General features: G+C 35.8%; 2 protein-coding genes and 1 non-coding gene across 37 annotated transcripts; 1 reads left to right on the plus strand and 2 right to left on the minus strand.

The window, feature by feature from the left end:
• Positions 1-9,153: 9,153 nt before the first annotated feature.
• Positions 9,154-9,260, minus strand: LOC117281820 (small nucleolar RNA R71). Its single transcript, XR_004512447.1, has one exon. It is a non-coding gene; the product is annotated as a small nucleolar RNA R71 (small nucleolar RNA).
• Positions 9,261-15,985: 6,725 nt separating this feature from the next.
• On the minus strand, positions 15,986-28,742 carry LOC104117704 (peptidyl-prolyl cis-trans isomerase CYP59). The gene is made up of 14 exons (XM_009628781.4): positions 28,544-28,742; positions 27,701-27,805; positions 27,184-27,301; positions 27,012-27,062; positions 25,676-25,767; positions 25,498-25,597; positions 24,336-24,458; positions 24,179-24,256; positions 23,993-24,039; positions 23,827-23,882; positions 20,259-20,299; positions 18,683-18,785; positions 17,113-17,242; positions 15,986-17,024 (listed from the first exon to the last, which is right to left on the minus strand). The coding sequence occupies exons 1-14, from the start codon at positions 28,639-28,641 to the stop codon at positions 16,394-16,396; spliced, it is 1,773 nt and encodes a 590-aa protein (XP_009627076.1). The 5' UTR covers positions 28,642-28,742; the 3' UTR covers positions 15,986-16,393.
• A 14,342-nt stretch (positions 28,743-43,084) lies between these two features.
• On the plus strand, positions 43,085-48,923 carry LOC104117705 (branched-chain amino acid aminotransferase 2, chloroplastic-like). Of its 35 annotated transcripts, XR_011412330.1 has the most exons (6): positions 43,288-43,510; positions 45,835-45,927; positions 46,003-46,146; positions 46,260-46,443; positions 47,247-47,338; positions 48,460-48,923. XR_011412330.1 is itself a non-coding variant. In XM_070188616.1 (5 exons), exons 1-3 carry the CDS (start codon positions 43,747-43,749, stop codon positions 46,585-46,587), a joined length of 318 nt encoding a protein of 105 aa, XP_070044717.1. In that variant the 5' UTR covers positions 43,287-43,746; the 3' UTR covers positions 46,588-46,611; positions 47,314-47,338; positions 48,460-48,923. The 35 variants fall into 35 exon arrangements, 10 of the variants coding, with proteins under 10 accessions (XP_070044717.1, XP_070044715.1, XP_070044716.1 ...); XR_011412317.1 differs by lacking the exons at positions 45,835-45,927; positions 46,003-46,146 and adding an exon at positions 46,546-46,611 and having other exon boundaries at positions 43,287-43,838; XR_011412314.1 differs by lacking the exons at positions 45,835-45,927; positions 46,003-46,146 and adding an exon at positions 46,657-46,767 and having other exon boundaries at positions 43,287-43,838.
• The last annotated feature ends 19,833 nt before the right edge of the window (positions 48,924-68,756 follow it).

The raw sequence follows: 68,756 nt of genomic DNA on the forward strand, positions 1-68,756 counted from the left end.
TATCATACTTTGAGAGTTCTTTTGAACCTTTGTTACTTGTGCTTTGAGATTTATCTTTCAACCTTTACTAGTTCATAGTTCAAGATAGTAAGATTACTTCTCTATTGTGATATCTTTGATTCCTTTGTGGTATTCTTAGAAGGCGATTAATACTAGTTATTAATTGTTGTCTCAAGTTACTTGTAAAGCGGTCAAGATCCGAATCTATTGTTTTGATTTACTTTTAAGTAAAGGCGTTTGATTTCTTCAATAAATCAAGACGTTATTTCTTTGATCTTGTCAAGGCTATAGAACTTGCGTTCTTGGAAGTTCTTGGAATTCTTTCCTTGAATTTTCCCATATCCTTTATTTTCTGCCATTTAGTTCTAGTTGCTCAATTCCCTATTGTTATTGCTTCCGCATTTACTTTTTAAATTCTTACTCTAGTTTGGATTCCCGACCTTGTCGTTATCAAGTGGTATCAGAGCGGTTCTATCAAGGTTTCGTTCTTGATAATTCTGGGAATTTCTTGAATACTAAGAGCGGAAAAAAAAACAAGTTTAAAAAAAAAACGAAAAATCAATTTAAAAAAAAAATTGCTTGCTCTCTAGGAACTTTCTTTTGTATCTAATTTGTTTTCAAAAACTATCAAAGGAAATAAGAAGAGGGGATCCCAGATTTCAAAGATAAGACAAAAATTTAATTTTTCTTACTCTTTCTAATCTAAATATATAATCATTTCCTTTTTGTTCGTGTCGTGTTTCAACCGAGCCTAATAGTTCTAGGATTTGGTTCTTCTTTCATTTGTTCCCCAAAAATCTATATTTTACTACTAAGAACTTTATACGAGATGGGTTTAAATATAAATCTACAAAGTATTTCGTTCAAAGGTTATTTCGAGAGAGAAAAAAAGGCAAAGTGTGTGTGAGAACAATTGAGAAAAAATTCAATTTTCTAATACAGTTTAATTATTTAAGATGTCACATACAGGTAGTGATGATGAACGAAGGGTCCTTCAAGAAGCCAAAATCAAAGCAAGAAATGATTTTACCTTGCAAGCTATGCATCAACAATTCGAAAGGTGGAATTTGCAACTCTAAGAGATGAGGGACACCATTGCTGAGTAAAATGATACAACAGCTGAACTTAGAAGGGAAAATAATGCTAGGCCCCAAGCTAGGAGAAATGTACCCCTTGCTCCCATTGTAAATCAAGAAAACCCAATAGATGATTTTAATGATATCGATTTTGATAGGGTGGGAAGAGATAGGAGGGGACAAAGAGGTAGAGTAGAAGATGATAATATAAGCAGTATAAAGATGAAGATGCCATCTTTCAAGGGAACAAGGGATCCATACTTGTACCTTGATTGGAAGAGAAAGGTTGAAGCCATACTTGACTGTCACAACTACTCTGAGGGTAAGAAGGTTAAACTTGCTATTGTTGAGTTTTCTGACGATGCTGCTATTTGGTGGAAAAAGCTTACTAGGGACAGATTGCAAGAAGGACAAGCACCAATTGCTACTTGGGCTGAGATGAAGAGGGTGATGAGAAAGAGATTCATACCATCACACTTTCAAAGAGAGCTACAACAACACCTTCAAACATTGAAGCAAGGATCCATGTATGTGGATGAGTACTTTAAGGCTATGGATATGGCTATGATCCAAGCTAATTGTATGGAGGAAGAAGAGGCTACAATGGCTAAGTTTTTAAATGGTTTAAATAAGGAAATAGCTGATGTAGTAGAATTACAACAATATCTAACAATAGATGAGTTAGTTGATTTGTCTGTAAAGGTAGAAAATCAAAATAAAAGAAAGCAAGCTAGCTCATAAAAAGGTTGGTCAAACACCATCTCCAAGAAGCCATGGTCGAATCAAGAGTGACCTCAAGAAGACAAGGATAAAGGTAAATTTGAGAACAAAGAGGGAGGTAAAACATTTAAACCTAAACCTTTTACCTCTTCTAGTTCTATTCAGTGTCATAAATGTAAAGGAAGGGGACATATGATGCATGAATGTCCAAGTAGAAGAAATATCATTCTTAGAGAAGATGGAGGATATGAGAGTGAAAAAAGTGAGGGAGATGTGAGTAATGGTGATGATATAGAACTACCTAATGATGGCATAATTGGGGTAGTTAGGAGGATTATGACTATCAATTTGGGAAGCAATAGTGAAGAACAAAGGGAGAATATATTCCATACTAGGTGTGGGATAAAGGGAAAAACTTGTTCTATGATCATTGATAGTGGTAGTTATGCTAATGTGGTGAGTTCATACTTTGTGAAAAAATTGGGACTTGCATGCATGAAACACCCTACTCCCTATAGACTCCAATGGTTAAATGATAGTGGTGAACTAAAGGTAAACAAACAATGCATGATTTCATTCAATGTTGGTAGATATGAGGATGATATTCTTTGTGACATAGTCCCTATGCAAGCTTTTCATATCTTACTGGGTCGTCCTTGGCAGTATGATAGGAATGTTTTTCATGATGAAAGGAAGAATAGATATTCTCTTGAGCTAAATGGCAGAAAATTTACTCTTGCACCTTTATCTCCTTCTCAAGTGTTTGAAGATCAAAAGAGATTAAGGGAAACAATGGAAAAACCAAGGGGAGGGATAAAAAGTGAGCTTGAGGAAAAAGAAAAGAAAGGAGGCCAAGAGTTGGAAAAAAAGAGAGATGGCCGAGAGAAAGTGAGAGAGGGCAACAATTTGAGAGAAGAAATAAAAAGGGGCTTGAATGAAAAAATAGAAAGTCTTGGTGAGAGGAAAGAGGCTAAGGAAATAAAAAAAAAGAGTTTTTATATAAAAGCCAAAGAGTGTTTAAATGCAAGAAAAGAGGGGTTGCCCATAATACTACTTACTTACAAAGAAGTTTTGATTAATTCAGAGTTACTAACTTCTTCTTTGCCAAGTAGTATTTCTTCTCTTTTGCAGGATTTTGAAGATGTCTTTCCTGAAGATATTCCTAATGGATTGCCACCTTTACGTGGCATTGAGCATCAAATTGATTTCGTGCCTGGATCCCAAATCCCAAATAGGCCTGCTTATAGGAGTAATCCAGAAGAGACAAAAGAGCTTCAAAGGCAAGTTGAGGAGCTGCTTGAGAAAGGCTTTGTGAGAGAGAGCATGAGCCATTGCTCTGTTCCCGTCCTATTGGTACCCAAAAAGGATGGAACTTGGAGGATGTGCGTGGATTGTAGAGCAATTAACAAGATAACAGTAAAGTATCGCAATCATATTCCTCGTCTTGATGACATGTTGGATCAATTACATGGATCCAAAATCTTTTCTAAAATTGATCTAAAAAGTGGTTACCATCAGAATTGAATGAATCCTGGAGATGAATGGAAAACTACTTTTAAGGCCAAATATGGGCTTTATGAGTGGTTAGTTATGCCTTTTGGCTTGACTAATGCACCTAGCACTTTCATGAGATTAATGAATCATATCTTTAAGGATTTTCATGAAAAATATATTATGGTGTACTTCGATGATATCTTGATCTTGTAGAATACCTAAAACAAGTTTTTGAAGTTCTTAGAAAGCAACTCTTATTTGCTAATCTTAAAAAGTATACTTTTTGTGTGGATCGTGTGATTTTTTTGGGTTTTGTGGTTAGTTCTAAAGGAGTTGAGGTTGATGAAGAGAAAATTAAAGCAATAAAAGAATGGCCAAAACCTAAGAGTGTAACTGAAGTTAGGAGTTTTCATGGACTTGCTAGTTTTTATAGGAGGTTTGTGAGAGACTTTAGCACCATTGCTTCTCCTATAACTAGAGTTATTAAAAAGGATAAGATTTTTACATGGGAAAAAGAACAAGATGATGCTTTTAACTTGTTCAAAGAAAAGTTATATTCTGCTCCATTGTTACAATTGCCTGATATTTCTAAATCTTTTGAAATTGAATGTGATGCTTCTAGCAAAGGAATAAGTGCTATTTTGATGCAAGATTCTAAACCTATTGCCTACTTTAGTGAGAAGTTGAGTGGAGCCACATTGAACTATTCCACTTATGACAAAGAGCTATATGCTTTGGTAAGGGCTTTAGCCACATGGCAACATTACTTGTGGCCAAGAGAGTTTGCCATTAAAACTGACCATGAATCCTTGAAATACTTGAAGAGTCAAGGTAAGCTTAGTAGAAGGCATGCTAAGTGGGTTGAATTCATTGAAACTTTTCCTTATGTAATTTCTTACAAATAAGGGAAAGAGAATGTTGTTGTGGATGCACTTTCAAGAAGGTATGTCTTAGTTTCTACCCTGACTTCTAAATTGATGGGCTTTGATCAAATCAAGGGACTTTATGCTAATGATGTTGATTTTGATAAGATTTTTGCAGATTGTAAGTTGGGTCCTTTTGAGAGATTTAACCTTCAAGATGGGTTTCTCTTTAAGGAAAATAAGTTGTGTATCCCTAATTGCTCTTTACGTGAAGTATTTGTAAGGGAAGCACATTGTGGAGGGCTTATGGGTCACTTTGGAGTCCCAAAGACGCTAGACATACTTGCTAAAAATTTCTTTTGGCCAGGAATGAGAAAAAATGTTGAAAGAATGTGTGCACAGTGTTTGGAATGTAAACAAGCTAAATCTAAAGTGTTACCACATGGTATTTACACGCCACTACCTGTTCCTACTTCACCTTGGATTGATATTTCTATGGATTTTGTGTTAGGTTTGCCTAGAACAAGGTATGGTAAGGATAGTATATATGTTGTGGTAGATAGGTTCTCCAAAATGGCTCGTTTTATTCCTTGTTTAAAGACTAATGATGCTTCACATGTTGCTGATATTTTTGTAAAAGAAGTTGTCAAATTGCATGGTATACCTAGAACTATTGTTAGTGATAGGGATGCTAATTTTTTGAGCCACTTTTGGCGTGTATTTTGGGGGAAGTTAGGCACTAAATTGTTGTTTTCTACTTCTTGTCACCCACAAACTGATGGACAAACTGAAGTAGTTAATAGAACCTTAGGAAACATGTTGAGGGCTGTTTTGAAAGGTAAATTAACTTCTTGGGAGGCTCACTTTCCTATGATTGAATTTGCTTACAATAGAACAATCAATTCTTCTACAGGTATGTCTCCTTTTGAGGTTGTTTATGATTTTAATCCCTTCACTCCCCTTGATTTATTACCATTACCTACTAATGATATTGTTAATCTTGATGGTAGGACAAAGGCTGAGATGATGAAAAAAGATTCATGAACAAACAAGGCTTGCAATTGAGAAGAAAAATGAGCAAACTGCCTTGAGAAAGAATAAGGGTCGAAAACAAGTAATTTTTAAACCTGGAGATTTAGTTTGGGTTCACTTTAGAAAGAAGAGATTTACCTCCAAAAGGAAGTCAAAGTTGCACCCTAGAGGAGATGGCCCATTTCAAGTCCTTGAAAGGATTGGAGATAATGCTTATAAGCTGGACCTACTTGGTGAGTTCCAATTAAGTGCTACATTCAATGTTGCTGACTTGTCTTTGTTTGATGTAGGATCGAATTCGGGCACGAATTCTTTTCAAGAAGAGGGGAATGATAGCATCAAGGATAAGGATAGTGTTTTGGAAGCTCCAAGGACATTTACAAGATCTCAAGCTAAAGAGTTGCACTCTAAGGCTGCTGGACTTCAATGGCAAATAAAGAAGCTTTTAATTGTAGAGGAAGAGCTCAAGCCCAAAGTAGATGAATTATCCGAGTTTTACAATTATTTGGTGATCCAAATTGAAGTCCAAGAGGAGGAAGATTGGGCCACCAAATCAGCCCTTGAAGTCCACCAAAGGGGCTCAAAATGAGCTTAAAAGAGGTCCAAAAGGGGATGTTTCAAAGGGAGCACAATTGGAGTCCAAATCAATTGCCCAAACTAGTAGTTTTAAGGTCCAAATCTGCCCCAAAGGGATTTGGCCTCCCCCCACCTAATTGTAATGACTTTTCTTACTCCTTAGCAATCACCCTACCTAATTGTAATGACTTTTTGTGCCTTAGCAACCACCTTACCTAATCTTAAGGACTTTTTTGTGCCTTAGTACTCCTATAAATAAGGAGTTCTTCTCATTCATTGAGATAATTCATTATTGATTAAGTATATCATACTTTGAGAGTTCTTTTGAACCTTTGTTACTTGCGCTTTGAGATTTATCTTTCAACCTTTACTAGTTCATAGTTCAAGATAGTAAGATTATTTCTCTATTGTGATATTTTTGATTCCTTTGTGGTATTCTTAGAAGGCGATTAATACTAGTTATTAATTATTGTCTCAAGTTACTCGTAAAGCGGTCAAGATCCGAATCTATTGTTTTAATTTGCTTTTAAGTAAAGGCGTTTGATTTTTTCAATAAATCAAGACGTTGTTTCTTTGATCTTGTCAAGGCTATAGAACTTGTGTTCTTGGAATTCTTTCCTTGAATTTTTCCATATCCTTTATTTTCTGCCCTTTCGTTCTAGTTGCTCAATTCCTTATTGTTATTGTTTTTGCATTTACTTTTCAAATTCTTACTCTAGTTTGGATTCCCGACCTTGTCGTTATCATGCACTGTCTAAGGCTATAAGACGTAGCTCCCATAAACTTAGTTGATTCTATAGAATTTGATGCACCTCACTATCGGTCTTGATTCCAAAACAACGGTTTCCACCCATACTCATCCCGATAGGACTTTACATAATACTCATTTAATGCATCCACAACTATTTCAGATTTACGGAGTGTTACAAATCTATCTTTCACTAACAACTAGGCTTGGTAAAGCCTAACCTCATACCTCGAGGGCCTGAACAAGAAGCAACAATGGCAGCAGGAGGATGAAGTCTATTATAAAGTTTGTCAAAATTAGCAACCTTTAAATATTTTTTTAAAAATATGTATATTTTAACTAGGGATGTTACTACCACTTTATTAGGTATCATTTTTGACGTTTTCCTAACCTTAAAATAGTTTGATAATATTGGATCAATGTTTGGTGTCATTTTCTACCTTTTTTAACCTTAAAAACAGCTTAACGTTGTTGGATCAAAGTTTGATTTTATTAGCTCCGAAGTAATTTAGCCACCACTTCATTAGAACCCGACTCATTAAACGACATAAAATAACTCAATCTTCAATTAATTGCACCTATTAGCACATATTGACCATTTAACCTAAAAAATTGGTAATATGTAAACATCGCAAAAGTAGCTTTTTGATATTTTCTATTCTCTTTTTCTACTAAAGTTTTTATTCGAATTTCTTTCAATTTCTCTCCCTAAACTCCTTATCTCAGTATACTGATATTCAGGTAAAAGTATGTATATTTATATGCATAATGCCTCACATTTTGCTCATATTCTGTGGAATTTGTATTTGGAATGTAATGGTTTATTCTAATTCATGATATGTTCATGTGTAGGAGTCACCCGGAGGTAATGTGGGACGAAAGTGCACGATTTGAATCAAAAAGGGAACAAAACGATAAAATGGGCCACTGTAGCGCCCTGGGTAGTGCATCGCGCTACCCATGGCGCAGTTTACATATCTGAAAATTTTGGCCAACAGGACAGCGCCAGGGCTAGCGCGACGCGCTACCCTGGACGCAGGGTGACGGGACACTCTCCTACTTCGCTCGGGATAGGATTTTGACGGTCCTACATACCCCAACTCGTATAAAAATAAGTCTAAACCTATTTTGGAGGGGGAGACACCGCTTTGAGAGGAAAACACAAGCACGGAACACTCGAGAGCACGGAAGTCATCGATTCTTCCATCCTTCGTCTAATATTCATAGCTTTTATGGTTGAAAATAATATTTTGATTATTTTCATGAACATGGGTGGCTAAGAACCTCATTATTTTGGGGTTACGGGTCGTTATTGACTATTGTAGTTTGACAGTTGATTTTTTGGCTTGTATTATCATATTAATTTATTTATTCAATCTTGCACTTAATTATTCTATTGTATAGCTAACAATAAGATATTATCTATGAATTTATAGTTGAACTTGAGAGTGGAAACTATAGATTGCATATAGATTGAATAGAGTAAGTTCTTGAATCCGGGCATCGGAGAATAGATTCGCGATTAGGATAGACATATTCTAGTTGCCTTGCTTGGTTATTTTTGCAAGAAATACACACGTGTTCTTGTTAATTCTGATTTTATAGACAAATAGTCTTAGGTTGGCTTGGATAGGCGAGCGAAGCGTCGAAAGAACTTCACGAGCATAATAAACTCTGCTAATCTACAAATTAGATATATCAAGTGTGTAAATCAACCGGAAGAACACAATAGGAGAGACATTAATCCCATAATTCCAAAATATTCTCATCACATTGAATTCTTTCTAAGTGTTTGTTTGCTCTACTTGCGGTCTTATTTTCTTATTTGCTTATTAGCTTTGTAGTAATTTATTAATAAAAATCACCATCATTTTCTTCACGACCACTTGAGCAATAATTTATAAATAGTTTAGATTGGACGATAGTTGATCATAAATCTTCGTGGGAACGATACTTTCTTACCACTTTATTACTTGTGGACCGCATATACTTGCGTGTGCATTTGGACCCAACAAGTTTTTGGCGTCGCTGCCGGAGATTTAGAAATTAGCTACTTGTCCGAAATAAGCTTTTATTTATTTTTGTTCAAGATTTTATTTATTTTGTTGTTTCTGACTCTGCATGTGTTCACATTGAATGCTAAGAAGAAGTAACAGTTTGAACAATCTTTTGCCTTTTGATCCTGAACCCGAAAGACTCTTCCACAAGTTAAGGAGGGAGGCAGAAGCAAGAGCAAGAATTGTAGAGTTGGGCATCGTAGTCCAACCACAGCCAATCGAGATGGCAGAAAATGAAGAACGGCCGGTAATTGAGGCCGCAAGGCCTAGTCTCGTGAACATGACTTAGGCTATCGTTGAGCCTGATATAACTGGGCACTTTGAGCTGAAACAGTACATGGTGAAACTGATTCAATCCACATGGCTATTTGTGGGTTTATCGAGTGAAGATCCCCAGAGGCATATACATATTTTTTTTTGATATTACGAATACATACAACTATCCGAACGTCTCCAAGGACTATGCCAAACTGACTTTGTTTCACTTTTCGGAATGGTTAAACAAAGAGCCTGCAAACTCATTCCTCACACGGGATGATCTAGCATGAATATTACTCATCAAATTCTTTTCCACAAAGAAGACAAAGTCACTGAGAAGCCAAATTTTAGGGTTTTAACAATAAGAGGGCGAGACTCTACGTCAGGCCTATGAGAGATATAAAAAGCTACTCAGAGAATGTCCTCATCACCGTCAAACTGATGAAGTGTTGGGACACACTTTTGTGGATTGGTTGGACGAGACCTTCAAATTGAATCTAGACTCAGCTTGTGGAGGAAATTGCATGCAAAAGACATACAGTGAGATTCAGACTATGCTCAACAATTTCACTGCAAACAATCATAACTGGCAAGGTGAGGGTGAACCAAGAAGAATGATTAGACAGAAAGCAGCAGGTACACTCGAGCTAGATGAGATGTCAGTCATGCGGGCAGAAATTTTTAAACTTACCAACCAAGTGGCTAAGATAGCAATGGGTCAACGACATCAAATGCAGCAGGTTCAGATGATGGCCATATGTTGTGAAATTTGTGGAGAAGGTCACACGAGTGACCAATGTTCGGTGAATCCAGAATCTATTTATTTTGTGGGCCAGCAGAGTAGAAGTCTAATGAACCAAAATGCACAATATGTGAACATTTCTAATCCCAACTGGAGGAATCACCCCAAACTTCTTATGGGGAGGAAATCAAAGTCAAAATCAAAACCAATACAGAGCCCAAGTAAACTACATCTAAGGCTAGACACCACCACAACAAGCAGAAAAGAGCACAAATGACTTGTTGAAAAAGTTGTTACTTGACAACCAACAACTTAGAACCGACAATCAACAACTTTGGCTTGACAATCAGTAACTCAGGACTAATTTCAGAAATTTGGAGAGGAAATTCGGGAAAGTAGGCTCTAATCAGAATGTTAGGCCTGCTGAAGCACTCCCAAGACACTTAGAAGAATCCCATAGAACACGTGCAAGCAATTAATCTAAGAAGTGGGAGAGAATTGGAGGAACCTCCTTCTCAAAAGCATGTATATAAAAGAGACTTGGTGCCTAAGCTAGTAAAAGAAGACAAAAAGAAGGATAATGAACACATACAAGATATAGAGGTAAGGCCACCATCGCCTTTTCCTCAAAGGTTGCAAAAATCGAAAGATGATTCCAAGTACAAAAAGTTTTTAGATATCTTGAGCCAGGTGCGTGTGAATCTACCTATGGTAGAAGTGATGCAAGAAGTTCCAAAATATGCCAAGTACCCGAGAGACACTGTGGCCGACAAAAGAAGGTTGACAAAGTTAGAAACGTTTGTACTTACTGAGGAGTGAAGTGCTAGAGTATAGAGTAAGCTCCCGCCTAAGTTGAAGGATCCAGGTTGTTTTACAATTTCCTTGGCGATTGGAAAATAGGAGGTTGGTAGAGCCTTGTGCGTTCTGAGAGCGAGCATTAATTTAATGCCACTATCAGTATTCAAGCAGCCTGATCTAGGAGCACCTAGGCCTACTACTATAACTCTACAACTAGCAGATCGGCCATTAGCAGTGCCAGGAGGAATGATTGAAGATGTGCTGATACAAGTGGGGAAGTTCATCATCCCTGCTGATTTCATTATTCTTGACTACCTGACAGATGAAGAAGCGCCTATTATTTTGGGGCGACCATTCCTGGCTACTGGTGGATCAATTATAGATGTGAGGGAAGGAAAACTGAAGATGAGAGTATGAGATGAGGAAGTCACTTTTAATGAGTACAAGACGCTTAAACTTCCCAAGCATTATGAGGATTTGTGTATGATCTCGGTGGTAGAATCGATTTTTATAGAGCAGGGTCTTTATGTGGAGCCTACTGGCATGGGAAAAAAATCGAGTTAGAATAAGTGGTGTTGTGAGCTGAATGTGTAAAGGTAAAAGAGAAAAGGGTGAGAGAGAAAATAGGAGATTCTCATAGAGCGCGCAAAAAGGCAAAACTCCATGGAAAAAGGGGAAAGCGAAAGCGCCCAGCCTGAGTAGAGTAGTAGAGTCATGCCATGACTAAAAATAAGGTTCTTGTTGGGAGGCAACCCGGCATGTATTTTTTTTTATTTTAATTTTTTTAGTGTTACGCTTTTTTATTTTATTTTTGCAGATTAGGGGAAGTCTGAGTACCCGAAATTGAAGCTTAGGAGCATGTTTGAGTTTAAGTGTGGGGTCGTCCCGACCCTTAATACTGAGGATCATATTTCTAGCCAGACCCTAGAGGGTCTCAGGGAGTATTTCTCCTCCTTATTTTAATATCTTTCTCTGTAATCCATGGATCGAGGACTATGCATAATATAAGTGTGGGGTGGGGGAACTACTTTCTGAGTGTACTTGTATAAAAAATTTCTTTCTCATTAGTTTTTTTTACCGTAGTTAGTAGTAGTTAGTTTAGAGTAGCAGAAAATTAATTAAAAAAATAAAAATATGGAAAATCATGTAAAAAAAATAGGAAAAGCTCGGACTTTATCCGATGATGGACCTATTGGACAACTTTCTTGAGAAATTAAGGTCCGATTAAAAATACCAAAAGATTTTTTTTTGCTTTTCTTAGGATAGTTAGGTAGTATCCCTTGGTTTTTCTTTGGGCACCGGTTCATTTCCAAGGGTGTAACCTGAAACGAGTATTTTATTTTTTTAAGGAGTAGGATAGGAAGAAAACCGAGTTCCTCTAGATATCTGTTGACATGTTTGGTGTTGGTACATTAGGCTATGGCATGCGTTTTGTCTTCCTGTTATATTTTATTTGAATTGTGATGCCTAAGTAAAATAGATAGCTTAATCTGTGATGCATGTTCTCAGTTATTTGACTGGTATGTCACCTAGCGCATTATTGCTTAAAATTTCTCAACTATATGTGCTTGTTTGACTTGAGAGTTGAACAGAACCGTCTTGATTGAGTCATGTACAATGTGTGTGTAAGGATTCGTAATATTCTGTGCTATCTTGTGTAGTCTAGAACTTGCCATATGTGTTAGTCAAAGAGAAATCTTTAAGTTGTGCTAGTCTAGAAGATGACGTAGGCAGTTCTTTGCTTGATCATAGATGTACTTATCACTTACAAATAAAATTATCCCATTGCTATCCCCTTTGAGCCTATAGATCTTTTTCTTGGCACCCACATTACAAGTTGTATCCCTAATTTTGTTCTTAACTTAAGCTTGTTGAACTTTTACCTCCGAAGGCACTTAGTCGCTAAAAGAAGTAAGGTGCGAGAATGGGAAGTAACTTTTGAGTGGCCATGGAAGGGCCCACAAGGTGCACTAAAGTTATAAAAAGGCCACTAGCCGATGAACCTTAATGTAAGGGGTGTGCGTAGAAAAAGAAAAAAATAAGAGAAGAAAAAGCAAGGGAAGAAATACAAATAATGTTGATATTCGAAAAGAAAAATAATGCACCTAATCTTTCTAATTCGTGCTAGTGGGGATGTAGAAGTGCTTAATTAAAAAAGGGCTATGCTATGTATGGGTGGTGGCAAGTAATTGGTTGAGAAGAATATGTACTCGATTTTTGAGTGTAGTGTATTAAATTACTTAGGAGGGTTAGTCACTATTCCTAAATGTATCTTACACGTCCCTTAACCTGCATTACAACCCATAAAGTCCTAATTGATTCTAGACTTGGCTAGCTTAGATTAGTAGAGATGTACACTACGGGTACGACCACAGAATGTACATAAATTTTTTTATGAGAGTGAGTAAATTTTGTTCAATTGTGTGATGTTCTTAATTTATGTTCAAAGTAATATTTGAATGTGTGGACTATTTCTATACTCTCTCTTTTATTTGTTGGTGAGGGCACATGATCTCATGACAGATTGGTAATGTTGTTAACTTCTCTTGTTGTGTGAGTGCGCGAGTTGAGGGTGCTTAGTGGTAACGAGTCAGCTCTTGAGGTAGGACGGTTTATGGGTAGGTTGTTTGAATTGGTTAAATTAAAATATTTATACTTGGGCATTTTTAAAATGGGAAGAATATAAATTTCGTATGTTCATGCTTGATTACTGATATCGACTATAGACAAAGGTAGAGTGTATGATTGGAAAAAAAAATTGTATTGTTCCTCCAGAGTTGATATGTACGTTGTTGGGGTGTAGTTGATAGTTCCATTGCTCGAGAACGAGTGAGAGTTTAACTGTGGGGTGTTGATATTTGGCTTAAAGTATGTATATTTCTATGCATATTGCCTCACATTTTACTAATATTTTGTGAAATCTGGATTTGGAATATAATAATTTATTCTAATTTATGGTATTTTTATGTGTAGGGGCCATCCGAAGGCAATGTGGACGAAAGTGCACGATTTAAAGCAAAAAAGAAACAAAAAAAATGGGCCAGTGTAGCGCCTTGGGTAGTGCATCGCGCTACCCGTGGCGCAGTTTACAGATCTGAAAATTTTGGCCAACAGGCCAGCGCCAGGGCTAGCGCAACGCGTTACCCTGGATGCTGGGTGACGGGACACTCTCCTACTTTGCTCGGGATAGGGTTTTGACGACCCTACACGCCCCAACTCGTATAAAAAGAAGTCTAAACCTATTTTGGAGGGAGAGGCGCCACTTTGAGAGGAAAACACAAGCACCGAACACTCGGGAGCATGAAATTCATCAATTCTTCCATCCTTCATCTAATATTCATAGCTTTTATGGTTGAAAATAATATTTTGATTATTGTCGTGAACATGAGTGGATAAGAACCTCATTATTCTGGGGATATGGGTCATTATTGACTATTGTAGTTTGACAGTTGATTGTTTTGCTTGAATTATCATATTAATTTATTTATTCAATTTTGCATTTAATTATTCTATTGCGTAGTTAACAATAGGATACTATCTACGAATTTATAAGTGAACTCGAAAGTGGGAACTATAGATTGCATATAGGATTGAATAGAGTAAGTTCTTGAATCCAGGCATCGGAGAATAGATTCACGATTAGGATAGACATATTCTATTTGCCTTACTTGGTTATTTTTGCAGGAAATACACATGTGTTCTTGTTAATTTTGATTCTATAGACATATAGTCTTAGGTTGGCTTGGATAGGTGAGCGAAGCGTCGAAAGAACTTCGCGAGCATAATAAATTCTGCTAATCAACAAATTAGTTAAATCAAGTGAGTAAATCAATCAGGAGAACGCAATAAGAGATACATTAATCCCATAACCCTGGAATATTCTCATCTCATTAAATTCTTTCTAAGTGTTTGTTTGCTCTACTTGCGATCTTATTTGCTTATTTCCTTATTAGTTTAGTAGTAATTTAGTTAATAAAGATCACCATTGTTTTCTTCACGACCACTTGAGCAACAAATTTATATATAGTTTAGATTGGACAATAGTTGATCATAAATCCTCGTGGGAATGATACTTTCTCATCTCTTTATTACTTGTCGACGACGTATACTTGTGTGTGCGTTTGGACCCAACACATACATGTCTTATAGATCCTTTTTAGGTTGAAATCTTCATTGATATCTCCTCTCCTTTCAGAGATTTGGTCGATGCATCTGCTTTTGTTATTTTCTGTTCTCTTTTTTCTACTAACGTTTTTATTCGAGTTTCTTTCATTTTCTCTCCCCAAACTCTTTATCTCAGTGTACACGTCCTATAGATTCTTCTTCTTCTTTTGAATTTTTCATTGATTTTTGGAAATCACTATTAATAGTGACATGCATAGAGGAAGTGTAACGGTGATATACATGGATATACACTGTTATATACATGATTACACATATGTTGCTTATTACAATTGAGACAATGATTTACAAGAATATACTGTTAGTGTTATGCATGGGGATAACAAGTGTAACAGTGATATACATGGATATACACTACTATACATGGAAGTATACTTGGTGTATAGATGAATATACAAGTAATATGCATGGGGATATATATGTTGCTGGCATGGAATCGTCTGAACTCATGAGATTAAATATTTGGTGAATGTGTATGATTTTCTTGGACGAAACTTCTATAACTTTTTATTCATTTTTCTAATTAGATGTGAAACCAACTTCTGTTGATTCACAGATGATTCACCCTCTTCAATTTCTTTAGGAGACAAATTGTGTTTACAAGTGAAGTTGGATCTGGATTTTCTTTTCTAAGGTGTGTTTTGAGGTATATATCACCAAACTACCAAAGAGAGAAAATCAATACTGTTTGAAACTTCACTTCTAGAGCTCATGGATGGGGACAAGCGTGAAGTTGGATCTAGTTTAGAAGGGGACAATATTTTTCCTATTTTTTAGTTCGTTTGATGAGATTTGGCTATCCACTACCTTTTTTTTTTTAAGCTTTAAACGCTAAACCTAATCTTTGGCTAAAAACCAATACGTAGTTATTAGGAGGGGTATACACATGTCAATTTTCCTTAATCCTATTGGAGAAAAGTTTGACTTTCTTAACCTTGAATTAATTTAACTACATTGGTTTTCTCGACCATGAAGTAAATTAACTACACTTGAATAAAGTTTAACTTTCTTAACCTTACAGTAGTTTAATTACATAAGAACAGAGTTTGGCTTTCCTATTACCAATCTATACTCTCCAAAAGACACATTTTTGTACCCGCATTTTCCAATTGAGCAAATTTTCTATATGAGAGAATCATTTTTGTTCCCTTGTAATTTAAGTAGTTTTTTTCGTTCAGCACATTACTTCAATGATATTTAAAGCATATTCAAGGTCTACAGTAGCATAGTTTTATCTTTTTGCTAAAAAAATCCCATATGACCTCTATATTCCCCAAATAAACATTCAATAATTTAAAAATATCAGCTGATAACATCCTTCCCAATCATGAACAACTGCACACTTACCATTCCAAAATATCATCCTTCCCAATCATGAACAACTGCACACTTACTATTCCAAAACAGAAACATTTTTTAATATACTTCTCTCACATCTATTATCAATTCAAAACTGTTTCTTTCATATAATTAGAGCTTACAGAGAAACTTAAGGATTTCAAAAACAAAATTATAAGAAACAAGAACATATTTGGTTCATTGTCGACATAACTTACATAACTGAGATTGTGTGCTTCTTGCTTGTGTTGTATTATAACACTTACGAAATTATCTCCGACTTAAGTTCGTCCGATTTTTCATTCAGGAACATTGTTCTTTAATAAGCTCTTTTCGCGAGCCATAAAAGTCAACCAATCTCCTGGCAGTACAGAAATCATTGATATATGCAAGACTAATTCATAGAAGTTACATACACCAAATAAAGAATTGGAGCACAAAAACATAATACATTGAAATATTATGATCTAGCTAAGTTATCCAGGCTCTAGCGAATGATTTTCACCGAGTTAGTTCCTTCTGCCCCGATCACGATGACGATCATGATCATGATAACGTTCACGCTCACGGTCATGAGCTCGATCACCCTCTAATCCTCGCTTTCCTCTATCTTGCTCTTCCCCTCTTCCTCTATTCCGAGAATCTAGTTGCCTCTTTTCATAGCCCCTCTCATTCCTATTGTCTCTGTACCTAACTTCATCTGCATGACCGCCACCATATTCGACCTCATCTTTCTGATCCCTCTTTTCACTCTCCCTCCGATTCCCCTTATCTCCGTGCCTCACTTTATCGGCATGTCTCTTATCATGGTCAGGTCTCTCTCTCCCAGCTTTGTGGTTATCATAATCAGTGTTTCTTCTATAATCCAGATCGTTTCGACCCCTATAATCTCTCTCTTTCTCAACATTTGGTCTCGTCCCACTTCCACGATGCCTCTCTTCAGTTCTGTAATCTTTACTTCTCTCCTCCTGCCTATGGCGTTCATATCCATATCTTTTTCTATCCTTCCGGACTCCATCATCATTCAATTCCCTATGTTTAGGATTGTGATTTTCTTGATGTTTCCCATCTTCATAATCTCTTCCTCTCTTATTTCCTTTTGGACTTCCAACAGCATCTTCGTCAAATACCATTTCATACCTTGAATTAAATGTTTACAAAAGTTAAAAAGGAAGCTTTAGAGAGATAAAAAGGAGGAATGAGGTGTGGGTCACTTATTCCTACTAACCTTGAGTTACCATCTCCGCCGCGCTGCTTGTTGTCTTCTTTTAGTACATAGTTCGACTGCTGTTTGGTGGCATCACCAGTGCAGTCTTTAGCCACGTGATCAAGAGAACCACATTTGAAGCAACCTCTTCCTGAAATAAATAAATGCTATCGATCAGCTTTAATTGGCAGCGGGGCTGCAACAATGTTGCTTGCTATCCAATGTCCCAAAAGTGCAGATACATATAAGAAAGGTATTTTGGAACTACTTTCAAATGAAAGTTCTCATAGAAAGATAGAAAGATATCAATAAGCAAGCTCACAGGGGGATAATTTACTTGAGATTGTGGGGAAAATATTGCTTGCAAGCTCACAGAGGGATACTTTAGGCTGGAAAGGCAGCAGGGATGGAAACTTTTCAGTGAAATCTTGTTATTAGACTCTGATGAGGAACGTGGCTGGGGATGGTGCTATAGGGCCCTGGAAAATGATTTGGATACAAAATAGCTTTCTTTGGATGGGCTGTAGCAGACGAAGCTTGTCTGATGCAGGAAAAATTACAAAGAAGAGGTTTTAACTAATGTAGCTGGTGCTATAATTGCAAAAATATATATATATATATATAATGAGACAGTTGATCACTTGCTAATAAACTGCAATTTTGTGTGGCAGAATTGGTGTAACTTAATCTTACGGAATTCAGTAGGTTATGCCAGCCAATGTGAAACCAGCGCTCTGTAGTTGAGTTCTAAAAGAAGCAGAAGGTATGGAAGACCACTCCTTTGTGAATAATGTGGACAGTTTGGTTAGAGAGAAATCGAAGACGCTTGAAAGGGAAAGAGGAGAACGTTGCTTTAGTTAAAAGCAGATATATCAGACTTTGAAAATTTGGTGTAATGCTGATTAATACTGGAATCATTAGCGGTAATGATACTGTTAATGAAATATGCATACAATAGCGGATTTCGTTCTATTAAATTCACTATCCATTATGAGCCAATAGCCTACAGGCTTGCCAGCGGACTTGCTTGACCCTTGCCGTGTAGGTAAAGCTAGAAGAGCCTCATTGGCTTTTTTAATCCTTACAGCTATAAGAGGATTTCCACCCAGCATGTTATTGTACTTGCTCAGTATCATCTTGGTATTGAGATCTGTTAAAAAACCTACTTTTACCTATCAAACAGAATAAAGCAATCTATCACCACATTTGGCAACCTTGAGGGAAAAGTTCCTATAGGATAACCTGTTCAATGTAACTCATTTAAGGAACATAATCTGTCAATTGGTTACACCAACTGAAACAGTAATTAATTTTAAGGAACCACATGGCACAATAATGACACTGAATAGAAGTATCAACAGTAACTACTAAAATGAAGTTATGATCCTAAAAAGCTTAAATCCAAAATTCACTTGCATTGATGCGAAAATCAGACTAACATCTACACAGATGAGCAAAGACTATCTGATATCAAATTCAAAATGCTGTACAGCCAGATGACATCATCTTACTATAGCACTCAGTTTCTAATACAAATAAATCCCATTCAGAATTGACTAGACAAACACATTACACGATGTGCAAAGTTTACCTTTACCCAATTGGTCTTTGCGTCGATATTGGGACCACAACTTTGCAACACTCTGGCTGAAATCAACATGTATCCTTCGATCATCAATTAGAGTATTATCCATCTATGAAAAACAGCAAAAGTTAGTCATCTAAATCATAGTTCTCCCACCATGTATGTCGCTACCTTCTAATTAAGTATTAAAAAACACACAACTTCAATGTTCACGTAACAAGTTAATAAGAATAAAAGAACAAAACAAGCTAGATGGGAATGCACACCATTTTCAAGTTCTACCACATATTTCATCACACCAAAGGTTACAAAGATTTCACTTTAGTTCACACCTCTTGTATCCATTGTAAACCAAAAAGTGACATGGTGTCCTCATATGTTCCTCAACTAAGATGCTTCGGATAAACACTATAAACTTGACTTAGGAAAAATAAATGATCAACAAGACATTCCATTTGAGTAGAAAACGCAATTTTCTATCGAAAGGAGGAAGCAAAAAGAGAATATCCAAATTAGCAGAATCTCGTTCATTCAGTTTGGACTTTGGAAGGCAGCCACCTCATATGTAACGCTACCGCGAAAGATAAGGTTGTGCTTAAACCACTTGCAACTCGATTTCATTAGTATTACACTCCTCTTTCTTCCCTTTTTATCCCTTTTCATCTCCCTGGTCATATCCCAAGGGAAACGGAAAAATAACATGTTTACAACCTGTAGCTTATGATGCCATAGAGATCAAAAGGTTCAGGAATAAAAAAGGGGAAAAGAACCCCATGTACAATCTAAATCACTATATGCCACAGGGTGATATAACCTCTGAATCAGTCAAATCGTTACCTACACTGAGTGAGATATACATCTTAGATTTGTTCTGAGTTCACAAAGAGAAACTCTAAGCTTTTTTTTTTTGAACAGGTAAAGATGTAATTCTATTAAAATCAGAAAGCTGGCACTAAGATGGTGCCAGCGAATTGCAATGTTTGAAACCTTCCTGAGCAAAAACAAAAAAAAAAAGAAGAGAAGGTTCCACCTATATAAGCACATATTCCTGTAGTGAGGAATGTAGAGTCAAGCATGCTACTTCCGTTATTTATATCCTGAAGATTAGCCCAAAAAGCCAAAAGCCATAAGAGAAATTCTAAGTTTTATGTTATTCAAGAATGGGATCTATAGAAAACAATCTCTTCATACATTAAGCAGACAAGTTGTGGAAACATGTATATCAAGCATTATATCATTATATATCAAGCATGCTTCTATAAACAACAGCCATAATAATGCCCACCAATTAGGATCTTTGAAAATCAATCTTTGCAATCACATTCAACAATGGTATCTCATACACATTATATAATTTTAAAAAGGCCTAGTAGTATGGGTGCTGCATTATCAGTATTGGATTTCCTCACACTTAGCATCAAGATCATACAGTACCAAAAGGAGAAGTGTCCGTTAAATGAGATACATCCTAACACCAGCATTCAGTTTTCACATTAAATTTGGAGGCTCATAAGTACGAACATTTTAAGCCATTTGAAAAATAGATACAATTAATTATGCAGAGCTAGTTCTTCTTTAGTACCTTATAATATGCTTGTTCACAGGCCTCTTTGTCCTCAAACTCTGGCAAAATAAGAAGTTATACAATCAATACAAAAGGAAAAACAAAGGGAAGTAAGCATTCACTTGCACTATGATTAATTGGGTTAAATGAAGAGAGGAAGAAAAACAACATAGCTAAACACTATCCAGTTTAGCAGTTACGCAAACAGAGAAGAGGAAACAAAAGTGAAGATATGAAACCCTCTCTACAAGTTCTGTCCCCTTTCCTGCCTTCTCTTCTCTAATCTCCTCAAAGCTCGTGCAAAAGAGTTATACCCCAACATTCTGTTGTTTTTCTTTCATATACTTCAATCCAAAGAAGCCCTAATGTTGACATGGGTTATTCCTAGTGAGGGTGAGAAGAGTAGAGTATCACTGGTAAAGGTAACACAGGTTATAATATGATCAGTGGTGAAGCAAACAAATAAGGTTTTGTATCAGTGGTGATACATACCTTGTGTTTAGAAACGTCTTGGCTGAGAATGTAAAGCAGGTCAGGCATTCTTAATGGAAATAAGATTACATTGAGAGGGAAAGGACAGAGAATTGTGATGGCATTCACCACCTTAGATAATGATCAAGGTGTTGTCCATTAACAATAGATCGTCATTTCCGACAAAATAGCAGGTAACAATAAAATCAATTGGAGATCAAGGTGTTATTTTCAGCTACGAGTAGCATACAGCTAGAGGAGGTTATCAATCAAAGATTTTAGAATCATCCTGATCAGATTACTATTGAGAACTTTGCATCGGACAATGTTGATAAAGTAGTATACATATTGGTATTGTTTTCAAAAGTATAGGGGACAGGGATATTGTGTTAGGTGATTTGGAGCACTTTGAAAGTCGTCGAGATTTTGGTTATTGTAGGCGTATTAAAATTGAGGAGGTCGAGGGGGCTATGCGTAAGATGAGCAGGGGAAGAGCGACCCGGCCAGATGAAATTCCTGTGGAATTTGGAAGAGCCGGCAAGGCAGGCTTGGAATGGGTCACTGGGTTATTTAACGTTATTTTTAGGACGAAGAAGATGCCTGAAGAATAGAGGTGCAGTTCGATGATTCTATTGTACAAGAACAAGGGTGATATCCAAAATCGCAACTATAAGGGTATCAAGCTACTAAGCCACACTATGAAAGTTTGGGAGAGGGTGGTGGAAGCGAGGGTGAGGAGGAGTGTATCTATTTCCAAAAACCAGTTCGAATTCATGCCGGGGCGTTCGACTACGGAAGTCATTCACCTCGTAAGGAGGTTGGCGGAGCTGTATAGGGATAGGAAGAGGAACTTGCATATGGTGTTCATTGATTAGAGAAGGCATACAACAAAGTCCCAAGGGGGGTTTTATGGAGATGTTTGGAGGCTATAGGTGTTCATGTTGCTTACACTAAGGTGATTAAGGACATATATGATGGAGCTAAGACCCGAGTGAGGGCTGGGGGGAGGGAGGGGCGACTCAGACCACTTTCAAGGGGTTGCACTAGGGATCAGTTCTCAACCCATTTTTATTTATCTTGGTGATGGACACACTAACGCGCCACATTCAAGGGGAGGTATCATTGTGTATGTTATTTGCAGATGATATTGTACTGATTGACGAGACGCGAGGCGGTGTTAACGCGAGACTGGAGGTTTGGAGACAGAACCTAGAGTAGGGGTGTTCGTCGGTCGGTACGGTACGGTATTTAGACATTTCAGTTGGTATTTTCGGTATTCGGTATCGTAAAATGCTATACCAATATCGTACCTAATTAAATTCGGTATGGTTCGGTTTCGATTCGTTAACTTCGGTTTATTCGGTTTGAATACTAACTAGTGCATAGAGTCATAGACAGTAATATTCTTAATTAAAGTACTCAAAAGTACAAAACTAAAAACGTTTGTTGACAAAAGTTGTGTCCAAAACCAGCAAATACCAACCTAGAGAGAGAAAACTTAAAGAAATATCTTGTTACTTGCTTAGAGTTAATTGATGAACTTAGAGAATAAAGAAAAGTAAAATTTTAGATTTCTTATATTTATGTTATAATTAATAAAATGTGTATTGTGTAATATAATATATATTTCGGTACGGTATCGGTATTTTGGTATTTCATTTTAAAATACCAAATACCATACCTAATACCAATTTTTTTTTAAAACTTAAACCAAATACCATACTGAATACCAAAATATCGAATACCGAATACCAAAATTTTCGGTTTCGGTACGGTAATTCGGTATTTACCAAATTATGCACAGCCCTAACCTAGAGTCTAAAGGGTTCAAATTGAGTAGGACCAAGACAAGATAGTTGGAGTGCAAGTTGAGTGACGGGACCAGTGAAACAGACGTAGATGTGAGGCTTGATACACAAGTTATCTCTAAGAGAGATAATTTCAAGTATCTTGGGTCTACTATCCAAGGAAATTGGGAGATTGACGAGGATGTTATACATCGTATTGGAGCGGGGTGGATGAAGTAGAGGCTAGCATCCGGTGTTTTATGTGATAAAAATGTGCCACCTAAACTTAAAGGCAAGTTTTACAGAGTGGTGGTTAGACCGACTATGTTGTATGGGGTTGAGTGTTGGCCAGTCAAGAACTCGCATGTCCAGAAGATGAAAGCAGCAGAGATGAGGATGTTGAGGTGGATGTACGGGCATCTCAGGATGGATAAGATTAGGAATGAAGATATCCGGACCAGAGTGGGAGTGTCCCTGATAGAGGACAAAATGCGGGAAGCTAGGCTTAGATGGTTTTGGCATGTGAAGAGGAGAAACGCATATGCCCCAGTAAAGAGGTGTGAGAGGTTGGCACTAGAGAGGCTGAGAAGAGGTAGAGGTAGGCCAAAAAAGTATTGGGGAGAGGCGATTAGGCAGGATATAATGTTACTTCAGCTTACCGAGGACATGACCCTTGATAAGAAGGTGTGGAGGTCGAGAATCAAGGTAGACGGCTAGTAGGTAGTCGAGAGTATTAGTGTTAGTCTTGTATTCTATAATTGTTAGATTGTTTTTAGTATTACTTGTTGTGTTGTTCCTTTCGCTTCGTTTTCTTACTATCTTGTTGTTACTGCTTGGTGCAACTGCTTTTTTTTTCGTCTTTCGCGAGTCGGATGTCTATCGGAAACAACCTCTCTATCTTCAAGGTAGGGGTAAGGTCTGCATACACACTACACTCCCCAGACCCCACTTGTGGGATTACACTGGGTTTGTTGTTATTGTATATAGGTAGGAGTATCGGGCAAACATAACTGGTCATCCATGGTTCAGATAATGTAGAGAACTTTTCCTTGAATAGTGCAATACTAAAAGATCTTCCCAACGAAAGTGGCCGGTCAACACCAGTTCCTCTCTTAAGAGGTTTTTGACACCCTTGATGAGCAGCAAAAGGTACTGATACTATGTAGCATGCCTAGACTTGTTGGAAAGCATGGGAAACTCACATCACTTCCTTAGAGTTTAAGATTATGGAGACAAACACATTACCGGGTGAAGAACCAGCAATAAGATGCACGTATTTTTGTTAAGCTTTATTACCTCACAAATTTTTAGTGGAATCTTAAACTTACCAATGAAAGCATAGCAGAGGCTATCCCCAGTCTTGAAGTCCCTAATAATTTCAGCACTGAGGAGAACACGTAATAAGAGATGAGAGAAATTTCAACACATATTGGCACTAAACTAAGAATACATAGCATGTAAAATATTCAAAATATGAGGCAGTTAACAACTTACGATGTCACGGTTCCAAAGCGTGAGAAGATTGTATACAGGTCTTCATCCTGCATGGAAAAATATTGTCTGATAGTACCAGAAAGAAAGATGGCATACATGTTCAAAAAATTGGAAGATCAAGAACTAAAGCTTAGACAATCTCTTTCCTTTAAAAAAACTAAGAGCAAGAATAAAGCAGGTACTTACTTCAGTAACTGGATTTAATTTACAAACAAACAGCACATTGTCAGGAGGCTTTATCTCAGCATCAGGAATATCTCCTACCTGTGACACGAGTTAGCATGATTACAATTTGGAAGGCCTACAATTTTTGAATGATCAAACAGTTTGCAAAAGTTCTTACACTTTCAAGTACTACTGCTCGGGAATGTGCTTCTTTTTCATGCAGAACCTCCTCAAGTTCTTGTATACCTAGTTGCTCATCCATTGGCACCCAATCATCTTCTAGTCGCACATCATCTTCAACCTAAAAAGATAGAAAGATGTAAGGACATGAAAAAGGGTAATTGCTTGACTAAGTGGACAATGAAAATGGTAGGGATATTATTACATATCTTCTTTTATGAAAATTTCATTGCCAAGGAAGACGGTTATAAGGAAGAGCCTTAGGTCCCACCCTGTGATCACATCATGTGTGCGAGCCATGCAGTCTCATTCGAGATCAGGAAGGGAATCGCGAAACATGCCTATTGTTTTACACCAAGAAAGAAAGACTGCTGTATGCAATACATATTATGCTAAGTAAAAAATAACTTTGATTCTTGTTGGAATTACACAATTATATAAATACACATCGAACAACAGTACTCTACCATTCTTTTCAGATCAAAACCCAGATACAAATTCATTGACTAAATATGGAAGCAGCAAAATTTTGTCAGATAGTGCAAAACCTAAATAATCTCTACCATAATCCTCTAGCAAAAAGACCAATCTAAAAACAAGCAATACGGCTCTCATGATCTATTGGATGATGTTTAATTGTTAAAATTCCCCACAAGAAACAAGCTTTGCTGTAGACAAAATTCTTTGTCTGGAACTGTGAGTTCTAGTTTATTCTATTTTTTGTAGAATTCATTGACACCCCATACTCAAGATAACCTGATTATCTTGACAAACTAACTTTTAAAGGACATCGTTATATCAAGCTAAGGAACTGGTTCACAAATTAAAAGGATAAAAGAAAAAAACGAAAACAGACAACAAAGCTTTTGCAGAGTCTCTAGGTGCATAACCTACAGTTCAAAACTTCAAAGTTTGTTCATGTACTCTTTAAGATATGCAGCATCAAAGGAATGAACTTCAGATAATACTGTTGCATATCTCTACTAGCATAATCTTATTGCGCAAAGAAGGACAAACTAAAGCACTTCAAATTCTATGGTTTTATACTTGATGATGCATAAAAACTCATGGAGGTGAACACGTGGACTGGTAATATACTTGATGATGCATAAAAACTCATGGAGGTGAACAAGTGGACTGGTAATTTCTACATTCTTTACCTCATCTTTTGGCTTCCCTTCAGGTGAGGCATCTGGAATCAAGTCGCTTAGCTCAGCAGGATCGTCGAAAGGATCGTCCAATATGTAAGTGTGTTTGATTCTGAAGAGTGGACATTATCAATTAGAAGAGATCTACTAAATGGAGAAAAGAGGAGCATACAGTACATCAACAACGAACCGGATATTTTTAAATGGCCTGCCCTTCTCATCCACATAAGCTTCATTTATCCTATTTAATGTGTCCAGCCCTTCTGCAATCTCTCCAAAAACCTAACAGAACAAATTCCATTGATCAAAATGTCAAGGACTTGGAGATAGTAACAACTTTAAGAGAACACACAGGAATTATCTAATCATTAGACGCTTCTTCCTCGTATTATTCACAAAGAAGTCAACATTAATAACAACGAGAGAACACGAATGCTATAGAATATAAATCTCAAATTAGGCAAAACTTGGCAGAAAAAACAAGGTATTCAAAGAAAAAATATATAAAAATATTTTCTTTCTTTTAGATAACCAAGAAATCCCCCTAAGCCAGTGGCGCACGATTCAAAATTCGGTGGAAAATGGGCCGGCCCCAATATAAAGATATTTCCTTGACTTGTCATTAGTGATGCCACTGTACAGATATACTATAGCACTCAGAAATTATGCATCATGTTCAGACCATAAAGAACATACCGAATAAAAGGTTGTTGATACTAGCTATAAGTTTTAGACAACAAAAAAAAGCATAGTACCAATATCATTATAAATGAGTGAATTTATTTTCAGAAAATCACAGGTTTTGCTCATCAGGAAACTGCTTCGCCAAAAATTTAACCCAACATAGTGAACAATTCACAAGAAGATGGAAGAGAAAGATTTAAGTGATCTTGGTAGGAGCAAGCAGGAAAAGTTTGAAATTAAGATATGATAACTTGGCCTCTACCTGAAGTACTTTAGGCTAAAAAATTAAAAATCACAAAATGGAGGCCAGTAAGTATCAGAAGTTATCTTGCAAAGTAGCTTTTTTCATGTTATCACTCCTAATGAGTTTCACAAAAATATTCTAGAATAGGATTCTCCATATAGAATCTCGAGTAACATCAAAAAACAGAACCTCTCATAAAAAGAATCCCTATTTGGCTCTACTTTTCATATCACCTGAAAAAGATATCAGTACTAAACTGGATCCTTAAATTTTTTCATCGGAAGGTGTATATTGGTATTTTGTGTTATTGCTATCATAATACCTCCTACCTACTCGGATGCAGGTAAAACAAAGTCGATAGAAACAATGACCTTAATGCATGTGAAAACACTGTATTAGCTAAGAAATTCTCATATCTTCGTGCTACTGCGATAAACAAATAAGGAAATGCTCTTAGTGCCGAAAACATGGTGAAATGTTAGGGCAGCTGACAGAGAAATTAATAGTGCATTGGATAAAGGATATAAGTCAGCGTTGATGCACCTAATAGAACAAAGAGGATGAATGGATGAATAAAATTCAGGACAGAAATACTCACGGTGTGCTTCCCATCAAGGTAGTCGAGATCATCACGCAGCGTGATATAGAACTGAAAACCCGAAAAAAGAAAGGAGAAGAATGCCATAACTATGTTATGATATATTACAAGCTATGATCATTCAAAAGGGCCACACTGTATTGAAAGCTAATGTGAAAGAAAAGTACAAGACCTGAGAAGCATTTAAGTTCTCCCCAGCGCTAACCATGGCTACAGTTCCCATCTTTGAATGCTTCAAGTCCAAATGAATCTCGTCTCCAAAGAACCGAGCCTGCTCACCGTATAAAAATCTGAAAACGCATTGAGTCATATGATCAAGCTTATGTGAAATTTCATAGCCTTACTGCATCAAAAGACAATCCAAGACAACCCCCCGTCCCCCCAAAAAAACAATTAACAGATATAAATGATCCAGGGGTAGACAACAGATGATTCAAGCCATTACTTGGAAGATAAGCCACTGAATAGGAGACAATAGATGGATAGCCAACTGGAAAGGATCCTCCGCCTCCAACCACGAAGTTGGGGCTCGAGTCACCGGTGGGTGAAAGTGGGAAAGGCCACTGTTGGCCCTTAGGTGGGATTTTTTTTTTTTTCGTGGGTTGGGGGGGAGGGTTGTCCGTCATATCAAAGGAAAGAAAAAACCATTGAAAAAAGCAAATTTAGAACATTTACAACTATTGACTTACTTGTATACTGAATCGCCCCCCGACCCTGTTCCAGTGGGATCTCCAGTCTGGGCAGTGAAATCCTTCTGAACCGTGTGAAAGAGGCAGCCATTATAATACTTAATCCTACATTATTAAAGGGTAGGTTTATTAGTTTAATGCTCCTTAGACATATATGTAGCCGTTTTACATACTGTTTTCATCGTGAATGCACTCAGATACTACTGCGTTATTGTACGTTGTACGAAAGTAAGAGAATGTACACAGTACACACTCATATAGTTATGGCCCTCTGGGCACAGCTGTATGGAATAGAATGAAGGCTTGCATAAGAAAAGGTACCAACTTTGACACATGATTCAAAAGTAGACAATTTGGATCTAATAAAATCAACGAGACAAAACTAAGCCAAGGGGAAAAGCTATGATCGGAAAACACAAAAACTAAAAGAAGGAAACTTGAACTAAGAAATCAAAGATTTAAAAAAAAACTTTGAGTGTTGGTGCAATCATTTTTTTTTCCAATGACCCCGGAATGTATTTTATGATTGTATTATTCAAAGAAAGCCTGTGAGCTATATGCAAATCCTCTACGGTTCAATTTGTTAGTTTTAATTCAATAAAGTATACAGAAATTCACATACTATTAGCTATTTTGCGGCAGTAAATTCATCGTTAGCATATTGAAATTAAATAAATAGGTTTCTGGTTGGCATGAATACAACACAGGATTTGCAACGAAGTGAACGAATTTCTCAAATTTATTCGAAAATCGTAGCTTAATTCTGCGAATAGACGTGTTTAAACGAAATAATGATAGCCGCTGAGTCCGGTTCAATATAAGCGAAAATATTACTGGACTTACTTGCACAATTTCAAAAAATTCTTGCATGTCAAAGGGCAGCGATCTGTAAACAAGTCCAGTACCATCTCTCCCAAACTCGTCACTATCATTACCGACATTTTTTCTGTAAGGACGGAGGGAAGAAGGAGAGGAAAGGTTTGCGAAGAGGGTTTTGGCTTTTGCAGCTATGTGAGTTGCGGATGACAAGAAGGCCAATGACAATATTATTTAGTATATGCATATATTTTTATTGGTAGTTTTTTTTTTTTTTTAAATTTGACTACAAAAGAGATATACAAAATGTAATATAAAATATGTATTTTGTTTAAATCATATAAACTTAAGTAAATTTTGTTTTTAATTTTAAAACTAGCTTTCATAAAAGACTTAGGGAAAAATAAAGTTTTTAAGAAGAATAATGTGTCATGTTGTTGGTTTATCCCGAGCTATTAATTTCATGATTGTTACTCATAATAGATGTTTAATTATAAGTATAAACAAAAATAAGTTTGTATAAAAATTCATATTATTTTATACAACATTTAGTATGAAGTATAAAACCCTATATTCGCATAATTTCATACGGCGTTTGATTTTTAGTATTAAAATTCACATAAGTTTTGCGGATTTTAATATCGAAAATTAAATATTGTATAGATGCACATACAACCCCATAGAGTTGGCAAGTAAAAAAGGTCACTTAGATATATCAACTAAACCTATTAGACACTCCGATTGCATTTAAAGTGTGTCTATTGAACACAAAATGACAAAATGCTAACATAGCAAAAGGAGTATTATTCACTTCCCTTAAGCGTCGAGCTATCACAACCTCTACAGACATATCAAAAATCATCACTATTGTTGTATTAGAAAGAAAAATCAAAGACAAAACGAATTATGAGTTTTGGTTTCTCAACATATCTAGTGCTTTCTTGGGACTTGGAAGACATGATTGGTTTTTCCAATGCATAATCAGATATTTATATTTATATCTATATCTATATTTATATTTATATCTATATTATTTTAAAATCACAAATAATTTATGTTAAATGTTGAACGACAAAAATATTCCTGAAATATTGATCGACTTTTATGACCTTCAATATTTATATGATATAAGGATAAATCTCCTAAGGCTAGATTTCTTTTTCATTCAAACTACACCTACGCTGGGCCTAAAAAGTCGATGGTATGAAGTCGCTTTTGAGTCAAATTCTTTATTCTTCTTCGAACTCCTTCATTTAGGACTCTACTCCTTGTCGACTACTAGTTCTCGGTAGCCAGCTACTTGTATTTTTCTACAAATATGTTTAAATTTTTTTCTTTTTATAGTCTACAAATGATTAATATGCTTATGGTATTCCATTAACTAAAGACAACGAGGAGCAAAACTTTGTATTCCATAAAATCTGCTTATGGTATTCCATAAATTGGACTGTGCTCACCGCCTACTTCTTCTTGGTAGCTTACTCCTTCTTGGACAACAGTTTGGACTCTCCTCGCCGCCTACTTCTTCTTCACAACAATATGTTTCGTACAATAATCACCTTTTTTAAGACAATTGTGTGCTTAGTTTAGTTATTCTTCTCGAGTTGGTGTGTGATTCAGATTTATTGCATGAATTCATGTATAAAAAAAAAAAAGAATAAGTCAGTTATTACTATAAAAAACGTCATTATTTCACATTATTCATTATTCGTATTGTTGTAGAAAGAAGCAAAGATCCCCAACGGTATTATTAGTTCTCTTTAGTGTTCCTGTTTTTTTGCAGTTGAGTTAATGCTTTGGGTTAAGGTTGCGTATATAAATTAAAGAGAAATAATATGGTTTAGAAATTCTATAGAAAGCAATAATAGAACAATGACATCTTAACTTTTATTGTAATTGTTTTTATGTCTTCTTTTTTATTTTTGTCATAGTTTTTAGTTTTGGATATCAAAGTCTTATACATTGACGTAGTATTTAAGTTTAAATTTTATATATTAAGAGATTAATGGTTTGTGCAATTTAAAAGTATTATGTTAGTATAACCATATTGATTTTCAGCATTTGAAAGATTTGTCTCATATTTTCTATGTCAATCATTTTACAATCGCTTACTGCTAATGCTTTTGTCCGATTGAATTTCTATTAATTTAATAGTTGAAATATTAAGTCATCTTTTTTATAATATCTAATAAGTTGTCTTCCTTGTCAATACATTATTTGCTATATTGAGCACTCTGATATCTTATAAATAATATATAGATTATTCGACCAAATTAGATATTAGCATGGACCCCATGTTATAGATTAATATTTGAAGTCAATACAACTAATAAAAAAAATACTCTTTTGAATTAGTAATGCAATCCTATACAAATTCAAGTTGTACAATATAACATGAAACAATAGAATCTCACATGCTCTGAGAGTTCCAAAACTATACCGATCGCATGTAGACAAGAATACTATGATAGACAAGAACACTATGAGGCATAGTATTGAATGGATTCAAGGTATGAAATGTAATTCGTAGGGACTACACTATTTTAGGGAATGAAAACTAAATTACCGGTAGTGCAAGAACATTGTTTGAGCTAACTACAAAAATATTTCCTCTTTTACCATTTTATGTTTATACTAAAAAATATTCAAATCTTATGAAAAATATTTTCACAAAGGAATCAAACACACAAATCTACCCAAATAATAAAATTGGCATGCGAAACCAAAATGGAAACTTTTGAGCATTTTTTTGGTCTTTTCTTTGTTTTGAATGACTCAAATATATCAAGTGTCAATTCTAATTATAGTTAGAAAATCCATCACTTAATCGTGCAGTTTGGACTTAAGAAAAATTACTAAATTATGTTGTAACACTATATGTCATGATTACATATTCGTACTACTTCCGGATTTAAAAGACAATTAACTTTACTGTGAATATAAGGTCACATTTGCTTTACAACTGAATTTGTATTATTCATATTATCCCTAAAAAAAAACATACGCCAAACACATTATCTGCAAAGAAATAGTAGGCAAGATATGATTACAATCTATATTTCATCACTCTTCAACTACATATAATATATAACGAACATAACGAAATTGATCATTTCTGCAGGTTCATACGACTGCCAAACATTTTGAATTAAATATTATATTAATGTGATGATACCAGCTTTCAACATTTAAAAGGTTATTGCATTTTTTTTATGCCAATTGCTATCTACATGATTCTTTCTTCTTATATACTTTATATTTGTTTTAATTTATTGTTCTTTCATATAAATACTTAACAAAAAATCTACGTGTGCAACGCACGTACATGTAAACTAGTTATTATAAAAGCATGAATACGATATTAGATTATAAAAATAACCTTATAATATTAAGCAAATGACTCACAATAAAAGGACATAATCGAAATTTTAGACGTTAGCCTTGTAATCCTATTAGTTTTAGGAGATAATGCTACACAGTTAGGAATCCTACATGATTACTTTTAGGAATCTTATGAGTATAATTACTTTCGGACATAGACATATAATACTACATATTAGTAGGTAAATTTAATACCTTTATGAACACGTTACGTATCCTTTTAGTATAATTACTTTCGAGATAAGGACATATTTTTAGTCACGTATTCCTATTACTTTTAAGATATACTTTTAAAAAATTTCTATTACTAATTTAATTTGAAGACGTATTATAATGTCATATTACTAATTTAATTTAATAATGTATTATATTGTCCAAATCCATATAGAAAAAGAAGAGACTATTTATTGTAAAAGAACGAATACAATATTGATAGACCAAAATATCCCTAAAATATTAAATAGAAAACTAATAGGGAAAGGACATAACTGTACTTACCTTTTGGACTACAATACCTTTTGTGTTAATATTTTTTAATATATAAGATTTTTAAATTAATAAAAAAATTCTATTAAATTCTTATTAAAAATATGTCGAAAGATTAATAAAATTAATTTCATAAGAATTCTTTGTATTGGCGGTACATTACTACTCCGTAATATCTAATACCAAGAAAAAATAAAAGTAATATTAGATGGAATGCATAAAGCGTTGAAATTGAGAAAAACATTATCCCCATAATATATTTTTATATTATAATTAAACTGTTTTCCTACTAAAATATTATTTTTTAATTAATTTTTTGTGTAATATTTAAAATATACCCAATTATTAAATAACAACTAAGTAAATACTTAAGAATATAAATGTGTGAGAAAGAGAAATAAAATTGATTGGTAAGAGTCAATACCACTAATGATTTTGCAAACATAAAGATCTAAAAGTGGAATGTCAGATCAATCTTTTTACTATTTGAAAATAAAATTTATGGTGGATAAAGTTATAATTAAAATTAAATATTCTGTTACGACCCCAAATTTTCTCCGTATGATGTCGTGATGACATATAGTCTCTAAGACTAGGTAAGCCTATCAATGCAGAATAACAATAGAAATCTGAAATAAATAAATTTGCAAATTCACATAAGTACAACTCCCAAAACTCGATAGAAATAAGTCACAAGCTTCTAAGAATTTTATTATAAGTGTCTCTTTGCATCAGAGTTTAAAGAAAATAAGAAAGACAACATAATAAGATAGAAGGGGACTCCAGAGTGTGCGGACGCTGTCAGATATACCTCGAAGTCTCCTCGTACGGATAATTCACTCATGCCTGGTCTGATAATATGTACCTGGATCTGCACAAAAAGATGTGCAGAAGTATAGTATGAGTATACCACAGCGGTACCAAGTAAGTGCTAAGCCTAACCCCGGTAGAGTAGTGACGAGGTCAGGTCAGGCCCTACTAGAATAATAAAAGACATGGTGAAATGTATAACAACATAATAAAAATAAAATGACAATGGAAATGAATCAAGTAAATAGTATGTCACCATTTAACTACACAGAATAAGGGCAAATAATACCTCGCGGAAACAAAAAATATATATATTTTTTCAACTTTAAGAAAATCACAATAATAATCAAAGGCAACTTCGGCCATAAATAAATATCAACAAGGGCACTTCCGAGGTACCGCCTCGTAGTCCCAAATTATAAATAAACTCACAATATCTCATTTTCTTATATCATCGCGTGAGCCTTCACATTTAATTTTAAAGAAAATATTTTTTTCCCGAAATAGCATTCCGCGTTTTAGCCACCCTTATCACACCGCATGACTTCTAGGAGTTCCCCTATTAGCCACACATATCAAGCCACCCTTATCTCATCGCATGCATTTTAACACCCAGACCTTATACCACCGCATGCGTATCAATATCACAATATATCACAATCTGTACCTCAAGTGCTCAAATATTTTAATTTGCCAAAATAAATCAACAACAATAATATTTTCCACAACAGGGAGCTCACGGCTCAATCAAAATGAGTACAAAGTCTCACAAAATATTCAGCAAAAATAATATTTCACAAATTTAACATCTTGACTTAACATCAAATTTTTAAATGTAAAATACTTTATTTTTAATAATATTTAAATTAAGAAATCCAACCTTCAAATAATTCACGGAACAAAAGAAACAGAGTTTTAACTAAACAGGTAAAACACTTAGCAGGAACATGTCAGACAAATTTAAAATACGAAAATATATTAATGGTGATGAATATAATAGAAATAAACAATTTAATTAATATGCAACAGTGCTCTATATAATTTAAAGACATAATCTTCCACATTTAACATGTATACATACTCGTCATCTCGTGTACATGACTTTCAACACATCAATATTTTCATATCAATACCAATCCTAAGAGGAATTTCCCCCACACAAGGTTAGACAAGTCACAAACCTCGACGTGCTCCAATTTAATCCACTAATAGGCCCTTTCCTCGATTATCCAACTCTGAATGGCTCGAATCTAGCCAAAATAATTCGATACAGTCAACAAAAATTATAAAAATCAATTTCATAAGAAAATACTATATTTTTCAATAAAATCCAAAATTAACTCAAAAATCGCACGTCTCGGAATCCAGCGAAAGTTACGAAATATGAACGCCCATTCAACCACAAGTCTAACCATACCAAAATTACTAAATTCCGATAATAATTTGGCCCTCAAATCCTCAAATTTATCCAAGTGGATTTTCAAACTTTTCCAACTTAATTCACTAATTAAATGTTAAAAACAACTATGGATTCGGGTAATTTAACCAATATTGAGTTAAGAACACCTACCCCATTATTTTTCTTGAAAATCTCCCAAAAATCGCCTCAATTCGAGCTCCAAATCGATAAAAATAAAAAATAGGACGAAGTCCCATTTTCAGAACTTAAACATTCTGCCCAGTGATTTCTTCTATGCAATCGCGGACCAACTCACGCGATCGCAAAACACAAATTTTTATTGCCCAAAATTAACTCTACGCAATCACGAAAAATCCCACGCGATCGCGAAGCACAATCTCCGCAAGCCTACGCGATCGCGAACCTTCTCACGTGATCGCGAAGCATTAAGCGCGTGGCCCGATTCCTGCCTCGTTTCCTCAAATCACATAAAACAATGCTAAAACCACGAATCATACCCAAATTCAAGCTTAAGGAACTTACGAATTTTTAACTTCTACATTCGATGCTGAAACTATCAAATCTAGTCCAATTGACCTCAAATTTTGCACACAAATCATAAATGACATAACGGAGCTATGCAAATTTTCAGAATTGGATTCCGACCCCGATATCAAAAAGTCAACTCCTCGGTCAAACTTCCAAACTTAAATTCCTATTTTAGTTATTTCAAGCCTAATTTATCTACGGACTTCCAAATAAAATTTCGGACACGCTCCTAAATCCAAAATCACCATACTGAACTGTTGGAATAATCAAAATTATATTTCGGGGTTGTTTACACATAGGTCGACATCCAGCCAACCTTTTCAACTTAAGTTTTAAACTTTGGAACTAAGCGTTCCAATTCATTCTAAAAAAAACTTCACCGGACCAGAACCAATTACCTCGTCAAGTTACATAACAGTTATAAAGTACAGAATGAGCAATAAATAGGAAAATGGGGCTACAACTTTTAAAACAACTGGCCGGGTCGTTACATATTCAAAACAAGAGATAAACTAATATTAAGAATCGAATAAATATAAAATAAATTATTTTTTATGTTAAGACCAAATAAGTAAATTATTATATTAATTATTTAGCAAGAGAATTCAATTCAATTATTTTTTAAATTCACCATATGAGTAAAATAATTCAAGTTAAAAAAAATCTTATGGTACATAAATTTATTTCATAAAAAAGAGCGTTAGAGATTTAAAAAATTAGAACACAAAGTAAAAAAGGGCTAGTATAGTATTAAGAATAAGAAGGCCATAAAAGTGTCTAATGAAGCACAATCAAAACTAAATCTTGAACAACAACAAACTTTGAAGACTATATGATAAAGAATCGATTCTAAGATAGAAGGATTATCCTTTGTAGATGCCTCTGGCAGAATCAAAATAACATTTATATATCATGCATTACTTGCAAATGTCACATTAAGAGGCATAATACGGTTAAAATTAATAACAAGTGGTGTACCGGTAAAGATTTTATTATGAGGCCACTCATTATAGATTTGGTATGCCTCTTCAAAGAACTGAAATAACCATCACAAATATATCAAAGCAGGGCAATTGTGCTAAATTTATAAGGAAAGTAAATTTGATCATATGGGATGAAGCGTTTACAGCAAAGTGCCAATCGATCGAAATAATTGCTCGGAGTTCTAGAGACATGTTGGATATCAATGAACTGTTTGGTGGAAAATTTTATGGTTTGGGAGGTGATTTCCCTAAAGTATTACCAGTAGTTCCAAAATCGACGAAAGCATAGACTGTAAAAGCTAGTTTAGCAACATTATGCATATGACCTCAAATGAAAAAGATTCAACTGACAAAAAGTATAAAGTAAGAATAGATCCAGTATTTGGTGACCTCTTGCTTCATGTCAGAAACGAAGAAGAGCATCTAATAAAAGGTAATTTGATTCTTTCACAACACTTAGTTATCAACTCCAATGGTAATAGTAGTTATCAACTCCAATGGTAATAGTAGTGCATTTAATAAGGGAAATATTTTTTATCATTAGATTAAAACGCAATTTGTTCAAATTCCATGATAGAAATTAAAAAGCTATCTTAACTAGCAGAAATGAATATGTTGATCAACAAAATAAAAGGTTGATTGCAAAATTTTATGGTAAAATTAAAATATTCCTTCAGTTTTTTACTCAATAGAAGATGATACCAACAATTACTAACAAGAAGAATATTTAAATACTTTAATACCAAATGGCCTTCTACCATACATGTTTGTTGTCACTTTTATTATTCCTTACGTATGTTAGTTTCATCGAATATATAATAGACTGAGTTAAAATTGATTTTCCATTGCATATAGGTTGATTTTGAAAACAAATATGTCCGCCGTGCTACTGAAAAACTTAGATATGTCGAATAACTTATGTAATAGCACACAGACGGTATATAGATATTTAACAGTTACGTCATAGATGCAAAAATTATGATACTAGTCAATGTGCTTTTAAGTATATTTTTATCCCTCAATTCAACTTTTGTCTTCCGAAACTAAAGAATATCCTTTAAAATTTGTGTGAAAATAATTTCCATTATGTTTATGTTTTGCAATTATAATAAATAAAGCACGAGGACAAACATATTAAATATTGGATTATATTTACCGCAATATATTTCTTGCACGAATAACTATATGTTGAAGTTTCAAGAGGGATATCAATATCGACAATAATAATTTTGGTTATGGGAGAGCAATCAAAGCATTAGAAAGAAACATACAAAAAAATATCGTCTACAAAAAAGTGTTCAGCAAGATAGCATCACATTAAATATTTTTAAACTATAATATATAATTATCTACTAACATGATTAACTTCATCATTTGTGTAAGTTCTGATGATGTCCATTCATTTTGAATAATTTTTCGGCATTAAGATGATTGTTGTATTATTATGCATAAAATTTCTCTCATTAATTAAATTTTCTTATTCTTTTATATAAATAAATGTTTAAACCATCACGTGCCATTATTAATGTGAAACTCACGTTCAAGGATACTAGTTTTCATAAAAGGGCCTAAGTCATTACACAAAAAATACTTTTACCAGTTGTAATACTCAATACTAAGCAGAGGAAGTGGAGGTTATTAAACAATATGCCGCAAAATATTCCATATCAAGAAAAAACATAATATCTTGAGCTTTTCATCACAAATCAAACTTAAATTGTAGAATCATTAGAACCAAGAAAGGGGAAAAAACAAAAGTAGGTGATTGAGTTCTAATTGGGTATTCTTGTCTTTATGTGTGTTTGCTTTAGTCTAGTTTTAATAACGAGTCTTCTTATCTTTATGTGATTTGCCTTGACCAAATTTCAATTTCGTATTATATGGAGAAGACAACGTCGATGGTAGATGATGAAATTGCAGTGGGTGCTTAGGACATTTATGGGGGAAATATTTTGTTTCTTCTTCTTTTTACGATTGTTAAGGTATGACCACATGCAACTCTAGTCCTAAAAAAGATAATCAATCGTTTCAAATATAATCGGGTCTAAGAGTCCAAGTCGAATATCACAAAGAACTAATGATTAGCTATAGCTGTTCAATATCGCTACGAAACAGAAGTCCAAATAATTTTTTAATTATAAAGGTTATAATTTTATTTTAAACTAATTAACTAACAAATACTAGAAAGCAATCGAAATTTATCAACTAAAGAGACTAAGGGTTGGAGACAAGATTAAAACAGACTAGATTTATGATTTTTCCAATTGTCTGAATTCTACGTGTCACCTCTCCTATAATTTCGCCTAGGTATTCTCCACTAACTGCGATCACTTTATGTGTTATAACTCTTTATCGAGCAACTACAATAATTTACTAGACATATTCTTCCGAACTACGCTAGCTGACATTATCTTACTGCTCACCATGACCACGTCAAGGCTTTATTATTCCTAAATCTACCTTTAAACCCGACGTATTGATTTCTCACATAAGTTGGGAGTGACGTTGCTTAACAACTACCTAAAAATGTAGACTTTCCCAAGCAATACATAATAAATAGGCATAGTCAATTGATGACCATTCAATCAACTTAAATAAGCACGTAATTGAACAAGTAAAGAAATTCTAAGGCTAAATTATATTAAAACGTAACAAAAATCCATCCTCCAAAAGGTTCCATCAAAACTCTAGATAATAAATTAGCTACTCATAATAGTATGTAAAAATACAACACTAAAATTCATAACCAACAATAAAAAATAGGAAAAAGAAATGGAAAACTCATGGTTGAATCTTCTGTTGGTAATCTGTGTTCAAAATCAGAAAATCATGTAAAGTAAAAGAAAAACAGAAATGCATAGAAATAACAAAATTAAATTTGAGCCCACTGAATTCACAGTGTGTCCTTAAGGAATTCAATCCCCTCGTTATTGCCCAAGGTATATGGATTAATTCCTCCAGGATAGAACGGAATAACTATTCTGTGATAGCGGTACTTCAAATCACAGAACTTCAGCGAACTCAACAAACGGAGCAAATCGCACTTGACACTTATGTTTATTTAGAAAATAATGCAACAATGTAGAATAGAGGGGAGAAGATTTCAGATTTTTCATATCTTAAAAATGAGGCCAAGCCTCTAAATTTATAGACAAAGGAAGGGTGATATGGAGAGGTGCAATCCAAAAGGTGCCCCTTTCATTTCCCATTTATACCATTTAAAGAAAAAACACAACAATCCCCCACATGAATGGGGAATGGACATATGTGAAAAAACATGCAAGAAAATACTATGTGATTCGCAAATAAGGATTAATCGCATCTGGATAAGTAAGTTTCCCTTTGAACTTTCCGTAGTGAACTTATGTCGGATATACTCGGTCAATGGGTAGATTTGATATCTTTGAGCCGTCGAGCTTTGATGTATACCTAAACAACCACAAGTCACACAATCAATCCTTAACCGTTTTTGGTTCTCACGGTTATATTTGTTTCAGCCATGAACACCGCATGATTTCATGAGTGCTTAAAGAATGGGCCTTTACTTTCATTCCCCTTAAAGCGGCTTATATTTCACACTCACATAGGTGATTTCTAATCGTGTAATCCTATAGACACACTATCTAGTCATATTCTGCCAGACTTAGCAAATCATTAAAAAGCTTTAAGCTTTATTGACTCATCAAAAAGCCTTAATGCTTTACCTTGATTTTTGAACATTGTCTTCATCACGAGAATGGGTTGTGTTATTTGACAATGTTGAACCGTAATTCATAACTTTGTTTGATCTCTTTAAACCTAGCTCTTGGGATCTCCAATCTGCTAGGTAGAGTTACCGCCATGATGACTTGTCCTAGGCCTTAGTCCCATTCCCTTTGATGATCTTTCAACTGCCTCTCTGGATAGGCCTTTTATAAGTGGATCTGACACGTTATCTCTTGACTTTACTTAGTCAATCGTGATAACACCACTAAAGAGTAGTTGTCTAACGGTATTGTGTCTCCGTCGAATGTGATGAGATTTTTCGTTATACATAACACTCTCTGCCCTACCTATTGCCGCTTGAATATCACAATATATACATATATGTGTCAAAGGTTTGGGCCAAAATAGAATATCTTCCAAGAAATTTCGGAGCCATTCAGCTTCTTCACCGGCCTTGTCTAAGGCTATAAACTCAGCCTCAATTGTAGAGTGGTCAATGCATAGTTGTTTGGACGATTTTCAAGACATCGCTCCTCCACAGACTGTTTAGAATCGGTTGAACCGGTGATCTAATTTACATCACAATACCCCTTTATTATCGCGAGATACTTATTGTAGTGCAAAGTATAATTTGGAGTATATTTCAAATACTTCAAAACATGTTTCATTATCATGAAAGTTCAATGCAAACTTTCTTATGTCGTAGACTAATATGTCTCGACTTTTGATTGCATGTCAGATTATCGACTACACTTAATGTAGTAATAGTATATTATAATAACAAATGGAATGATTGGCATCAGTTATGACCACAAGCTTTTAATATATAGTACATTTCGCAATCATTTCGCCATTTTCAAGCATTTGTATGCTATTTATTCATACGTCTATATGATATGCAAATTATAGCACCTTCATTCATGAAATAAATCCAACTTGGAATGGATTTTGGTCATGTTCATCGGTTGGTTCACCTCATTATAGACCAACGTATTAATACATTCATTCATGAATGATCATGTCCATACAAAAACGTACAGACGTATCTTTCTATGAAAAGTCACAACCTTTGAAGTGACATCATTTCATAAAAGAACCAAATAATATAAATTTTCAAGAAAGAAATAATATTTCGAGAAAGGCACGTGACCAACTTATGAATTAGTAGTTTCATCAACTAGTCTTTACTAAGACTTAACAACTGATGAATTCGCCGACTACCATATCAATATCCACTAAAGATTTGTGGGTTCAAAGAATCATATCATCTAATTCTTCTAGATAATATATACATCCCGTCTAGCAATAACTTTTGTTATGCATAAGCTAAATGCCCCCACATTTCATATGTTTTATATGCCTTTTCTATTAACATATAATCCATATATAAATAATCAATGACTACATAATTTAGAGTATTCTTAATGTAAATACACTAATTTGAAACCATTTGACAATATTTTCTAGTCAAATTTTGCGTGCCATTATTTGAGTGTTTGTTTTCGTCCGTAAAGTGACATAACAAGTCGACACATCTTCTTTCTTTTTCAGAAACCATGAACCTTTCAGGTTGTTCCATACAAATTGCTTCCTCCAAATCTCCATTTAAGAATATTGTCTTTACGTCCATCTGATGGATTTCAAGGCCATACACGGTGGCTAACGCTATTACCATCCGAATAGATGTGATTCTCGTTACCGGTGAGTATGTGTCAAAGTAATCAAGACCTTCTCATTGTCTTAATCCTTTGGCAGTCAATCTTGCCTTATATTTGTTAATAATACCATCAACTTTCATTTCCCTTTTGAAAATTCACTTAGAACCCAAAGGTTTATTTCCTGGAAGAAGATCAACCAATTCCCAAGTATGATTACTTAATATGGATTCTGTCTCACTATTGACTACTTCTTTCCGAGGAAGACATAACTTTTTCCAAAGTTTGAAGCTCATTTTCAAACAAGAATGTCAGAAAACCTGATCCAATGAAAGTAGTTGTCCTTTGACGTTTATTACGTCTTGGATTCACTTCATTAGGTGTACTTTCCTTTGTTTATTCCCGAGGTCGCTTAGATATTTCACTAGACAACTCACATTCCTTTTTATACGATAAATATTCTCAAAAATTAAGCATTATCTGATTCGATTAACGTATTAATATGAATGTCGGGATTTTTCGGTTTATGAACCAGAAAATGATATGCCTTACTATTTGTTACATATCCTATAAAAATGCAATCAATATTTTCTGGTCCGATCTTTACCCTTTTGGATTTAGGAACTTGCACTTTAGCCAAGCACCCCTTCCCCCACACTTTAAAATATTTTAAGTTGTGTTTCCTTCCTTTCCATTTTTTCATATGGAATAGATTGTGTTTTGCTATGGATAACTCGATTGAGTATTCGATTAGCTGTAACCATAGCTTTCCCCACAAGTTTTGGGTAAACCAGAACTTATCAACTAGGCATTCATCATCTCCTTTGACGTTCTATTCTTTCTTTCTGCAATTTCATTAGATTGCGGTGACTAAGGGCGGTCGTTTGGTGAATAATTTCATATTCCAAACATATTTCTTCAAAAAGAGATTCATATTTAACGCCCTTATTACATTGTAGAGCTAACTACAAGAACTGTTATTTGTGTCACGACAGAGCCAGAATTAATAAATGGTGAAGTTTTTAATCTTCAAACCATTCTGACATATTCAGAATTAAAAACAATAAAGTTTTTAATTTTCAAACCGAGTAATATCTGATACAACTAGATCTAATAAACAATGAAATTTTTTTAAATCTTCAAACCGAATAATAAATTGGAGTAGAAAATCACAAAGATTTTAATCTCCAAACGAGTAGAAAGTCACTTAGACTTTAATCCCCACTAATGAGTAAAAAGTCACAAAGACTTTAATCTCAATGAACGAGTAGAAAATCACGCAGATTTTAATCTTGAAGCAGGAGTAGAAAACTACGAAGATTTTAGTCTCCATAACGGGAGTAGAAAATCATGAGAATTTTAATTTTTCTCCAAACCAGGGGTAGAAAATCACAAGTATTTTGTTTGTTTTTTTTCCAATGGCTTTCCAACTAAACCATTATAACCTCTAAACATCTCAACATTTTGATATATTTTCTTATCAAACAAACATATGTAATATCTTTACATATATTATATTCACGATTTCAAAACTATTTTCAAGTATTTAGTGTAAACCTAATTCATACTTACAACCTTGAAAATAATCTTCCAAGATCATCACAAAGTTAGTCATCTACTAACATTTATTTCAAATGAATTTAATCAATTGAAATATTACCAGACCACAAAGGTTAGAAATTCATAAATACATTCTCTCTATTAATTTGGGAGAATAAGCACACATCAGGTCAACATGCTTGCGTGGCCTTATTGAGGGCATAACTGTCATTATAGCTAGCCTTATCGGAGGTATAATCGTCTTTGAGGAAAAGATTAAACATCAAAGGATTCCCTACGTCTGCAGGGTAAGATGCTTGAGAGACGACCACATGCTGCTTTGGATTTTGGGTAAACGGTGGACAGTCGAAAGTTTTAGAATTTTTCTACTGAAAGCTTGATTCAACTCACACCCTCTTTCATCTCTCTTTATTTTCGCGTGGTTCTTCGACTTTCTCGCTGTTGCTGATTTGTGTTTTATCTCTCGGTGAGTTCAGTTCACGCTGTATTATTTCGATTTTCCTTCTGATTTTGTCATAGTTGTTGACGGAGGTGACAATTATGGCTGCCCATGGGCTGATTCGCCATGGATGGTGGTTTTGATAACTTGAAAGTTATGTTGGGGGATAAAATTATTTCTTTGATTTACCAAAAAGCTAGAACAAACCCAGTTAGTCTGCTTCCCTGTTTTTCTATTTGTCTCGAAAATCGGCGACTTTGTTAATGGGTCATTTGAGGTGTTTTTCGCTCTTGGGTTTACTGTTGATTTATGGCATGCAATTGGTTCGTAATATCTGCGGCAACCCTGAAGTCAGGTTCCCCTTCTAAGGCTTCTACCCTCTTTTCAATCTTTAGATATCTTCGTTTGTTCTTTCTCTAATTTTGTGGTATATATGGTTATCCCATGTCAGTTGGATACATGTAATTTTCTTGAAAAAGTAAATAAAGAGTATGATTGATTAATTTTCATTTTAGATCCACTGTTTGTAATAAATTGGGTCCCCTGGATAGATGGGACATGAATATAGAAAATTCATATTATCCGATATCCAAATAGCTTATAATTCCGGTTTAGTTAAGTGGTCAATTTGGGGATTCAGGATTTGACTTATCGTGTTTAAGATTTATTATTCGTATTTATTTAGTGGCCTTTTAAACAAATCCTAACACAGTGTTCGAGCCAAAGTTGTTGGGTTTAAATTAACCCATAAGTGATACATTAGATCCGTGCCCGATAAGTTTCTTAGAATTTTTAACTATACAATAAATAGGGAAAGCCTCTAGAATGTAACTGGTAGGACTTATAGAGCATCAATAACATCATCTAAGCAATCAAAAGCACCCAAATTTAAGTTGTGTTGTACTACATTGCATCTTTCTGCCCGTGACAGAGTCTGGAATACTATGAAGGAGATTATAAAAAGTATGAATGCCACTCTCGAGATTACAACGTGCAGCCTAAATTAATTTTTGTCATAGTTGTTGATGGAGGTTAGAGTTATGGGTGGCCACATGTCGATTCGTCATGGATGGTGGTTTTGATAAATTGAAAGTTGTTTTATAGAATAACATTATTTCTTTGATTTACTAAAAAGCTAGAACAAGTGCAGTTACTATAGAGCCTTAACTGCATATAGAAAAAGAAGTTCAACATAGAGATTCATCTTATAGCCTGTTTGACCAAGTTTCTCAAGAGGCCAGATTTTTTTTCCCCAAAGCACTTTTTTTTCCTAATTTGAGGTGTTTGGCCAAACTTTTTTTTTTTTTGGGAAAAAAGTGCTTTTGGGAAGAAGGAGAAGCAGTTTCTGAGAAGCAGAAAAAAATAATTTCTTTCCAAAAGCAGAAGCAGAAGCAGTTTTGACTTTTTTTCTTACCAAAAATACCCTTAACAAAATATAGTATATACTAAAATAACCGTCAAACCTAATACTTAGGATATTAAGGTATGAATATTTCTTATCATTTTTAGGATAACTTTCTAATATATAGTGACTTTAGGTGTGAATGCTTTTATATTTGTTGAATGATTTTTAATATATTTAACTTATATTAAAATAATTAACTACTTTTAAAAAAAATCATTTTTTTTTTTTGAGAAGGTAACAAATTTTGTATATATAACAACTGCACCAAGGAGGTGCAGTCTTTCAAATTTACAGAAGATGGTATAGGAAGTTCTTAAATCCCTACTGCACTACGGACTACAGAGAGCCTAGGACATCAACTTTTTCATATTGTACTTAAATAAAATGAAAAGATTTAATTATTGCCTGTAATAACAAATTTTTGAGATTATTTATTTACTTATAATATTAACTATTAAGTAAATCTATTCATGTCCTTATTCGTAATTTGATACTTAAAAGCACTTTCTGAAAAACTTGGCCAAATACAAATTATTGCTCAAAAGTGCTTTTCTGAGTGATTAGCCAAACACAAACTGCTTCTCTCTAAAAGTACTTTTTTCAAAAGCACTTTTGAAAAAACACTTTTCAAAATAAGGTGATTTCTCCAACTTGGCCAAACAGGCTATTAGTCTATCTGGATGTGCTTCATCTTTCTATATGTTAATGCAAATGAAACGTGAATTAGGCAAATAAAAAATTTTAATGGAGAAGAACTCCAGACATTAGATGAAATATTTGATTGGAAAATCAGATTGCTGATTCAAATGGAAAAAAATTGTGGCATTGATGTATGAAAGTTGTCTGATGCAAGTAACTAATCTGTTTATAATGCTCTGCGATCAGACAATCACAATTGTATGCCATTTAATAACATATCAACTGATTAACTACTCGAGGTGTTCAGGAAGATGTTTGGACATCAAACTTCTGTCAACCACATAACATTTGATTTGCAAAATCAAGGCATGTGGTAGGATAACAATCAGCTGATCTGAAGGTATATCGTTGTTAGTATCATATGGTAACTACTCGAGGTGTTCAGCTGATCTGAATGTATATCAATTATCTAAAGGACAATGATCATGGAATGCTATTTACAGTGAGAAAGGGAAGTGATCACTTCCTCCAATGCAAGTACCATCAGAATGCATCAATTAAAAAGAGAAAAAATAACTTCATGGTAGAGCTTGCGGACTTAGTCAACTGCAGTTTCCCTGTAGGTCATACAATTATTTAACTTACACACAATGCATGAAGTAGCTCTACATCCTTTGCATTACTTATTTATTACTTTTCACTTAACTGATAGGAATTTTGTTTTTATAACAGCAACATAACATCTGAATTAGCCGACATTGATTGGGACAACATTGCCTTTGGCTTTGGCTTTACGCCTACTGATTGTATGTATGTCATGAAATGTTCTGAAGGGGAAAACTTTTCTAAGGGTGAATTACAGCGTTTCAGTAACATTGAGTTGAGCCCATCTGCTAAATTGTTAAATTATGGACAGGTTAGTTTTTACACTTTTGTATTATGATAGTATCTCATGAAACCTTTCTTATTCTTAAATATATTTCTTCTTTGTTATTCATTTGAATGGTTACCGATTCAGATCATTCATCAGAGTCACCAAAAATGCTATTGGAAATATTAATAGGGATTGCTTGAAGGTTTAAAGGTATATCGAAAATATGACGACAATATATTGTTGTTTCTACATTAGGAAAATGCAATGCACTTGAAGATGAGTGTTGAACGCATGTGTATGCCTTCACCGTCTACTTAACAGTTTGTGAAAGCAGTAAAAGCCATTGTTTTATCAAAAGAAAGATGGGTAATATGTTACTTCTCTTCAGTTAAAAATTATCTTACTCGGTGACTCATGCGCCCACTAAATCCTTTTTTCTTTTCTTATTGATTCCTCCTCCTGGAAAAAAAAAATGACTGTTTACATTGGTATTATTTACTGCTGATGATAAAGTTGTTGCATCAAGAAATGAACCCGTGGAATTCTTTTTGACATATGGGAAATAATTCTCCTACTAATCTACACTTTGTAAAGTTCTATAATTCTTAAATTTCTTCTTCTTTTTCTTCTTTGCATTTTGCACTTTACACTTTGGTGGACTATTCTGGCAATTCCACGTGAGCTTGTGCCTGGGAGATAATGACACCAAGGAAAATTACATTTTTCACTAACAAAAAGATTTGGCACAGAAATTATTTCTTTTAAATGTTCTTTCTTACTACGAAGAACTTTAAGGAACAATCATTCTTCTTACTAATCATAGAGTTTTCAATTTTGCACGCCAGTTTGTATCAATATGTGTCTGTTGCTATACATATGCCACTGACTCAGTGAATGACATCTGCCGCACAGGTTATTTTGCTAAAACTATTTGGAGGTATTATACTAGCCCTGAAATTCTTTTATATAACCTTTTGTCAGCATGATTATTTTAGTGTTCAGTTATGTATTTATTGGAAATAATGTAGAGCTGATTGTGAGACTTGCTTATTCAATTTGTTTAACTAAATAGCATCTTCTGCTTTACCAACCGCATTTCTTATGGTTTACACTCACTGTCTTTTTCACAATAGGAACCAGTAGTTAATCCTTTCCTTGCTAAATTTTCTTTAAAATCCACTATGCGCCATGAACCTACATCAACTCCTGAAAACGATTGAGTGAAAAGATAAAAATAAAGTCAGCTCTGCGGTCATCTGAGCTTCGACAAAAGGTAACATCTTCCATTCTGTTGGACAATGCAAAAAATTATTGAAGAGATGTTCATCTTCGTGACTAATCATATACCTTTTCTTGGCAGAGTTCTTTCAATATCGTGACTCTTAAAGACTTGATCATTCAAAGAAGGAGAATTGGATCTTTGAATGGACAACCGATAATTTATAAATGATATTACTTTATACATATTCTACCAAAATAAGTTTACCTAATTATCATATTTTCCTACATGCAAGCTTTTATTCATATATTGTTGCTACTTAAAAATACTCCCGTTAAATTGCACTTACGATGTCATTTCAAAATGGATCTATAAATATTAATATATAGACGCACACTCACAAATCACATAGAACACGTACTCATGGAGTACGAATCAAGATCTTAAAGATCCTTAGGTCTCGGCTGATGATTTGTCTAGGAACATTCATGTCATTGGTGTATTCTTCCTACTCGATTGATGTTAGGAGTTTCATTCCATCTTGTTTTGGCATACTGTTGATGATTGAGAGCTTCTTCCCTTACTCATTTGGAGTTTAGATTCCAGTGGCACTTTGAAACATTCCTGCATATTCAAATTTTATACTTGTTACACGTGCTTGTTTAAGTGTATAAATGGAATGTTCAGTGTGCTTTCATTACTGTGTTCACTTTCTTTTGTGATTTAGTTTGCAGTCATTGAGTTTAATCTTCCTCTTTATATCCAATTTATTTTCTCTTTTTTGTTGTTTCATAACTCTTTCATTATCATTGATCATTTGTGCATACCTGATTTTGCAGCTTCTTGATGGATTTTCAAACGAATATGACTAATCTGTCACGAATAAGGAATGGCTGAAGCACCACATAACATTTGATTTGCCAAATGAAGACATCTCGCAGGACAACAATTTCAGTGTAATTCGAAATGCTCTCTACATTTGAGTGAAAATGAAAGGGGCTAAAGTCCGGCCAGAAAGTCCTGAGGAGCTCCTTATAGAATCTATTGCCTTTGCAAGTGTATTCAATTCCCGAAAAAAGCCAAGGGTTTAACATGTGGAAGAAGAGAACATATCCTGAATTCCTTCAAATGCTTATGTGAGGCACGAGTTGATTCTTCTGGTACTCTTTCGGACCAGTTGAAAGATAGTACTATATACTTTGATAGTAATTCTAATTTCTACCATCTTACACATATTTGTATCGGCAGATGTTACTGCAAACCCATACGTTTTTTAGGTAACATATTTGTGGTCTTTTATTTCTCTTTTGAGTACAACTCAGCAATAGCTCTGCAGTCTGCCATTTCTCTACACAAGCTCATCCGTTATTGTCACTGTACTTTTTACTTGCAACAATGTAGTTCTCTTCATGTTGGGCCCGGGCTTTGCCCGGACTTATCCCCACTAGTAAACAATAAGTAGAGTAGAAAAAGTAGAACCAAGATTTGATACTACTCCCTTCTTATCGTTGCATTGAAATCGACTGTCTTCCATCACAATTTGTCAAGAAATGGCGTGGTATAGCCACTTTTTAAGTGGTATTTACTTTTTAGCCAGTATTTTTAATGTTGAGCAAAAATAGCCACTACTCTATTAAAATTGATACAAAAAGTCATTTTTACCCTTTCTTCATGAGTGATAAGGACATGGTGTCCTTAATTTTATGAGTATTGTGTAAATATTAAGGACAAACCATGTCTTAATATTTTACACATCACTCATGAAGTTAAGAACACCATGTCGTTAATATTTTATACATCACTCATGAAGTTAAGGACACCATGTCCTTAATATTTACACAATACTCATAAAGTTAAGGACACTATGTCCTTAACATTTACAATGCACACATGAAGTTAAGGATACAATGTCCTTAATATTTATACTGCACATATGAAGTTAAGGACATGATGTCCTAAAGTTTAACAACAGAAGGTGCAAATACAAATTAAGGACATTATGTCCTTGACATTTACATTGCATACATGAAGTTAAGGACACTATGTCCTTAACATTTACGCTGCACATATGAAGTTAAGGACATGATGTCCTAAAGTTTAACAACAGAAGTTGCAAATACAAGTTAAGGACATTATGTCCTTAACATTTACATTGCACACATGAAGTTAAGGACACTACGTCCTTAACATTTACACTGCACATATGAAGTTAAGGACATGATGTCCTAAAGTTTAACAGCAGAAGGTGCAAATACAAGACACTTTGTCCTTAATATTTACACAACTCTCATGAAGTTAAGGACACTATGTCCTTAATATTTACACAACACTCATGGACACCACGTCCTTAACATTTACACTGCACATATGAAGTTAAGGACATGATGTCCTAAAGTTTAGCAGCAGAAGGTGCAAATACAGGACACTTTGTCCATAATATTTACACAGCACTCATGAAGTTAAGGACACTATGTCCTTAATATTTACACATCACCCATGTCTAGCACAAAGGTATTTTTGTCCGGGTAGGTAAAAATTAATTAAGCACTAGCTAAAGAGTAAATACATTTAAAACAGTGGCTAAAAAATAAAGACATCTCAAATTAATGGTTATTTGTGCACTTCCCCCACAATTTTTCAATTCCTTTTCAAGGAGAATTGATGGATTCTCTATTCCATCTTTCATGTTTAAGCCATCGTTATGGACTTCACAATAATTTACATCTATTTTCTTTGAGAACCCATTACTAGTGACGTCAGTAATGAGATGGTTCATTGATATACCTGCGAAGAAGATGGTATACCACACGCCATTCAACTTTATAAAATTCAAGATTAAAAAAAAATCTAAAACTTATCTTAGACTGGTTTTCCTAGATGAATTCCCTTCTTTGAGTGAAATATTTTTCATAGAAATTGCACCATGTAAACCATGTGTTTATTTCTCTTTCACTGTAACTGGTAAGTAAAACCATAGATAAGGCTAAATGGAAGTGATGTTGAAGCACCGTTTCCAACTTGTCATGAACATGCCGTTAGTAGTCTCGATATGGCATGGGCCACTCTGTCACTTTAAGATGTACTCTATACATAGAAGAGTAAATATATTTTGTAACTGTTCATGTCAAACGGCTTTAATGATAAGCAGCCTTTGGTACAAGTGATCCACATAACCATAAAACTAGATGCAATTTAATTTACTCAACAAATGATCCTGATGCAAATCGATCAAGTAGATTGCATTCCATGACTTGCATTGGACACGTCGTTTCATTATCATCATTGACCAGATTTTACAACATCAATTAAACAACAGGCAGAATTAGCCAAGGACCATTCGACAATGTTCTCTTGTTCGTTTATCTCCGCGGCAAACAAACAACCACAATTTTCTCACGAAGCCGTTAGAAAAAATAACAAGATAAATTCCTTAAGGTTGTTGGTAATATGTGTTCAAAATCAGAAAATCATGTAAAGTAAAAGAGAAACAGAATGCATAGGAAGAACAAAATTAAATCTCAGCCCACTGAATTCACAGTGTGTTCTTAAGGAATTTAATCCTTTCACTGTTTCCCAAGGTATACGGATTAATTCCTCCCAGGATAGAACGTAATAACTATTTTGTGATAGCGGCACTTCAAATCACAGAATTTTGAACTCAACAAACGGAGCAAATCACACTTGACACTTATGTTTATTTAGAAAATAATGCAACAATGTAGAAAAAAGAGAAGGAGGTTTCAGATTTTCCATATCTTAAAAATGAGGCCAAGCCTCTAAATTTATAGACAAAGGAAGAGTGATATGGAGAGGTGCAATCCAAAAGGTGCCTCTTTCATTTCCCATTCACACCCTTTAAAGAAAAAACGCAACATCTTTCTCCTTGCTCCTAGTTTATTATTGCCTCCAAAGGTGTTATCTAGCCCTAAAGCATTGTCTCCACTCAAAAGGACATTTTAGGATGTATTTATATCCACTAGGGTTTGTATGGGGCGAATTTGACTTCTTCTATTTCAGATTGGAGAAGCTAGGGGCGTGTCTAGAAACGTGTCCCAAACCGCTCTTAGTTATTGTTTTCTTCTGCTCTGATCCTGATCTAGCAAAGTGAACCTCGCTTCGTTATCTAGGACTTTTCTCTTCAACTCTTTTTTCATCAATTTTTCTCCTATTTGATTTTTTCGCACAAGTTAATTTCTATAAATAAGACGCACGTGATGAGCATATTTTCACTTCAAAAATCATATGATCTCCCGAATCACATAAAAATAATATGCAAACATAGTCAAAACATGCACTTTTCATCATTTATCGTCACCCTAAATTTAAACTCTTGCTCGTCCTCGAACAACTTAAAATTAAATACATTGGCAAGTACACAACTTCAAAATATACTCAAGCATCATACTAATGACAATGATTTATATCAATGCTTAGAATCCAACACAAGGACTATTGACATCTTTTCTCATTTTTAGACACATGCCAAGACTATTTCAAATATTTGGATGAATCTTTTTAACATCCTAACCTCAAAAGATAACTCCAATATATTTCCTCTTTATGACTCACTTCTTATGCCAACTAAAACGAGTTCCTGATCAATCCGTCGTAAAGCATGCGCCTTCACCAACAAAGCAAAGAGAGTAATCAATCCGCACACTCTAATATGAATTCAAGTATAATTTAAGGACTCGCATATCGAAAGAATTCACTCACTCTCGCAAAAAACTCATGTGTCTCCCAAGCTCGTACCTAGATTTGGCCGTAGTGTAAGTCTCTACTAATTTAAGCTCGCAAAGTCTAGAATCAATTAGGTCTTTATGGGGTGTAATGCATGTAGGCTAAGAGACGGGTAAGATAGATATGTATAATAGTGACTAACCCTATAAGCACTTTTAATACACTACACTTTAACTTTTAAACACATCATCTTCGAGATCACTCAACACATCGCTACGAAACCATACATAACACAACTTATTAACTTTAAGTACATACATAATCAGTAGCACATATCATAGTGAATTGGGGGGGGGGGGGGGGGGTAATTTTTTTGTTTGTATTCTTGTTTTTTTCCTCAAAATCTTTTCAGCACCCTCCATAAGTTGATATTTCTGCCTAGTGACATTCGCAATACATACGTACACCTTTTGGCCTTTCTATGGTTATACCCAAAAGCTACCCAATCTCTTCCCTTACTCTTCTAGCGACATACGTGCTTTTGGAGGTAAAGGTTCAACAAGATTTAATTAAGAACAAAAGGTATTCAACTTGTAATGTTGGTGATAAAGAAAAAGTTTACAGGTTTAAATGGACTAACAAATGATAATTCTATCACTGATAGGCGAACAACTCAGAGGTCAATCGAAGAAACACCTATATCATTTTTTAGACTAACAAATCTTACTTATTTCGCTTCAAGTCACACACTGACAAGTTCTAGACTATCAAGGGATGACACATAGTACAACTAAATATCTCACCTCATACAATGCACATGACTTACTGAGGACGACTCATGTCTGATTATCAAGTTAAAGCAACTAAACACAATCGTCGTAAAATTCAACCAAATAGGAATTACATAACAAGAGTCACGTTATGAGCCCAATAATCAAAATAAAGTCACATATATCCTCAAGGCATATAATCACGAAGAAAGTACTCAGCGCAAATACTCCTGCTTTAAGCCCCGATATAAAACATATAAAAAAGCATAGATACTCAAGTTATCCTCATTCCATTATTATTTCAAAAAGAAGAAAAGAAATCTTTTTGTATTTCCTTTGGACTTTAAACCCTCAAGAAAACAGTTGAGGAAGTCCATTATTGGAAAAAGTCTAAAAGTTTTTAAAAATTCTACCTAAAAAAACTACTATCAGTTCAACGAGTCATCCCTTGAAAAAGAACTGTGGCCATAAGAAAAACCAAGAGGGATTATTACTACCTAATTATTTTTTTATTTTTTTCAACACACATACAATAACACAACTAAAATAGAAACTAGCAAAATTAAAAAAGCACGTAATCATTTAGACAATCTCCCTACCTCACACTTAAAATTGTACATTATCCCCAATGTACACCATAAATACAAGAGGGTAAAGGAAACTTTCTGGTAGGCCAAAGGCCGAAGCATTAACAGTTCATGGGGTAATCAAACTTCTTATGGTCCTAGTCACTTAGTTCCAACTATTTAGTTGCTTTTACATCCTTCCAATGGCTTTGTGTCTCGTATTCCTATTCCTACAAAACCAACATAGTACTACAAAAAAATAACACTATAAACTAAATAATAAAAAACTACAATAAGTAAAAGCAATAAAGTTGGGTTGTCTCCCAACAAGCGATTGATTTAACGTCGCGACACGGCGTGAATCACTTTTTGCCTTCACCTCGAGCTTATGAATTCAACCCCTAATTTGTCTTTAAGTTTTCAGTTATGCTCAAGGGGCGGTGAAATAAATATAACTGGCCCAAGCAACTAATGTAGTATTTTACACTTATTGGACTTTAGATGAGGTATGTAATCCTGTCTTTCTAACACCAAAAAATTTCAGAATGCAGGCACCTTGTTCCTTATTCATTGACTCTTCAGTTGGCTCAGATGACTCTATTTCCATATCATCATCCAAATATAACATGAAAAAATGCTTGGAGTGAGGACCAATGCGCTCAAATACATGAACTTCAAGACTTTCAACATCCTTAACACCAATGACACTAGAGTCAACTCAATTTATATCCTCAATGTCCTTGACCGACTCTAGTATCATTTCTTTAACATCGACATCCTCAAATTCTAGTTGGTTAGGTTGCTGGTGTTTTACTCTTAACTCCTCCATCACAATGTCAACTACTGATTCTAATCCATAATGTTCTCGGCTACTATCCACAATATTAGCTTGTTGAACATTAAAAGATTCCACCAAAGGATTCACTTGAGCCTCTAAGTTGTGAATAGCTGTCTCTTGCCTTTGTATCTATAATCTCATTATTTTAGTCCACAAGTGTCACGACCCAAAATCTCACCTTTCGTGATGGTGCCTATCCCAATACTAGGCAAGTCGATAATCTCAATAAACCACCATATCTTTGAAGTTTGAAAACAAAATATTTAAATTCAGCGAAAGAAAACTCACAAATGCAAATATAAACACTCCTCAAACCCGGTGTCACGGACTACATGAGTATCTAATATGAATACAAAGTCTGATTGATAAAAACATTGTCTGAAAGTATAGAACAATACAATAACTGAAAGAAAGAGAGTCAAGGTTAGTAGACTTCAGGCAGCTACCTTGATAGTCTCCAACTGATAGCACTCTGAGATCTAACGGTCGCCGTGTCTAAAAGCACCTGGATCTGCGCACGAGGTGTAGAGTGTAGTATGAGTACATCCAACTCAATAAGTAACAAGACTAACCTTTGGACTGAAAGTAATAATGAGCTCTGCATGTATAGTCCAATGCATAAATAATGGTACAGAAATGCATGCATGCTTTCAAGTTCAACAGTTAAACTCAATACAAGCAAAAATAGAACGGTACTGCATGACATGAGGAATATGACATCTCATTGGAAAGACCTCATGTACTACTGGTCACAATTCATTTGTTCACTGGGTACTGTTTATGGCCAATCCAGTCCAGTGATATTCCATCCCATATATACATACACATCGACTGACAGTCAGTCAATCAGTACCGTATAATGCCAATCCAGCCCTGGGTAATTTACCCCCCTCCCCCATGTAAATGATACAGACAAGATCCATGTCCGGGGAAAATTCATTACAATATAAATAAATAAGACAAGTCCATGCCCTGGGAAGTACATCCTGAATATATATAATCATTTACGCTCACTGGGGTGTGTACAGACTCCGAAAGGGCTCCTTCAGCCCAAGCGTGATATAAAGCCGATATGGCCTACTGTAGACGGGCAGTCCCGATCCGTATAATAATAAATCCTATAAGTCCTGATGCAGGCGGGCATTCCCGATCCATTTAGTAATAATATATATAAAGCCAATATGGTATGCTGCGATGCGCAACTCGATCTCATAAATACCCTCACAGTGAATGAATATGACTGAGTGTGAAATGTATATTTTTAAAATAATTAATTTAACAGCAACACTACCCCATGGGTCCCAAAATATCAGCACGTAGCCTAAACATGATCTTTAGTAAGAGCCTCAGCTCAATTTCTCTAACACGTGAGAAATATTCAGATAATAACATGATTCTTTAATTTTTTTACAACTTCACAAAATTTATTCAATTCAAAATTTCAATGGCACACGTCCACACGCTCGTCAACTATCGTGTGCGTCACCTCCAAACAATTTATATAACACCAATTCGGGGATTCATACCCTCAGAACCAACTTTAGAAGTGTTACTTACCTCAAAACCGCATAATTTCTTACTCCGTTATGCCCTTGCCTCGTGAATTGGCCTCCAAACACCTCAAATATGGCCACAAATAATCCGATTCAGTCAATAAAAATTATTGAAATTAATTCCATAAGAAAATACTAATTTTCCAATAAAATTCGAAATTAAACACAAAAATCTCTCGGAACATGACAAAAGTTACAAAGTGCAAAATTTCATTCAACCACGAGTCCAACCATACCAATTTTACTAAATTCCAACATCAACTCGGCCTCCAAATCCTCAAATCTTATTTTGAAATCCCTAGGTTCAAATCCTCGATTTACACCCCAAAAACACGTAATCTAGTCGAATTATTCGATGATAATTCAATATTATGGAGTAGAAGTGACCACAAGTGACTTACCTCAATTATGAGGCTAAGTGTCTCATTTCACTATGAAATCCTTCCGGACCCGAACCAACTAACCCGGTAAGTCATAAAATAACTATAAAGCATAACTTGTGTAGTAAATGGGGGAACATGGTTATAATACTCAAAATGACTGATCGAGTCGTTACATTCCCCCCTCTTAAACAAACGTTCATCCTCAAACGGGTTTAGAATCATACCTAGAGTCTCAAATAGATATGGATATTTGCTTCGCATCTCCCGCTCAATCTCCCAGGTAGCTTCTCCGACTGGGTGGCCCTTCCATTATACCTTTATTGATGTTATGTTCTTTGACCTCAGCTTTCGAACCTGCCGATCTAAAATAGTCACCGTCTCCACATCATAAGTCAAATTACCATCCAGCTGCACTGTACGGAAATCCAAAATATAAGACGGATCCCCGATATACTTTCGGAGCATGGACACATGGAATATTGGATGAACACCTGATAGACTATGTGGCAAAGCAAGTTCATAAGCCACCTCTCCAATATTCTTAAGTATCTCAAAAGCCCAATATACTGAGGGCTCAACTTGTCCTTCTTCCTGAACCTCAACACACCCTTTCATGGGTGAAATCTTGAGCAGAACCTTCACTCCAACCACGTAAGCAACATCACGGACCTTCCTGCCGGCATAACTCTTTTGTCTAGACTGCGCCATGCGAAGCCGTTCCTGAATCACTTTGACCTTCTACAAAGCATCCTGAACCAAGTCAGTACCCAATAGCCTAGCCTCACCCGGCTCAAACCAACCCATTAGAGACCGGCACCGTCTCCCATACAAAGCCTCATACGGAGCCATCTGAATGCTCAACTGGTAGTTGTTATTATAAGCAAACTCTGCCAGTGGCAGAAATTGATCCCAAGAACCCCCGAAATCTTTAACACAAGCGCGTAGCATATCTTCCAATATTTGAATAGTGCGCTGGGATTGTCCGTCCGTTTGAGAATGAAATGGTGTACTCAACTGAACCTGTGTACCTAATTCTCCTTGCACTGCTCTCCAAAGCTGTGATGTAAATTGCGTGCCTCGGTCTGAAATAATGGACACTGGCACACCGTGTAGGCGAATAATCTCGCGGATATAAATCTCATCCAACCGCTCCGAAGAATAATTAGTACCAACTGGAATAAAAAGCGCGTATTTGGTCAACCGGTCTACAATCACCCAAACAATATAAAACTTCCTCAAGGTCTGTGGGAGTCCAACTACGAAGTCCATGGTAATACACTCACATTTCCACTTTGGAATTTCAAGTCTCTGAAGCAATCCAACCGGTCTCTGATGCTCGTACTTCACCTGCTGACAATTTAAACACCGAGCCATAAATCTAACTATATCTTTCTTCATCCGCCTCCACCAATAGTGCTGCATCAAATCCTGATACATCTTCGTGGCACCTGGATGAATAGAGTACTACAAAATGTGATATTCGTGAAGATTTAAGTCGCGCAAACTATCTGCATTAGGCACACATAGCCTACCCTGTATCCGCAATACACTATCATCTCCAATAGTGACTTCCTTGCCATCACCGTGCTGAACTGTGTCCTTAAGGACAAGCAGATGAGGGTCATCATACTGACGTTCTCTGATACGATCATAAAGAGAAGACTGATAAACCACACAAGCCAAAGCTCGGCTCGGTTAAGAAATATCCAATCTGACAAACTAGTTGGCCAAGGCCTGAACATCCAAGGCTAAAGGCCTCTTTGCTACCGGTAAGTATGCTAAGCTGCCCAAACTCTCTGCCTTACAACTCAAGGCATCGGCCACCACATTAGCCTTTCCGGAATGATAGAGAATGGTGATATCATAATACTTAAGCAACTCCAACCACCTTCGTTGTCGCAAATTAAGATCCTTTTGTTTAAACAAATGATGTAGACTCTAGTGATCAGTATAAACCTCACAATGGACATCGTATAAATAATGTCGCCAAATCTTCAAGACATGAACAATAGTTGCTAACTAAAGGTCGTGGATCGGATAATTCTTCTCATGTACCTTTAGCTGTCTGGACGCATAGGCAATCACCCTACCGTATTGCATCAGCACTGCACCGAGACCAATACGCGACACATTACAATATACAGTATAAAACCCTGAACGTGTAGGCAACACCAATAATGGGGTTGTAGTCAAAGCTGTCTTGAGCTTCTGAAAACTCTCTTTACACTCATCCGACCACCTGAACGGAGCACCTTTCTGGGTCAATTTCAGGCACCGCAATAGACGAGAAACCCTCCACGAAGCGATGATAATAACCGGCCAAGGCGAGAAAACTCTGAATCTCAGTAGCTGAAGATGGCCTGGGCTAACTTTGAACTACCTCTATTTTCCTCGGGTCCACCTTAATTCCTTCACTAGACACTATGTGCCCCAAGAATGCCACCGAACTAAGCCAGAACTCACACTTAGAGAATTTGGCATAAAGCATATCCTCTCTCAGCCTCTGTAATACAATACCCAAGTGTTGTGTATGCTCCTCCTCGTTACGTGAGTACACAAGGATATCATCAATAAATACTACGACAAATGAATCAAGATATGACTAAAATACACTATTCATCAAGTGCATAAATGTTGTTGGGGCGTTGGTCACCCTAAAACACATCACGAGAAATTCATAGTGGCCATAACGAGTCCTGAATGTCGTTTTTAGAATATCTGAATCCCGATTTTTTAACTGGTGATACCCGGATCTCAAATCAATTTTGGAGAATACCCTTGCTCCCTGAAGCAGATCAAATAAGTTATCAATACGCGGCAAAGGATATTTGTTCTTGATTGTAACTTTGTTCAGTTGCCTGTAATCGATGCACATCCGCATAGTACCATATTTTAATTTCATAAATAGAACCGGTGCACCCCAAGGTGACACACTAGGCCTAATAAACCCCTTATCAAGGAGTTCCTCTTTCAATTCTTTCAATTCAGTTGGTGCCATATGATACGGAGGAATAGAAATGGGTTGTGTGCCCGACACCAAGTCAATACTAAAATCAATATCCCTGTCGGGTGGCATACCCGACAGGTCTGCAGGAAATACATCCGAAAAATCTCGCACTACCGGTACTGAATCAATAGTAGGAGTATCTGTATCAACATTTCTCACAAAGGCCAAATATGACAAACATCCCTTCCCCACCATACGTTGGCTTTCAAATAAGAAATTACCCTGCTCGGAACATAATCTAAAGAACCTCTCCGTACGACCTTTGGCAACCCCGGCATTGCCAACATCATGGTTTTTGCGTGACAGTCCATAATAGCATGACATGGAGACAACCAATCCATACCCAGTATTATATCGAAATCAACCACACTGTTCAATAAAAGATCAACTCTGGTCTCCAGTCCTCCAATAGTTACCACACACGACCGATATACACAGTCTATAATAATAGCATCGCCCACCAGTGTAGATACACAAACAGGAGAAACTAAGGACTCACAGGGCATATCCAGATAATGAACAAAATATGATGAAACATACGAATATGTGGAACCAGGGTCAAATAATATGGAAGCCTCCCTATCGCACACTTCAACAATACCTGTGATAACTGCATCTGAAGCAACAACATCTAGCCTAGAAGGAAAAGCATAGAATCGGACCTGCCCGCCACCTGATCGGCCTCCTCCTCTTGGGCGACCCCTAGCTGACTGAGCCCCACCCCGAGCTGGCTGGGCGGGTGGTGGAGCAACTGGTGCAAAAGTAATAGCTTGACTCCTCTGATGAACTAGACCTCGCATAAGGCGGGGACAATATTTCCTCACATGAACCAGCTCTCCACACTCATAGCAATCCCTCTCAAAAAATGGTGGCAAGTTTTGAGGCGGACCTCAAGAACCAGAATAACTACCAGAAGAACCTGGTACAGATGATCCCTGAACTGAAGGAGCACGGGGCGTACTCTGGACTGGGAGTGCACTAATAGATGACTGACCCTGATGAGAACTGTATGAATCATGGTTGGGTGATGCACCACGGTGAACTGGATGACCCGTCTAAGCGTGTCTGTAAGGACGACCCTGTTGTGGTAGGACTGCCCTCCAGAAGGTACCCCACCAGAATAGCCCGAACTTCGAGGCCTATTGGCCTCCCTCTCACCATGCTCCTGGCTATGGACCACCTCTATCTACCGAGCAATGTCAACTACCTCGTCAAAAGTGGCACCAATTACCCTCTCTCTAGTCATAAGCAACCACAATTGAAACGTGAGGCCATCAATGAACCTCATAATCCTCTTCCTATCAATGAGAACCAACCAAACTGCGTGATGAGCCAACTCAGAGAATCTCATCTCGTACTACGTCACAGACATGCCATCCTAACGTAACTGCTCAAACTATCTGCGCAACTCCTCTCTGCGAGAATGCAGTGCAAACTTCTCCAAAAAGAGAACGGAGAATTCCTGCCATGTAAGTGGTTGTGCACCAACCGACCTGCACCTCTCATAAGCCTCCCACCATCTGAAGGCAACCCCAAAAAACTGAAAAGTAGTGACGAGACCCCACTGGTCTCCAGAATACCCGTTATCTGAAGCATCCACTATCACTTATCTAGAAAACCCTAAGAATCCTCTGACTCAGCACCGCTAAATGATGGAGGTCGAAGCCTCCCAAATATCTCAAGTCTCCTCTGCTCATCATCTGCCATAACATGGACTACCAGGGCCTAAACAGCTGCAGCCGGCTGGGCTTGTAGTGCCCCCGGTATCTGAAGTCCTTGCACTACCTGCTCTGGAGTACGTGCAACAAGGGTATGAGTACCTCCCCGGGCCTAAGAAGTGACAGTGCGGCCTGAGCCGAAACCACCTGAGCAAGGCCAGTGCAAACTATCAATATCTGGGCCAAAGCCTCATGAAGTCCTGGAATCACAATGGGCACAGCTGTGCCTGAGCTGTTCTAGTCTGCTCGGCTATATCTGGAATTTGCTCCTGAACTGGAGCAACTGGTGGTGCTACAGCTGTTGCTCCAACTGATGTATGAGCTACACCTCGACCTCTACCTCGGCCCCGGCCTTTACCACGGCTCGACCTCTTGCCGCCCTAACTGGTGGTACTAGTGGCTGACCGTCCGATCTGGTAGTGCGTGTCCTCACCATCTGTGAGAAAATAGAATAACATAAATTTAGTTTCTGGAATCAACAAATTCGCACGATAGAATATAAGAAGGTGAAATTTTCCTAAGGTTTCGACAGCCTCTCGAAGATAAGTACATACATCTCCGTACCGATCCGCAAGACTCTACTAAACCTGCTTATGACTCGTGAGACCTATGTAACCTAGGCTCTGATACCAACTTGTCACGACCCAAAATCTCACCTATCGTGATGGCGCCTATCTCAATACTAAACAAGCCGACAATCTCAATAAACCACCATATCTTTGAACTTTGAAAATAAAATATTCAAATTCAGCGAAAGAAAACTCACAAATACAGATATAAACACTCCCAAAACCCGGTGTCACTGAGTACATGAGCATCTAATATGAATACAAAGTATGACTGGTAAAAAAACTGTGTGAAAGTATAGAACAATATAATAACTGAAAGAAAGAGAGTCAAGGTCAGCGGACTTCAGACAACTACCTTGATAGTCTCCAACTAATAGCACTGTGAGATCTAACGGTCGTCGTGTCTGAAAGCACATGGATCTGCACATGAGGTGTAGAGTGTAGTATGAGTACAACCAACTCAATAAGTACCAAGACTAACCTCTGGACTTAAAGTAGTGATGTGCTCCGTATGTATAGTCCAGTGCATAAATAATGGTACAGAAATGTAGGCATGCTTTCAAGTTCAACAGTTAAACTCAATACAAGCAAAAATAGATTGGTAATGCATGACATGAGGAATATGACATCTTAGTGGAAAGACCTCATGTACTACTGGTCACAATTTATTCGGTCACTCGGTACTGTTTATGGCCAATCCAGCCCAGGGATATTCCATCCAGTATATACAAACACACCAACTGACAGTCAGTCAATCAGTACCGTATAAGGCCAATCCAGCCCTAGATAATTTATACCCCCTTCCCCCTCCCCAATGTAAATGATACGGACAAGATCCATATCCAGGGAAAATTCATCACAATATAAATAAATAAGGCAAGTCTGTGCCCTAAGAAGTGCATCCCGAATATATATAATCATCTACGCTCACTAGGGTGTGTACAGACTCCGGATCGGCTCCTTCAGCCCAAGCATGATATAAAACCAATATGGCTTACTACAGGCGGGCAGTCTCGATTCGTATAATAATAAAGCCTATAAGACCTGTTGCAGGCGGGCAGTCCCGATCCATATAGTAATAATATATATATAGCCAATATGGCATGTTGCGACGTGCAACTTGATCCCATAAATACTCTCACAATGGATAAATATGACTGAGTGTGAAATGTATATTTTTAAAATAATTAATTTAACAGCAACACGACCCCATGGGTCCCAAAATATCGGCACTTAGCCTAAACATGATCTTTAATAAGAGTCTCAACTCAATTTCTCTAACACGTGGGAAATGTTCAAATAATAACATGATTCTTTAATTTTTTTACAACTTCACGAAATTTATTCAATTCACAATGGCGCACGTCCACACGCTCGTCAACTATCGTGTGCGTCACCTCCAAATAATTTACATAACACCAATTCGGGGATTCATACTATACATGTTAATCGGGCCGGGCTGACCCGTTTACAATCCGGTTCAGCCCGGTACTGTAGCGTGTGGGCGGGTTGGGCAGGGAGCGGGTTTCAAACGAACAGTTTTTTGATACCGATGCACTGGAACCCGCTAAGCCCGTTAACCCGTTAACGGGTTGTTAACGGGCTACAACCCGGTTCAGACCGATTTTTAACGTTATATATATATATATATTGACCGTTGCCAATGGTCAAATTCAAATATGACAGTTGGCCAACGGCCCTTTTTTGCAGAAATGGCCATTTCGGCGTACCCCCTTGGGAAAATAGCCCCCACACCCCTAGTATTTGATAAATTATAATTTTAACCTTTTAAAAACTATAAATAGCCCCCATTCTTCTTCATTTTTCCTCACAATTCACTCTCTTTCTACTCTGATTCTCTCTTGATATTATTGATTATTGTTCTTAAATTCTCAATTACTTATTATTTCAAGTTTCATCAAATATTTCTCTTACTTCTGATGTTGGTCATACTGTAAATGGTAATGATTATTTGACTGTTATATGCCATTGTATATATGGTAATTTTTGTATGCAAAAACGTATTTTTGCTTTTAAATATGATAAAGATCAAAGTCATACTGGTGCATTTATAAGTAATACAATCCATGAAGTTGCTATATTTTATAATCTTGCAGAAAAAGTTTTGTGTGTCATTTGATAATGCTTCTAACAACAATGCTGCTATTACAATATTAAAATCGCATCTACACCCACCACTTCCTGAAATATTTCATGTTAGATGTGCATGTCATATTTATAATTTGATTGTGAAGAGTGGCCTTGAATTATTTAGAGATGATATCACTTTAGTAAGAAGAGCTGTTGGGGTAATTCAAGGAAATAATAGAAGTGCTAGATTAAATGCATTTAAAGAAAAATATGTACACTATGGACCAAAACCAAGACTCATGCCTGAAGAAATAGTTACTAGGTGGGATTATACTTATTTATTCTTAAAATGTTGTTATAAATATAGAATGTCTATAATTGAAGTTGCTAATTCTCATTGTACCGATCCTAGCCGTTTGTTAACATCTAGAACTTGGTATGTCATTGAAGATGTTGTAAAGTTTTTACAAAAAATTTATGTGGCTACACTTGAGTTTTCTAGAGCTTATTATCCTACAATTGCAAATGGTTTAGTTCATATTGCTGAAATTTCTCTTTTACTACATAATTTGAAGAAGAAAGAAGGATATACTTCTGTTGTTGAATCTATGCTAGATAAGTTTAAAAAATATTTTTACCCAATTCTCCCTATTTACCTAAATTGTGCTATTTTAAACCCTTCTATCAAAATGGTCATTTATCGCCAATTAATCACTGCTTTATAGTCTTATATGGATATTGGACCAATTGAAACTCCTGATATTGACACTTGTATTTCTAATCTACACAAATATTTAGAAACATTATATAATTATTATGCTAACATTGTTGATGCTTCTTCTGCTGTAGATGCAAATATTCCTTCAAGTTCAGTTTCAACATCTGGGACCAGTGCTTTGGATGATAATGATGGTGTTGAAGATTATTTGATTTGGTTTACAATAGGGGAGCATTAACAAATCAGTAGCAGGAATATTGATGAACTTCAATTCTACTTATAAAATTCAGCAGAGCCCCGCACAAAGGAATTTCTACCACTTGGTTGGTGGAGGAGCAACTCAAATTAATTTCCTGTTCTTTCGGCCATGGCTCGAGACGTGCTAAATGTGCCGATTTCAACAGTCGCATCAGAGAGCGCATTCAGCCAAGCAAGGAAGCAACTAGGAGATACCCGTCATTCATTGGGCAGCAACGCTTTGGAAATTCTAGTGTGCTTCAGAGATTGGATAAGATCAGAACGACGAAATCAAGGGCGTGACGAGGTAGATGAAGCGGAGGACCAAGAAATTGGAGATATAATGGTTTATGGTTTTGATTCAACCAATGTCGGAAATCAAAAACCTCATGTTGACATGGATGAACTTACAAAAATGATGCAAAGCATGTGATGTACTAACTATATATATATATATATATATATATATATAATTATTGTAAACTTTTAATTTGCAAGTTAAAAAAAAACAAAATCAAAAAAGAACTTGCAACTTAATTTGAAGTATTATATATTATTCAATAAAAATATCAAATGAAAGTCTTCGGAGCTTTATCCTTACATATTGCCTATTGGTCGTATTAAATAATTTTTTGTAGCCACTTACTTTTAAATTTTAATTTTAAAATTATAAAATTCAAATTTCAAATTTTAAACTTCAAAGTTTAATTCTAAGCCTTGAAAGTTTGCAAACACTTAAGTATCAATAACATTGAATAAGAAAAATAAAATTTACTTTAAAAAAAAAATCCACGACCCGCTAACAAACCGCTAAGCCTGAACCCGAACGGACAAAAAAAAACCCCGAAAAAGTACAGCCCGTTAACAGCTCGCAACGTTAAACGGATGAGCTGATTTTTTTTTATGTCTAGCCCGTCCTAGCCCGCCCGTTAAGCACCCATAATTCATACCCTCAGAATCAAGTTTAGAAATGTTACCTCAAAATCGCATAATTTCTGACTCCGCTATGCCCTTGCCTCGTGAATTGACCTCCAAACGCCTTGAATATAGCCACAAATAATCCGATTCGGTTAATAAAAATTATTGGAATTAATTTCATAAGAAAATACTAATTTTTCAATAAAATCCAAAATTTAACTCAAAAATCGCCCGTGGGGCCCACGCCTCAGAACCCGACAAAAGTTATAAAATCTGAAAATTCATTCAACCACGAATCCAACCATACTAATTTTACTAAATTACAACATCAACTCGATCTCCAAATCCTCAAATCTTATTTTTAAATCCCTAGGTTCAAATCCCCGATTTACACCCTAAAAATATGTAATCTAGTCGGATTATTTGATGATAATTCAATATTATAGAGTAGAAATGACCACAAGTGACTTACCTCAAGTTTTCCGCGAATTCTCTCTGAAAATCGTCCCCAAAACCGTGCTTGAAATCCATAAATGGCAAAACTCGGACCCTTCGAAATGTATATTGTCCAGGGGTTCCGCACCTACGACTCACTTAGCCGCTTCTGCAGTCTCGCAGGTGCGAGAAACTAACCTCTTTTGTGGTTTTCCAAGGCCTCCACTGCCTCCGCTTCTGCGAGCTAGAAGCCGCTTATACGGGCTCGCATTTGCGAGGCTCTCTTCCCTTGTGCGGAGAATTCGTTTCTGCGCCCATCCGCCCGCATCTGCGATCAAGCAGGTGCGGAAAATTCCCCCGCACCTACGACCACTGCCTCACAGCCCCCTGCCCGCATATGCACTTGCCAGACTCGCTTCTGTGAGCTCGCACTTGCGAGCCCAATTCCGCGGGTGTGATTGCATCAGATGGCAACAAGTTTCCAATTTTGCTCTAAGTCCGAATTTGATCCGTTAACCATCCGGAACTCACCCGAGACTCTCGGGACTTCAACCAAATACTCCAAGAAGTCCTAAAATATCATACGAACTTCATCAATCCTTCTAATCACATCCAACAATGCTAAAAATACGAATCACACCCCAATTCAAGCCTAATGAACTTTAAAATTTCCAAATTCTACAAAATGATGCCGGAACCCAGCAAATCATGTCCGATTGATCTTAAATTTTGCACACAAGTCATTAATGACATAACGGACCTATTCAAATTTTCAGAATCGGATTCTGACCCCGATATCAAAAGGTCACCCCCCGGTCAAACTTTCAAAAAATTCAACTTTCGCCATTTCAACCCTAATTCCACTACGGACCTCCAAATAATTTTCCGGACACGCTCCTAAGTCCAAAATTACCATACAGAGCTATTGAAATCATCAAAATTTAAATCTGAGGTCGATTACACATAAGTCAACATTTGGTCAACTTTTCCAACTTAAGTTTTCAATTATGAGACTAAGTGTCTCATTTCACTCTGAAATCCTTCCGGATCCGAACCAACTAACCCGACAAGTCATAAAATAACTGTAAAATATAACTTGAGCAGTAAATGGAGGAACAAGGTTATAATACTCAAAACGACCGGGCGGGTCGTTACAACAAGGTACATTAACATATCCTTGATCTTCTTTAGATCAATATCCCTTGGTTCTTTAATTTGTTCCTATTAACTTCATAAGAAAAGGTAGAACCATTCTATTATGGGTTTGGGGGAGGATAAGAAATACATGCACAACCATAAACGTGACTATCTTGACCATCACACATCATACATAAGATTGAGTTGGTGCACATAACTCGATCCTGAATATATTTTGAATTTTTGGCACAGGTGATTTCCTCCACAATATGCATAAGAAATATCAAAAGCAGAACAACAAACATCTAAACTACTATAATTCCAAGATGGCATGTTTCTCAAATCATAAATAAAATAAAATAAATATTCAAACTTGAACCTTCGCAATATTTATAGCAATAACTATGCGGTTAGTTTTCCGGCAATGATGTCAAAATTTGATCACGCCCAACTCTAGTCTAAAAGAGATAAGCTGTCGCTGCAAATATAATTCGATCTAAGAGTCCGAATCGAATCCCACAGAGAACTAAGGTTTAGCTACGGTTGTTCAATATCTCTAAGAAACAAGTCCAAACAGTTTTTTTATTATAAAGATTATAATTTTATTTAAAATAATTAACTCACAAATACTATAAAGCAGTAGAAATTTATCAACCAAAGAGATTAAGGATCGGGGACAAGATTAAGAAGGCCTAGAATTATAATTTTCCCAATTGTCAGAATCTTTACTGCTACATCTCCTATAATTTTACCTAGGTATTCTCTACTAGCCGTGAGCACTTCATATGTCATTACTCTCTCCCCAGCAACTACAATAATTTTTTAGACATATTTTTTCTGAACTACGCTAGCTGACACTATCTTACCGCTCACCATGACTACATCAATGTTTTGTTATTCCGAAACCCATATTTAAAACTGGCGTATTGATTCCTCACATAAGTTAGGAGTGACATTGTTCAATAACTACCTAAATATATACCCTTTCCCAAGCAATACATAATAACTAGGCACAGTCAATTAGTGGCCATTCAATCAACTGAAATAAGCTTGTAATTGAGCAAGTAAAAAAACTCTAAGGCTACATTATATTAAAACGTAACAAGAATTCATCATCCAAAAGGTTCCATCAAAACTCTAGATAATAAATTAGCTACTCATAATAGTACGTAAAAATACAATACTAAAATACATAACCAACAATAGATAATAGGAAGAAGAAAGGGAAAAATCGTGGTCGAATCTTCCTCCTTGCTCCTAGCGTATTCTTTCCTCCAAAAGTATTGTCTAACCCTAAAGTAGTGTCTCCCCCAAAAGGACATTTTAGGATGTATTTATATCCACTAGGGTTTGTGCGGGGCGAATTTGACCTCTTATATTTCGGTTTCAAGAAGCTGGGGACGCGTCCGATGCGCAACCCATATTGCTCTCAGTTGATGTTTTCTTGTGCTCCGATTCCGATCTCGCAAAGTGAACCTTGCTTCCTATCCGAGACTTTTCTCTTCAACTCATTTTT

Source organism: Nicotiana tomentosiformis, chromosome 11 (assembly GCF_000390325.3).
Source record: "Nicotiana tomentosiformis chromosome 11, ASM39032v3, whole genome shotgun sequence".
Taxonomy (NCBI): Eukaryota; Viridiplantae; Streptophyta; class Magnoliopsida; order Solanales; family Solanaceae; genus Nicotiana; species Nicotiana tomentosiformis.

What these genes read in the sequence shown, in the direction of transcription:
- LOC104117704 (XM_009628781.4), bottom strand. Translation starts at nt 28,641, where the DNA reads ATGTCGGTAATGATAGTGACGAGTTTGGGAGAGATGGTACTGGACTTG. An exon ending in AATTAAATCCAGTTACTGAA is followed by an intron (nt 24,040 to 24,178) that starts GTAAGTACCTGC and finishes TTTTCCATGCAG; the next exon opens with GATGAAGACCTGTATACAAT. An exon ending in GGCGGAGATGGTAACTCAAG is followed by an intron (nt 17,025 to 17,112) that starts GTTAGTAGGAAT and finishes ATTTAATTCAAG; the next exon opens with GTATGAAATGGTATTTGACG.
- LOC104117705 (XM_009628782.4), top strand. Translation starts at nt 43,747, where the DNA reads ATGGGTCATTTGAGGTGTTTTTCGCTCTTGGGTTTACTGTTGATTTAT. An exon ending in AATTGTTAAATTATGGACAG is followed by an intron (nt 46,444 to 47,246) that starts GTTAGTTTTTAC and finishes TTTGCACGCCAG; the next exon opens with TTTGTATCAATATGTGTCTG. An exon ending in TTTGCTAAAACTATTTGGAG is followed by an intron (nt 47,339 to 48,459) that starts GTATTATACTAG and finishes CTGATTTTGCAG; the next exon opens with CTTCTTGATGGATTTTCAAA.